At 39.6% G+C, this 72,089-nt stretch overlaps 1 protein-coding gene across 1 annotated transcript; it reads right to left on the bottom strand.

The window, feature by feature from the left end:
* Positions 1-21,673: 21,673 nt before the first annotated feature.
* rab18a (RAB18A, member RAS oncogene family) lies at positions 21,674-65,886 on the bottom strand. Its single transcript, XM_043690511.2, has 7 exons — positions 65,754-65,886; positions 57,825-57,880; positions 45,320-45,381; positions 27,502-27,574; positions 27,187-27,305; positions 23,980-24,046; positions 21,674-23,501 (listed from the first exon to the last, which is right to left on the bottom strand). Exons 1-7 carry the CDS (start codon positions 65,819-65,821, stop codon positions 23,326-23,328), a joined length of 621 nt encoding a protein of 206 aa, XP_043546446.1. The 5' UTR covers positions 65,822-65,886; the 3' UTR covers positions 21,674-23,325.
* Between the last annotated feature and the right edge of the window lie 6,203 nt (positions 65,887-72,089).

Raw genomic sequence — 72,089 nt, 5'->3', positions numbered from 1 at the left:
CCGACGCCCCTCCCCCAAGTCCCTCCTCCCTACCTTTTATCTTAGCCTGCTGGACAAACTTTCCTCATTCCTGAAGAAGGGCTTATGCCCGAAACGTCGATTCTCCTGTTCCCTGGATGCTGCCTGAACTGCTGCGCTTTTCCAGCAACACATTTTCAGCTCTGATCTCCAGCATCTGCAGACCTCACTTTCTCCGGAAAAGGAGCTAGGCAGGTAGGACAAGTCCGGACAGGTCAAGGGGACAGTGCGGAGCTGGAAGTTTGAAACTAGGATGAGGTGGGGGAAGGGGAAATGAGGAAGCTGTTGAAGTCCACATTGATGCCCTGGGGTTGAAGTGTTCCAAGGCGGAAGATGAGGCGTTCTTCCTCCAGGCGTCTGGTGGTGAGGGAGCGGCGGTGAAGGAGGTCCAGGACCTCCATGTCCTCGGCAGAGTGGGAACATCTCCGAGACACCCGCACCAATCAACCAAACCGCCCCGTGGCCCAACATTTCAACTCCCCCTCCCACTCTGCCGAGGACATGGAGGTCCTGGACCTCCTTCACCGCCGCTCCCTCACCCCCAAACGCCTGGAGGAAGAACGCCTCATCTTCCGCCTTGGAACACTTCAACCCCAGGGCATCAATGTGGACTTTAACAGCTTCCTCATTTCCCCTTCCCCCACCTCATCCTAGTTTCAAACTTCCAGCTCCGCACTGTCCCCTTGACCTGTCTGGACTTGTCCTACCTGCCTAGCTCCTTTTCCACCTATCCACTCCACCCTCTCCTCCCTGACCTATCACCTTCATCTCCTCCCCCACTCACCTATTGTACTCTATGCTACTTTCTCCCCACCCCCACCCTCCTCTAGTTTATCTCTCCACGCTTCAGGCTCTCTGCCTTTATTCCTGATGAAGGGCTTTTGCCCGAAACATCGATTTTGCTGCTCGTCGGATGCTGCCTGAACTGCTGTGCTCTTCCAGCACCACTGATTCAGAATCTGGTTTCCAGCATCTGCAGTCATTGTTTTTACCTCTGTATATATTCATAGCCTGACATAAACCAGATCACTCCATTTGATCACATGTTTCAAATAACAAAATTAGGTGCCCCTTCAATAAAACTCGACTTAAAATAGAGCTATTATTTCCTTCCATTTATTACAGGTATTGTAAAGCTGTCAGACACCATACCAAAGCAATTACTAAATCACATCCGAAATTTACTTTTAATCACAAAATTTAAAATAAAGTTTTCAAAAATGGACACACATATACAATCATATAAAACATAGAAAATGAACTCCTCTTAATTACATCTGGTTGTGTAAGCTTTTCACAGTAAAGTTATGAAAAGTTATTTTCTGCAGAATGAATACTCTGTACTGTTTAACCTTGGGACTATGTACAGACACTTGTATTTAGTGTTTAGTGTTCATCCTAAAGGGACTGGTTCTTAAGTGGGAGCAGACATTAAGGGACCCTTCACTCACTTGATACTGTCCATGAGAATTTAAATGAACAGTTCAAATTTGACTACTTAGCAGAACAGTGAAAGATGATAAAGGCTTCCTCCCACTGGTGGCAATACTGACCGCAATCAAGAACAATCATGGTTAATCATTTTCCTGAGAGTTATAATACTCTGACAGTATAATTATGAAGTTACTTCGCTAACCCTTGGGGTAAAGTTTATCAACTATATCCAGAAAACTTCAGTAACAATATTATTTCATGTATAACCTTCACCTTTTGTATAAGTTGACAATTTTTTTTCTGCTTTGGCCAGCCTATTTCTTGATGTATTATTGTATCTTGCAATCATTTATTGAAGATTATTGCTCACTGATATCAGTTGGCAAGAAACTGAACCATGTTTCATGCTTAAGAGTTTTCAGTATAAGACTTTCAAAATTACAGTAGACTGAGCTCTGGTATTCTCATCTGCATCCATCATGAATATATTAATTGTCTTAGTACTAGTAGCTTATCTAGTAAGTAACTCAGTTAAGCAGAAGATTGAAACTGAACTGGAGTTGTATTAACAAGTAGGGATAAAATATTATTTAAGCTAAATTCCTGCATTAGTAACTGGTAAGTATTGCCTTAGAATCACAGAATCCCTGCAGTGTGGAAGCAGGCCATTTGGCCTATTGAGTCCATACCAACCTTCCGAAGAACATCCCATCCAGAACCACCTATCTATCTTGTCCCTGCATTCCCCATGGCCAATTCACCCAGCCTGGACATCCCTGGACAATATGGGCAATTTAGTATAACAAAGCCATCTAACCTGCACATCTTTGGACCATGGGAGGAAACCAGAGCATCCACAGGAAATCCACGCAGGCCCAGGGAGACCAGGCAACCTCCACACAGTCACCCATGGTTGGAGTGGAACCCAGGTCCCTGGCACTGTGAGGCTGCAGTGCTAACCACTGAGCTACCATGCTGCCTCATGCTTATGACAAGCATTTTTCTGAAGTGTGTATTCACACACCTATTTCCTCTTTGGATAATAGTGAGGAAGTGTTGGATTATCAGCCTGTTGAACATGCCGAACAAGTTCAGGGGACCTAACAACATTGCCTACATCTGGCTAAGAAATAAGGAAGCTACTACTTCACCACAAGACCTCCTAGCAAACAGCTGACTTAGAAGTACCATAAGCATATTAGTACTTTTAGAGGTACACTCAGTTTTTAGTATTATCTAGCTGCCTTCAACAAGTATCAAAGAAAGATGTATTCCGTGCAATCTAAACTTATAGAAATTGGAAATGGCCATACCGATAAGTTCTCTCAAGCTCATTTGGAAATCATTTTATGTATTTTTATATGTTAAGAGGATTATGACTGTGATTTAATGGAGATTTTAGAAGATTGTTGAAAGAAATTGTTTATAGAGAGGGGATTTTTTTTCCATTGCTTGGAAAATGTAGGACAGGGGAACATAACCAAAAATCAGAGCCAGGCTATTCATGAGAGAAATTATAAAAGAGGGTGGAAGAAAAAGCTGTAGGTGCTAGCTCAATCAATAGTGTTAAACTTTCAATCGATAGACTTTGTTAACTAAGGATAATATGGGATATGGAGACAATGTGGGTGGGGTAGTGGGCGAAGCTAGAATACAGATCCACCCAGATTTCATTGAATGACAGAATACATTCAATGGATTGAATAGCCTTCTCCTGTTCTAATATTCTGCATGGAAAAAATGCTGTTTCTTGCACCTAGCATAGTTAGAGTGTCTAGGGAATTTGTTTTCTTAGTACTAAGAATAATACATGTGTTCCACATTAACGTTACACCCATAAATTCACTAATCATAGTGAAAGCAGACACCATTGTGCTAGGGTGCGCTGGGACAAGCCTATCTCTCTAGTGTGTACCACTGCAATCCAGTACTGAGTAATGACATGTGCTTCACTATTATGATGACATACCCAGTGATTACTGAAAATTTATTACACTCATAAAATATAAAATTACTAATCCTCAGTTTGTTGCACATATAAGATTCAACTGGAACCCTCCAACTCAAGCAAACAATCCAACAGTTGAGCTGTTGTCTGTTGCCAAAAGAATCTAAATTCTTCCCGAAATGAAATATTTCAGTAAAATATTCAAAAATTGATCATTAATATTTTCCTGGAAGCAATTTATTTATTCAAGTGTTGGGAACAAGTGTTGAATGTTACTCAACAGTTTACCATAATGTTGGGGACTAATATCCAATTGTTTTGAATTTTGCTCTACATTTGTACTATCACTTAATTATGTTCATTGATTTTGCTCAAATTATTTTGAAGACTGGAAACGTGTAACACAACACTTGAAAAAAATATTTTAAAATTCTTTGGCACTAACAGGAATGACCAAATAATAGAACAGACTGGATAATTTTGGCAGAAGTGTAAGAATAATTTAAGCAGAAGTATAGTTTGACATACAGTATAGATCTCTGTCATTGATAGTGAAGAGAATGCTTTACACTGTAAGGAACATTAACCAACTGTGTGATGTTTTAATTTTATCATTTAGATATACTGTTTGCCCATACTGCTTAAGATTTGGGCTCTAATATTATGAATCGGGAGATTGGGCGTAGTTATGTTTATATAGTATGTGCTCATCTCAAATTACACTGCTATTTTAGCAGAGCTATTATCGTTCTCAAATAATTAAGTTAATGCTTCCACTAAAATGAAGAGAAATTACAGATGAATTTGTTAAGTGCATTTCTAATAGCTTCCCATAGACTAATTTCAGGCCTACGTTTAGGTTGGGGTCAAAGAAATAGAACACACCCTACAGCCATCGATAATAACCTAAAATTGAGTAGCTACTTCGGAACAATTTTGCAATTTATTATGAAAAACGGACTAAATGCAGATTGTTTTAGTAGAGTGAGCCCTAATCCTACTGAATACCCCAATGCTATTTTGCTTCTCATTTTTCATAACTACTTAGATCAAAGATTTGTTGGTGATGGCCATGCAAGCTGCTATCCTGAGAGTTGGCTTGAGACTGCGAGTGAACACAGTCTTTCCATTACCATCAGCTCAAATTTCAACTCAAGAAATGAAAGTTTCTCATTTTGCTGTTTACTGTAAGGACTCCATTTGAATTGGAATTTGATAACAGAAATGTTCATAATCTGACTCTACATTTTCAATTTGAATTAGAGTGATATTAGGATTGCTGTCATCTTTACAGCTGCTGGAAACTACTTGGAATTGTTTGAAATTGAGGCCTTTTGCTAATACCTTCTTGGGTACACTGCTGTCAGCAATTTCCTTCAGTGGTCTAATCATCTACTCCCTATGGACACTACCTCTCTGCTCTATATCTTACCTAGTATAGTAGCAAAATGCAATAGCATAACAATGGAACTCCTTCATGACCAGGCTTGAATCTCTAGGTTTGTAATAGAATGAGTTCACTGCAAATGAACTTGGCAATGCTGCATTTTGTTGCATTTATAAAGTGTGTTATTCTCCAGAAGGCAGCCATGCAGACCATTAATTTGGTTGATACATATCTGCCTAATTAGAGTTCAAACACTAAGGAATAAAAGCGCACAAGTCTGCTTCAGTAGAATATTTAATTTACTTTCACTGTACAACAAAGGGCCACAAATATATGGAACAAATGACGTTGAAATAAAATACTTAAACAGGTTTCTGGAAGGAAACCTCTGAGGCAGGTTCTTGTCAACAAACAAGATTCAGTTATTAAAAATACATTTTGAGCTATCTATAATTGTAAGTATGCATTCTCCTCCGAGGTACCTTCTGATGTTTATCCTTCAGGATGGAGAATTCTCCACTTTGTCATTGTAACTCTCACAATGTTCCCCAAAATTACTTAATGGTTTTTGACACTGTTTTTTTATTGAGTAAGCACCAGTTGGGGTTGCTTTGCTGTTGAATACAGGAACATAATGCTGTATTTGACCAAAACTCAACTAAGTGTCAATTTGGGCGAGTTTCATGGAGGGTTTCTTTATAAGAGTTCCAGTAAGTTATCGTACACAAGTCTCTGGTGAATCATACCTTCACGCTGCTGCTATCATGCTATCATTCACCAGCAGCAGATACACACACCTCTGTTGTGAGCTGTCAGGATTCCTGACACCAACAGCATTTTTAAACTCTAGCTGTGAAACGACTCAGCCATCAAGAGCCCTTCACAATACATGTTGTAGCAAGAGATTGAGAAAGAAAAGCTTCTGAGGGCACACAGTGGCACGGATGACCCTTCAGTGCAAATAGAATATCACATTCGTAAATATATTGTCACTTTACATCTTCACTTGTCTAATCAACTGTCATAGTAACTTCAAGTTTCATGGACAACACATTCTTAGCACTCTATCATGTTTTAACCATTTCTGTAATGCTCAACATGACAAAATATCTCATCATTGCTTAGGATTAACCATGACCTGCACCCCAGCATCTCCACTGACCAAATTGGAAGGATAGTTCTAACAATAAATGACCAGACTCCTGACTGAAAGCTGTACAGCTTCTGACACACACACACACTCCCTATTCTACACTTGTTCCTCCTCCCTGTTAACTAAACAAACAAACATAATTTTTCACCCCCTTAATTTCCAAAGCAGAGTTCTATTAAAAACAAACTTAACTTCATTTCTCTTGCCACAGATGTTGCCTGACCTGCAGAGATTTTCTTACACTTTCTAGTTTTACTTTGGAACTCCAGCATCACAGGATTTGGCTTTTATTACTTAGATGTCAGGTTAACCAGATTATTTGAAGAATTGTGCGTGATTGGGTTTATGGTCCCATTTGGTGGATTAAATTCAGGGACTGTCAGGCTTCATATTGCTATTCACTTGGAAATGTCATTGCATTGAATCTACAGAAGGCTAGACAACATATACAGCTAGTTCAATGAAGACTAATAAAAAAAATTACTGTTTTTAGCTTGGGCCAGAAGCTGTATTTGTCCTCAAATAGTACTTGACCTGGAATTACTCTGGGTATTGACATATCCAACTTTTATAATCACAAAAAGACATGAATAAAACTTGGGCTGACTGATGTATCACTGGGGAGAAAACTAGACAGAAAGAAATTAAGCTTAAGAATAATGAGGATGGTGGTGGAGGGTTGTTTTTCAGACTGGAGGCCTGTGACCAGTGGAATGCCACAAGGATCGGTGCTGGGTCCACTACTTTTCATCATTTATATAAATGATTTGGATGTGAGCATAAGAGGTATAGTTAATCAGTTTGCAGATGACACCAAAATTGGAGGTGTAGTGGACAGCGAAGAAGGTTACCTCAGATTACAACAGGATCTTATCAGATTTAATTTAGATAAATGTCAGGTGCTGCATTTTGGGAAAGCAAATCTTAGCAGGACTTATACACTTAATGATGCAGGAAAATCAATGTTTCGGGCAGGAGCCCTTATCAGAAATGATATAATGAAGGGCTCCTGCCGAAACGTCAATTTTCCTGGTCCTCGGATGCTGCCTGACCTGCTGTACTTTTCCAGCACCACTCTAATCTTGACTGATCTCCAGCATCTGCAGTCCTCACTTTCGCCTTATATATTTAATGGTAAGGTCCTAGGAAGTGTTGCTGAACAAAGAGACCTGGGAGTGCAGGTTCATAGCTCCTTGAAAGTGGATTCGCAGGTAGGTAGGATAGTGAAGAAGGCATTTGGTATGCTTTCCTTTATTGATCAGAGTATTGAGTACAGGAGTTGGGAGGTCATGTTGCGGCTGTACAGGACATTGGTTAAGCCACTGTTGGAATACTGCTTGCAATTCTGGTCTCTTTCCTATCGGAAAGATGTTGTGAAACTTGAAAGTGTTCAGAAAAGATTTACAAGGATGTTGCTAGGGTTGGAGCATTTGAGCTATGGGGAAAGGCTGAACAGGCTGGGGCTGTTTTCCCTGGAGCGTCGGAGACTGAGGGGTGACGTTATAGAGGTTTACAAAATCATGAGGGGCATGGATAGGATAAATAGACAAAGTCTTTTCTCTCGGGTGGGGGAGTCCAGAATTAGAGGGCATAGGCTTAGGGTGAGTGGGGAAAGATATAAAAGAGACCTAAGGGGCAACATTTTCATGCAATGGCTGGTATGTGTATGGAATGAGCTGCCAGAGGAAGTGGTGGAGGCTAGTACAATTGCAACATTTAGAAGGCATTTGGATGGGTATATGAATAGGAAGGTTTGGAAGAATATAGGCCAGGTGCTGGCAGGTGGGACTAGATTGGGTTGGGATATCTGGTTGGCATGGACAGGTTGGACCGAAGGATGACTCTATGACTCTAATAACATTTATAATCCAGCAACAAATCTGATGTCAACAATCTTACTGAACTTTGCAATAAATAGTTCCATGTTTTACTTTTTATAAAATTTTAGAGCTTAACTCTTTTTATCAAACTGTTTTCTAAATTAAAATTTCCAGTCCACAGTTCCATGGGTGTATTAGAATTTTGCTTCTTGCTAGGTTTTGTGCACCAAAGGGGAATCTTAATGGATGAAAAAATGATGAAAATGTCAGCAATGAAGTAGCACTGGTAAGAGGGGAACTGGGTGGTGCAGTTAGTTACAAAACTGAACTCTTACATGGCATCGTGGCAGAAGAGTCCCAGTAAGGGGCTAGTTTTAAAAGAACTGCAGTATTGATCAGGGCAGCAGGAATAACTGACAGATATGACAGTATTTTACTTTTGACATTTGAAAAGACAGAGCAGACGATCTGACTTTGAGTTACATGGCAACTATTGATATACATTTACAGGGAACATGGGACCCAGGATAACTTTGTGTGATGGTGGCCATTTTAAAAGTGAAAACAATGTTTAGATACAGGGTTGAATTCTGTGCATGATCTTAATTTTCCATCAACTTCAAGAACAAACGTAATCCACTCAAATCTACCAAATATAGGAAAATAAACAATTGCATTAGGTACCACTAAAATGGCAATAGAATTGAGATGAAAGAATAAGTCAAGAACCATCACCCCCACCCCACTCTCTTCAAACAAGACAGGGAGTTAGAGATATGATATAGTTTATTTGAAATGGGGATTCATTCCTCATGTTTGGATTTAGCAGGATAAATATTGTCTTTGATCAAGACATCAAAGACTGACCTGAGATCTAATAAGCCATCTTATTTACTAACAGATACTATAAGTCAAGACTTAATGAATTCAAGCTTGAATTTTAGCCTTACTGGAATGTGTTCATGCAAACCTCAATACCACTTGCAATGCCCAACATAGTCATATCCATTTATAAAGAAACTTAATGAAAGGAAATCCATAAAGAATCCTAATTATTACTTCTTATTTAGGTACAGGTATACAATGTAATATTTGAGAGCCTGTTCATAAATAAAGGTTTTTCTCTCAACCAGACTTATTCGTTGTGGCAATATTTAGTTACACTGCATAATCTCCTGTAGTTTTCTTTTCCATATTGATAATAGTTAAAAACTTTAAGCTTTAAGGTCTGGTGTGTAAATAAACATTAGCTGCAACCTTTGATTTCTACAACAGCAAAATATACGAGAAAATCCTTTAAAGAAAATATATGCTTGTTTTTTTTAAACAGATGGAACAAATGTCTCAGCAAAAATCTGTGAATACCTCATGTCAAGATCAAGATCCTCATGGATTATAGTTTATTAGACACTGTGCCAAGTTTATAAACTAGGGTAATAAATCTTACTTTATGTTAGAGTAAATGTGTGTTCAGTACCCACAAGCCAGGACACAACATACGTAATTGTCAGCCTCAGTCCATTACTATGTGTGAGATTTATGAACAAAATATTTGAGAGAGCTGTTGACCTCATCCAAACATACAGGGCACTTCTGTTAGACAGCACAACTTATTTTTATACACAAACTTTAACAACACAAATGTACAACTCTGACATTCAGTGAGAGTTCAAATAAAAATCATGGGCACATTCCAATGATTATATTGCATAATTGTGTAAAAGTATGTGACACTTCAACTTACATAAAGGCACAGTCATACTTTGAGTACCTGCTTGAAACCAGGGCCAGTCTAAAATTGACAAGCAAACTTAAGTTATACCAGTGGTGCCACCTTATGCTATGACTAGGTACAATAATGCAGATATGTGAAAATCTATTTAACTGCAGCTATATATCGGTTAACCATAATGTGAATAAATAGGCAAAATGGCAGTTAGATACAATATTAAAGGAATAAAATTTAAAAAGGTTGTTTTCATGTTTAACCATTGGAAAGTGACTACTTCAGTTTGTCTTGGATAACTTCAACATCAAAATAACACTGAGCAGTTTGCATCAATCTAAAACTAAAACCATTGAAAAAAATAATTCCATACACCTAGTCCTTAACACCAAGAACTCACTGAAGCATCTAATTGCAACTAATCATTTGATGAATGGATTTATAGCATTCATCGTTTTTATAAAGTGTAGTCTCAGTAATTCTGTGCAATGAAAATTATAAAACAGCATAGCCAATGGATTAAGAACCATTCTACCAAATATAACTATGGGCTAGGAACTATATTGGTAAAGGCTAAAACCTTAATTAACTAATTACTAGATGGTGAACTACAGTCACGCGGGACAAACTATTCAAGAAGCATGTTTATCACATTTTACTGAACACAGAATATAAACTAGCATTTAATCACTCTACAACAAGAGTAAACAGTAATCTTTTTCTGGGTAACATTATGTGATTTTGCCACCAACTTTTTCCATAGAAAACAGCAGGGTGTGAAACAGATTCCAGTGGAATACTCTGCTTATTTTGGCTCATTGCAACACATTTCAATGGTTCTCTAGTGAAAGTTTCTGGTATGCAATCTGAAGGAGCATGTTTTATTTCCATAATTTAAGCTAAAAGCTTAAAATAAATATCATTAATGGCATTTTTCATTCTTAAAAATCATCTTGAAACATTAATAGCAAAACCCAATTAAAATTCAATTTCATATACTGCAATTCAATATTGTTATAAATAATTTAAGATACACTGCAATTATCTTCTGTTCTCAGCATCAGGAGTTTCAATTAAGTTGCTATAGTCATCAATCTATCAAGGTTTGTTCTTTCAACCTGGAATTTACATGAGGAATAACTCAAATGTTCATGGTAGTTCAGCAAGCATTAAGTTGCCTCCGCTTGACTGAAAGACCATGATTTGAATCCCAAAGTGATAATTTAAATCCAAATCCATAGATTTGGTGAGTTTGTTCATTCTCAGTTGGCCGACTTGGTACAGTATTCAAAACATTCCATTTTACCCAGTGGGTGTTAGAAAATTTGCATTGTTTAACTTGACCTAAATGAACCAAGTTCAATGATGCGGAACTTGACAGCTAATCTTATAGTTGTCACTCATTGCTCAAATAAATGCTTAGGTAACACTAATCACATGAATAGCTAAGGGGAAAAAAACAACAGTCAATCGCTCCTCCTATAATACTTCTGATTCAGAATTAAATGTACAAGTAACACCAGGGCCACAGCTGCAAATTCAATCAAATATCTAAAGTACACGTAGTCCCGGCAATGTGCTTGAATGGGAATGAGCAAGGAATCAAGTATGGTATTTGAGTTACAGCTTGAGGTCAGATGAGAAGAAAGCGACTCTCAAAACTGCAGACTGTCAGTTGTTTACACCAGATCAAATAGTGACTCATATTTTTCATTGTCAATTTGTTATTAGATGTATTGCATATATTCTTCTGCTTTTATCGTCATGTCTTGTCCATATAATAGTCTTGTTTCAACATCAAAACATTGATCAACAGTCCTGAAGGCAGACTTGGAGATATTCATAGAACAAACTTATTGCCTTTCTTGAAGGTGATTGTGTTCTGACTAAGCAGCCTGGAAATGGAGCAAAACAATAAATAGCTAAGGAACTGAAAACTATTTTCAGTGATGTGTAAGAACATGCACTTCTTTTGAGAATACTGGATCCATGGGAACTGTTTCATGCTTCTATTTAATGGCAGCAACAGTGGAGACAGACTTTAAAACAGGTGGAAATACTGAAATAAGCTAAAACTTCTTGCTTCTTCCTTTTGAACACAGCACCATTTTCCATTCATATAGAAGTGAAATTTGAAATAAGATTGCTTTTGGAAAAGCTGTTTCTGCTTCAAAATTGTTATTACTTTGTTACCTTTCAGAAGAAAAGGTGTTGACAGTTACCTGCTGCAGAAAATCCATTCAACCAGCTAGGAATTAGTTCATCTAATAAGCAGTAGCTAATTCTGCAGTGAATCACCAAAAACTGTTAGTCTGAATATCCATTCAATATAGATATTTCTGCAATCATCCCAAAATGGCTATTGAACGGAAATGGATTTCCAAAAGCATTGGAATCCACCAAATATAGTGCCCTCAAAGTCATTTCAATCAGGCTGTTTTCAACAGTTCACTGCTCATTTATTTAGTTCTAAACATGGATAAGCTGCAGAGCTGGGCTGAGAGGTAGCAAATGGAGTTTAATGCAGACAAGTATGAGGTGATTCACTTTGGTCGGAGTAACCGGAATGCAAAGTACTGGGCTAATGGTAAGATACTTGGTAGAGTAGATGAGCAGAGAGATCTTGGTGTCCATGTACACAGATCCTTGAAAGTTGCCACCCAGGTTGACAGGGTTGTTAAGAAGGCATACAGTGTTTTAACTTTTATTAATAGAGGGATCAAGTTCCGGAACCATGAGGTTATGCTACAGCTGTACAAAATTCTGGTGCGGCCGCACTTGGAATATTGTGTACAGTTCTGGTCACCACATTATAAGAAGGATGTGGAAGCTTTGGAAAGGGTGCAAAGGAGATTTACTAGGATGTTGCCTGGTATGGAGGGGAGGTCTTACGAGGAAAGGCTGAGGGACTTGAGGCTGTTTTCGTTGGAGAGAAGAAGGTTGAGAGGTGACTTAATAGAGACATATAAGATAATCAGAGGGTTAGATAGGGTGGACAGGGAGAGCCTTTTTCCAAGTATGGTGATGGCGAGCACAAGGGGGCATAGCTTTAAATTGAGGGGTGATAGATATAGGACAGATGTCAGAGGTTTCTTTACTCAGAGAGTAGTATGGGTATGGAATGCTTTGCCTGCAACGGTAGTAGATTCGCCAACTTTAAGTGCATTTAAGTCGTCATCGGACAAACATATGGACACAATGAATAGCGTAGGTTAGATGGGCTTCAGATTGGTATGACTGGTCGAAGCATAATCAAGGGCCGATGTTCTATGTTGCTCAACTGATTATTTAATTCTCATAAAACCTAGATTTGTTAACTACTGGAGAATCAGAGCCTGATTAACAACTCAATACTTTTTGGCAGTTCAAGTGAATTTGTCACAAGCACATAAAAGTTGAGAACTAACCAAGAAATCAAATTAAATATAATTATTGTGACAATTGAGATGAATTGCTGATAAATTTGCTTCCTTAAAATCTGAAGTTTGATTAAGCAAAAAGTTCTGATATGCTTGCCCTTTAAGTTAATTTTTCAAAATATGAAAAGCCCTTTAAGTTAATTTTTCAAAATATGAAAATTGGCACATGACTGAACTCTAGCAATATGCTGTTTTGCGTAACCTCTCGCAGTTTCTTATTCTCCAAAGTTGGATTTACAACCATGGTCATTACCAGTAACTGTTAAATTGCTTGAGGATTACTCGAGGTGAGTCCAGATGTTTCTGGTGCTAAGATTAGCGAAACCAAATTGAATAAATTCACTCTACTGAAAATTCATGCATTATGTATTTCTCTGTTAGACATTAAATTTTAGTGCAAGGATTGCATATACACCGCATTAAAATTTATCCAATTGTTTGTTTGCTCTTAACAATTGATCGATAATGGTGAAAATATTGAAAATTAATCTATTTCAATTCAGTGCCATCTGCTGAAAAATTGTTACGAATAAGAGGTGCAAGTTAGTGAGCAAGGATTCTAAAACTGATCATGTCTTACGGGGGTTACCACAATGGACTGTTTAATATAAACTGCAGTCCTCAACCAGGCATGTTAGCTTGAACACGAAGCAGTTTTCTTTGAATTAGCAAAAATGAATAAATTTCAACTGAAATTGAAACACTTCAGATACTTTGCCAATGTGGCAACCTAACAACTAGTTTCTTTGATATTCTTCACTATGCCAACAGTACTCAATATTTGGTCTTTTTAAGAATGTTGCTAAGAAATGGGTAACAGTATACTTTTTTCAAAAATGTCTTCTGGAGCCTGTAATACAAAATAAATATAACTCCTCAATGCCTGTAATAATAATCAGCATAATTTCTGTATCATGATATAAATTACTAATAATTTTCTAAGGAAAATGAAACATATTTTAGGGTGGAATTTTTAAAAGAACTGGTATACAAATCTACTAAAATGTTACAGTATTTCACTTCTGCTGATTGGGGAGCCTTTGTTCATTATATTTTTAGTTATATAAGTTACACTTGGAATATTTAATATAGATCCTGCTCACTTCAAGCTTAAGACTGAAATCACATGTGAACTGATGTGGGACATTTCAGAGGAAAATTTTAAATATTTTTATTTGCCAGGGACCTTGAATTTTTACAGACAGAATTGTTTCCATTGTGTTAGTGTATAAATCCTTTTCTTCTGTCTTCCTGTTCCATTCCATTCTACATCAGGATATGGTTACAAAATAGACTCAAATAAGGATACTGTACAAAAAAGTATCTGACTTCTTGGAATATTTATGATTCCTTCTATACAATGCAAAATCTGTACTAAGCATTTCTCCACTGTGCTAATACTAAGTTTCACTCACTGAAATAATACAAAGACTAACTGTAAAAAAATCAGTTATGCAGAATCATTTTTCCATTAAGACTGCAATGGTGAAAATGCTTTTATGGAAACTCTCCCACTTGTGGCCACCCTATTGACTTTGCCATTTCACGTAGTCTCCTGATTCCAAAGTTATTCCATCTTTAATAATTTCCTTGTATTCCCCACTAATCATATTTACCTTCTACATCATACCTAGTTAAATACTCTTCTTTAAGACACAATCTTTTTTGAAAGCTTCCAAATGTCTAGCTTTGGTTTTCTATTTACAATGTCATTTCTAATTGTGTTGATTTCCTTAATCACACCCTCATATCCACCTTTGATTCCATGTCCAAGTAAAACTGACTGGATTCAGAATTGGTTGGCTGACAGAAAGCAGAGTGATTGTAGATGGAAAGTATTCTGCCTGGACGTCAGTGGCGAATGGTGTCCCACAGGGTTCTGTTCTTAGGTCTCTGCTCTTTGTAGCTTTTATAAATGACTTGGATGAGGAGGTTGAGGGGTGGCATAGTAAATTTGCCGATGACACAAAGGTTGGAGGTGCTGTTGATAACATCGAGGGCTGTTGCAGGCTGCAGTGCACAGGGTGCAGAGCTGGGTTCTGAAATGGCAGATGGAGTTCAACCTGAATAAATGCGAAGTGATGCATTTTGGAAGGTTGAACTTGAATGCTGAATATAGGATTAAAGACAGGATTCTTGGCAGTGTAGAGGAACAGAGGGATCTTGGTGTTCAAGTGCATAGATCCCTCAAAGTTGCCACCCAAGTGGATAGGGTTATTAAGAAAGCATATGGTGTTTTGGCTTTCATTAATGGGGGATTGAGTTTAAGAGCCACAAATTATTGCTGCAGATCTACAAGTCCCTGGCGAGACCACACTTGGAATATTGTGTCCAGTTCTGGTTGCCCTATTATAGGACAGGAGGCTTGGAGAGGGTGCAAAGAAGGTTAACCAGGATGCTGCCTGGACTGGAGGGCTTGTCTTACGAAAAGACGTTGACTAAGCTTTTCAGAAGAGGAGGAAGAGAGGTGATCTGATCGAGGTATACAAGGTAATGAGAGGCATGGATAGAGTCAATAGCCAGAGACTTTTCCCCAGGGCAGGATTGACTGGCACGAGGGATCATAGTTTTAAGATATTAGGAGGAAGGTATAGAGGAGACATCAGAGGTAGCTTCTTTGTGCAGAGAGTTGTGAATGCATGGAATGTGTTGCCAGTGGTGGTGGAAGCAGAGTCATTAGGGACTTTTAAGCGACTTCTGGTCATGCACATGGACAGCAGTGAATCGAGGGGTGTGTAGGTTAGGTTATTTTATATTAGATTAGGAATAATCCTCAGCAAAGGGCCTGTTCAATGCTGTACTTTTCTATGTTCTAAAACCCATACTCACTCCCACATTAGTTCTTGTCTCCGATACAGGCACCAACTTCACTCTCTTAAATCCAAGTTGCTGGCATTTCATCACTTAACATTGTGGGTGTACCAAAAGCACACAAACTGCAGCAGTTCAAGACAACAGCTCACCATCACCTTCTGAAGGAAACTAGGGATGGGTAATAAATGCTGGACCAGCCTGTGACATCCACATCTCACAAGTGAATTTAGAAAAGGAGGAAGAGATTTGAATGCTTATAGTTTACAAATGATTATAGACCAGTTAGTGTGACCTCAGTGGTGGGAAAAATGCTGGAGTCAATTATAAAGGACGAAATTACGACACATCTGGATAGCAGTAACAGGATAGGTCAGAGTCAGCGTGGATGTATGAAGGGGAAATCATGCTTGACTAATCTTCTGGAATATTTTGAGGATGTAACTCTTGAAGATGGACAAGGGAGAGCCAGTGGATGCAGTATACCTGGGCTTTCAGAAAGCCTTTGATAAAGTCGCACATAGATGGTTAGTGAGCAAAATTAGGGCACATGGTATTAAGGGCAAAATACTGACATGGATTGAAAATTGGTTGGCTGACAGGAAACAAAGAGTAGTGATTAACGGCTCCCTTTCGGAATGGCAGGCGGTGACCAGTGGTATGCCGCAGGGATCAGTGTTGGGACCGCAGCTTTTTACAATGGACATTAATGATATAGATGAAGGTATTAAAAGTAATATTAGCAAATTTGCCGATGACACAAAGCTGGGTGGCAAGGTGAAATGTGAGGAGGATGTTAGGAGAACACAGGGTGACCTGGACAGGCTAGGTGAGTGGACGGATGCATAGCAGATGCAGTTTAATGCGGATAAATGTGTGGTTATCCACTATTGGTGGCAAGAACAGGAAGGCAGATTACTACCTAAATGGAGTCAAGTTAGGTAAAGAGGCAGTACAATGAGATCTAGGTGTTCTTGTACATCAGTCAATGAAAGAAAGCATGTAGGTATAGCAGGCAGTGAAGAACGCTAATAGCATGCTGGCCTTCATAACAAGAGGAATTGAGTATAGAAGCAAAGAGGTCCTTCTGCAGCTGTACAGGGCCCTGGTGAGTCCGCACCTGGAGTATTGTGCGCAGTTTTGGTCTCCCAATTTGAGGAAAGACATTCTGGCTATTGAGGGAGTACAGCATAGGTTCACGAGATCAATTCCCAGAATGGCAGGACTATCTTACGCTGAAAGATTAAAGTGACTGGGCTTGTATACGCTTGAGTTTAGAAGGCTGAGGGGGGATCTGATTGAGATGTATAAGATTATTAAAGGATTGGACACTCTGGAGGCAGGAAGCATGTTTCTGCTGATGGGCGAGTCCCAAACCAGAGGACACAGTATAAAAATAAGGGGTAGGCCACTTAGATAAGAGTTGAGGAGAAACTTCTTCACCCAGAGAGTGGTAGGTGTATGGAATACTCTGTCCCAGAAGGCAGTGGAGGCCAAGTCTTTGGATACTTTCAAGAAAGAGTTGAATAGAGCTCTTAAGGATAGTGGAATCAAAGGTTATGGGGATAAGGCAGGAACAGGATACTGATTGAGGATGATCAGCCATGATCATAAAGAATGGTGCTGGCTCGAAGGGCAGAATGGCCTACTCCTGCACCTATTGTCTATTGATTTAGCTATTCATCAGTAACTCTGGCTATAGCCAATCAAGCATCTTTTGTAAAATCTGCTTACTACTCCAGGTCATCTAAGAATGTGAAGATAGTCCTGACTTTGACAACACTAACAACCATCACTTTGAAGCCCTCTTCCCTCAACAACAAATGGAAAGAACTTTGTGAGCAAGATTGAGACAATCAGGTCAGCTGCCCTTCTCTCTTTTAGGTAAAAACAATAACTGCAGATGCTGGAAACCAGATTCTGGATTAGTGGTGCTGGAAGAGCACAGCAGTTCAGGCAGCATCCAAGGAGCTTCGAAATCGACGTTTCGGGCAAAAGGCTTTTGCCCGAAATGTCGATTTTGAAGCTCCTTGGATGCTGCCTGAACTGCTGTGCTCTTCCAGCACCACTAATCCCTTCTCTCTTTTAACCTTGTCAATCAAACCAAGCTTACCCCAAAGATTATCCTTCCCCTAGCTCCAAACATATAGCTTTTTTTTCACTAGTCTTCTATTTTGGCTAATGCCTTCTCTAAGATTCATCATCTGCTTCTCCTAACCCTTTTTCCATTAAACTGCTGATCACCAATTTTCCAACTTGCCAAAGCTGATATTATAATTAGCTCTCTCCTCTCAGGTACTGGATCTTCCCTTTTAAATCTGTTATTATCATCCCAGTTGAAAGTGAAAACATTTGTATTTTCTGTTCTCTGCTTTCAACTTTCTTTCCTTGAAAACAATACTACCCTTTCCTGCAGCTTCCCTCATCCTAGCAGTTACTTAGGACTCCCAAAAGAACTATTAAAACCATTGAAGAAGTGATATAGCACCGAAGGGGCCCACTCTGCCCATCATTTCCATGCCAACCCAGAAACACCCAGATGTCCTTTCTAATCTTATCTTCCTACATATGGCTCATAGCCCTGCAGTTTACAACACTTAAGGTGCAGGTATAGTCTAGTACACTTACAACATTTAAAAGGCACCTGGAAGGTTATATGAATAGGAAGGGTTTAGAGCAATATGGGCCAAGTGCTAGCAAATGGGAATAGATTAGTTTAGGATATCTGGTCAGCTTGGACGAGTTGGACCAAAGGGTCTGTTTCCGTTCTGTACATAAGGTCCAGGTCCTTTTTAAAAGAGGCTTAGAATTTCTGCCTCCACCACCAACTCAGGCAGTGAATTCCAGACACACCAATTGCTGCATTAAAAAAATTTTACTCACATCCCCTCTAAACCTTCTGCCACTTACCTTGAATCTATGAACCCCGGTTTTTGAATTGTCTGCCAAGATAAACAGGTTCCTTTTGTCTACTCTATCGCTAGCCCTCACAATTTCGTATACCTCAATCATGTTATCCCTAAGCCTTCTCTGTTGTAGAGATACAGCGTGATACAGTGTAATACAGCATGGCCCAACATGTCCATGCCAAGCAGATATCCTAAACTGATCTGATCCCATTTGCCAGCATTTAGCCCATATCCCTCTAAACTCTTCCTTTTCATATACCCATCCATATGAAATTAAATGTTGTAATTGTACCAGCCTCCACCACATCATCTGGCAGCTCATTCCATATACACACCACCTTCTGTATTAAAAGGTTGCCCCTTGGGTCCCTTTTAAAATCTTTCCCCTCTCACCTTAAACCTATGCCCTCTAGTTTTGGACCACCCCACTCCGGTGAAAAGACCTTGGTCATTCACCCCATCCATGCCCCTCATGATTTTAAGGTCACCCCTCAGCCTCCGATACCCCAGAGAAAATAGCCCCAGCCTATTCAGCCTCTCCCTATAGCTCAACATCCAACCCTGGCAACATCTTTATAAACTCTCTCAAGTTTCACAACATCTATCCTACATGTTTCAAGGAAAATAACTCAAACTCTCCAATTTCTTTCATAGCTATAATTCTTCAGCCCTGGCAACATTCTAGTAAAACTTTTCTACACGAGGGGATATAACCAAGAAGATAGATGTGGACAAAGTGACAGACGTTGACTACATGGACTTTAGTACAGCCTTTGGCAAGGTTTGCATGGTAGACTGGTTAGTAAAGTTAGATCACATGGGATGCAGGGACAGCTTGCCAACTGGATACAAAATTGGCTTGATGGTTGGAGACAGAAAACTGTGGAGGGGGGCTGATTTTCAGACTGGAGATCGGTGGCCAGTGGTGCTCCAAAGGAATCCAAATGACTGTTGTCATTTATATTTGGATGAGAATATAGGAATCATAGTCAGTAGGTCTGCAGATGACATTAACGCTGGAGGCATCGTAGACAGTGAAGGAGGTTATCCAAGATGACAAAGGGGTCTTGATCAATTGGATCAATGTGCTGAGGAGTGGCAGATGGAGTTTAGTTTAGATAAATGCAAGGTGTTGCATTTTGGTAAAACAAATATGGGCAGAACTTACAGTTAATCACAGGGCCCTGAAGAGTGTTGTCAAACCGAGAGACTTCATGCTTTAGCTCCTTGAAAGTAGCATCACAGGTAGATGGACTGGTAAAGATAGTGTTTCGCACACTTGCCTTCCTTGCCCAGAGCACTGAGTATAGGAGTTGGGATGTCATATTGCAGTTGTACAGGACATTGGTAAGGTCACTTTTGGAGTGCTGTGTGCATTTCTAGTTACTCTGCTATGGGAAAGATATTATTAAGTTGAGAAGGTGTAGAAAAAATTAGAAAGGATGTTACCAGAACTGGAGGGCTTGCGTTATAAGGAGACACTGGATAGGCTAGGACCTTTTTCACTGGAATGTAGGGGATTGAGGGATGACCTTGAGATTTCTAAAATCATGAGGGGTATAGATAAGGTGAAGAGCCAAAGTTGGGGAGTTCAAACCTTTAGGACATAATTTTATGGTGAGAGGAGAGAGATTTAAAAGGAAACAGAGGGACAACGTTTCACACATGGAATGAATTGCCAGAGGATGAGTAGGTTATCTTGTGAGGAAAGGTTTAACAGATTGGGCTTGTTTTAACTAGAGTTTAGAAGAGTGAAGGGTGACTATCGTAGATTCTGAGGGAAGACTGTGCAACTGTACTAATGCTACGGTTCAGTTGGTGATAGAAGAGAATTTGGTGACTGGTTCACTATTTCAAATAGGGTAACTTCAGAGAAGTTCCTATCTGTTAAGATAAACAAACAGGCAAGTTCATATGACACATTGCTTTATGCACTGCTTTCAAATAGAAGTAATATTTTTTAAATGTTAACAAATACCTTGGAAGATGAATCATGTAGAATTTTTGCTCATGCACTATATATTCTAATATAATACGATAGAGAATCAAGTGTAGCAGCTGGGTTTTATTCTACTAAATGCATTTCTTTATTCTTGAAAGGCCTGTAGCTTTATTTAAAAGTGCTATGCTACTCCTTGATCAAGCTCATCAAATAGTTCAGGCATCATAATTATAAAATAGCAAACAATTACTTCACAAATCCTCAGACTTTTAGCAATACAATACCAAATAGATTTATTTATAGTCAAAGATAGTTATTATTCTCAAATTCCAAATTTTACATCAGCATTATTATAACACTAGCAGTTATAGTGTGGAATCAGTTACAGTGGGAGAAACAATTTAACTTTTTAAACTGTTAACTGAAGTGATAAAGTGACCTACATCGTTGAAGGATACTGTAGTACTACTTCTCATTTTCAGCAGTTTTCTCCCGAATCCTTTATTACTCCTTGCTCAGGCAGGTTAGCTCCAGTACATCAGAAGCAGCCACTGCTCATATTGGGGCATCGAATGTGACTGTATGAGATGTTCAAATACAGAAGTGAAAGTAAAATCTCACTGTGCATTGGATTTACGTTGCGATGTCCAGTAGAACCTGCTGCATTTAATTCAAGGAAGTGATTTTAGTTTTCTTGAAAATGGAGCGCTGAAATTAATACGGACATAATGACACCCTGGGTAGTTCACTCAACACCAAAGACTGAACTTGGGACATTCCAGGTTAATACAGCTAACTATTTAAAATTGCCTGAACTATTTGATGAGCTTGATCAAGGAGTAGCGTAGCACTTTTAAGTAAAGCTACAGACCTTCCAAGAATAATGAAATGCATTTAGCAGAACAAAACCCAGCTGCTACACTTGATTCTATATCATGTTAATCATGTTTATGCTATTTGTAGAAACAAACAGGCTACATCACAAAAGGAAGTACCAGAAAATATTCTACCTAATAAGAGAACTAAATTACAAAATTGTTAATGGTTTGGAACCATTTAACAATTATTTTAAAAATAACTCAATGAAACACAGGATTAAGTGTAGATATTTTCTAATCAACCTGTTCGCAGTTTATTGCATTCTACAAAACAGGCCACAGTAAATATATTGAAAAATGTATCATGTACGAATCGCTGATCAACCAGAGTACAGAGTTCAAACAAAATAATATTGAAGCATCTAACATTTTGCATTTCCTAAATGCAACTTAAAAAGCACATAATTTCAATGTTATCTTCAATACAATTGCATGCTCTGAAATCTAGCTTAATGAAAACTTTGAAGTGGTATTCTTTTACAGAAATAAAATCTCAACAGCATTGATTTCAAGAAGATTAAGTGAATGGGATCGTACATAGTTGATTCAATAGTGCTGCCCAATAACTGAAACACCTAAATTTATTTCTACATATGGCTTTTCAACCTGCCCAACTCAAGCTCTTTAGTCTTTTCTTAAGAAATGTTTGGATTATTCAAAGGACTGCAGCAAAAATCATCTAATGTTATTAATGAAGAATGAAATTGAACAGCACAGGGATTACTTACTTAAATCTCATTTATGATAACACACTTCAAATTTAGATTTTCAATTTTCAGCAAATGTACAGTGCAACAACCACCATTGCAAGTGAGCTACACCTTTAACAACTGACATTTTACTATTACTAACCAATCTTCAATTTGCATATCTTAAAAAGATTTAATGATTAAAGAAAATATTGCAGTTTTTCTATACAATACTTACAAAGTGTAATCAATAACGTACTTCTATAATAATAGTGTCAAATGTATACACATACATTGAAGGCAAGATTAAAAGAACATTAAATGCAGTTTAGCATTTAGCTAACTGAAAAAGTCAAATGTTTCCAATTGTTTTTCCAAATGCTTCCTCCCTTTGGTTAGCACAGAACAGCTTCTAAATTCATCCTATGGTATGGATGCTACAAGAATCGTGTAGTTCCATCATTTCAAGAGTTACAATTCGCGTGTCTGCATATTGGAATGCATTTGTTAAGCACAACCAGTAAAGTGATAAGTTTTTTAAAAACTCAGCAAGATTTTATTAGAACAGTCTTAATTACCAGTTTATGAATGAAAGAATGTTATTTTAACATCTGATACAAGCTTACTGTTCTCTTGCATTTATAAGATGTTTATTCAGCTAGACTAACAGCAGTGAAAATTCAGTTATATTGAAGCATTTTAACACCAAAGTGTTCCCAACACATACCACATACACTCCAAAGTTCGCAAACCATATGAAACATTTCTGAGGTTGGGGGCTGGGGAAAGACGTAAGTAGTTCAGCACTAAAGTGTGTAAAAATACAAACAAAGAGAAGGAAGAAAATATATTGCATCTACAATGGGCAGATTGTTTCTCGATGAAACTAGACCACATGAACATGTACACATGAACCCTGACCCCCTCTGATGAAAACAGTTGCAGAGAGTTTTAATATGTAACTGTTGCAAATTATGAGGATATTTTTGACATTACAAGCAAAGTGTTTTATGAATACTGACTCTAGATTGCATGCCTAACACTAATCTGGGCTTTGGGCAAATTATTGGGGATTATTTTACATGATGTGAACAAAGTGTGCAAACTGCAATGTCAACTCTAGATTTTATACAAATAGCTCACCAATTGTTTAAAATTGGCAAGAGATAATTTCATCATAAATTTTACAGTTTACAGCAAAGAGCAATATCCACTACAAGAACCTCCACTGTTGGCGTCAGGCGAATCAGATAATCTAAGTCTACTATTCTGACTCTCACTTTCCCATAAACCTGGAGTCTGAATAATTTTTTCAACGAGTTCTTCAAACGCACACTGCACACCATCACGTGTTTTTGCACTTGATTCTGGAAAATAAATGTTTGATAAAGATTTAGATGACATTTGGTGTGTTTTTAAGTGCTCAATAAGTTACTTTCAAATGTGAAGAAAAATACAAGTGTACAGATGCATAATAGCATATTGTAATTGTTTAACTGCAAGCGAATAAAACTAATCACATTCAATGGTTGTTATGCATCGTAACCAAAATAAATACAACATACTCCAAAACAAAACTATCAAGCGGTTCTAGCAACACCTAAAAGGAATAGAAAACCACATCCTCCTCATCAGGTATCATTGGCCTGCTCCACGAGTCTAACTTAAGTTGATTTCCAGCATTGACCTTTTTTTTAATCTAGCAGAAAGGGAACAGTTAAATTAACCAATAAGTATATTCAATAGCAATTGTTGAAATTCCTTATATGATCCTCCAACTACTCTTTTTCCTCATTTCCGCCCAATTCAAAAACAGAAATTCAGCAGTTACTTCTGCGAACCTACCTATAAACAACATAGAATGTTTCCTTGCAAACTTGAGGCCTTCATTCCGGTCTACTTCACGGTTTTCCTTCAACAGAACAGCTTTGCATTAATAAATAAAATAATCAGTTTTTTTAAAAATGTACCTTATATAAACATCATTATAACTTTAAATTCTGTTGCAATGATAAGAATTCAAAAAAAATTTTGCAGAGTAGTTAAACTATTTAAATGTTTAACATAGAAAAACAACCTTAAAAAGGATGCTACGCCCAGAAGAGAGCCTGAAAGGAAAGGAAGGTGCATTCTAGTGCATGTCATCATAGTTAATCCCACACCCCACCAGGACTGCAATTGCTACGTGGACCTCTGCTATAGCTGAGCTATAAAAGGTTCTTACTCCAAGAAACACAATGATCAGAAATACAGAGTATCTTTCACACTGGCGCTCAATAGCTGTAGAATACCCATTAACATAGGCCAAAGTGATGCCTTAAATGCATACCCACAATAAGAATGAATTATCTGATTACAGTAAATACAGATTTCTTATTCTCAGGTGCTTATTGCGCCAGAAAAAATTAGTGTATTAAAACTCTCTTGTTGCACAGTGATAGTGTGCCTACGTTTGAATCAGGAGGTCTGGGTTCAAGTGCCACCTGCTCCAGAGGTATATCATAACATCACTGAACAGGTTGATCAGGAAATACTTAGAACACAGTCAGAAAATGTCACAGGGATAATTTATAAAGATAAGACCTTGAAGTCAGCCTCTCTGATTACTAGCATACAAGCACTTGATCCACAAATATAAAAGTCCTTTGTTATTTTGACAAGTAAAATGGATTAACAACTCAAAAGACATTTCATATATATTAAATAGGGGTACAAAATGTAATTTTAAAATGTGCCTAATTTGGTATGAATTTGATAGAATTTGCGTAATTTGGTAGAAAGTTGGAAAAAAGCAAGAAAACAAAGTGTGAAAGTATCTTGAATTCCAATGGAAGACACAGAAGTGTCAATAATTGCCACATAAAATGAAAAACTTCGCAGTATTATTCCACTGAATCGGAGACAAATCACAATTCTTAATACCTTCTGATGGACATGGGTGATCACAAGAGACTTTGTGGAAGATCTAAAGTAGAATCATTTATTTTTATAATGCTCAATGACTTCTATTTTGATCTCCAAAGTGTTGGTATTCCTTGCATTTGCAGTTTCAAAATTGCAGCAAACTGTAATTGAGGTCACTGTTTTGTTCAAAGACTCACCACAACAACAAACTCGACAGAACAGGTGTTTAGCTACTATATAGAAAGAATTAAATTCCAAATATAGTGGTCAGCTTGGGCTATCACAATACAGAAGATAATTTTAGAAAACTGTGCGCCTGTTCTGGCAGGCCATAAAAAATGTTACAGTACAGATCTATTGAATTTTTACAAAAATGAAATGCAAGAAAACTGACAAGCTAATTTTGGAAATCAACTGTTCATAAAAATATTAGTCTTTTTCCTCAGTCAGCTGCTGCTGCGTATTTCTAGCATTTTGATCTTAGTTCAAAATTGAAGAATCACCTATTAGTAAGTTTAGACTTTTCAAATTAAAGAAACAATAAGCAGCCATTCAAAATTTTGAGAGGAGCTCAATTTATATAGTTTATATGAACCAATAACAGCATACTTTAAATATTATTACATGTATTTATTTTCCAATACTGGAAAGATTTTAGTAATTAAATTTGTACTTGAACCTGATACCAATGTCTGAGTAGAAGGTCATCGGATAATATTCTGAGTTCAGATTGTGCAAATTGAAGCAATATTCTTTGTGATAATTCAATTACATTCTAGTTTTCAAAGATGGCCACCAATATGTAAGCATTTAAAATGAACTTCAACACAATCAAGATTCATTAGAAGGCAGTTGAAACAAGCAATATCTGAAAGGAAAGCAATGTGATCACAGTTAGCTAATTACCGTTAAGGAAGATATGGATACCTGCATTGTGAAAGTGCTCTTATTTTTAAAACTATTAAGCAACACCAGAAACATTTTAGTTGGTGTAGGAGCATTCAACTGATTTTAAAAAATTGCAAAGTGCTGGCATTCTGATTTGCAAGGATTGAATGGTCCCAACACAAAATGACCAGCAGTACAATAAATTATTACACAAAGTTTGATATAGCATCATTCAAAAGGAAACTTTAAAATATCTATACAAGCATCTATATAATCAGTAGCAAGCAATAAGACAAGGACGTGCCTTGAGGCAGAGCACACATGAAGGATGAAGCATGCACACGCATACATAAAAAGTCTCAACAGAAATCAGTCTCCCAACTATCAGGTTAGTCTGGACTATGGAAAATCCCTGCATACATAAACAACAAACTTCGAACTGCAGTGAAAACCATCGGACTTTGCTTCTACAGTGAAAACACTCTGTACTGTACATTGCTCCATCTACTGGCTTAGCCTTGCAGCATGTTGGGAAAAACAGCATAATGCAGATAGACATGCTCAAATAGCTAAGTTCTATTTCGTTTTAAATACAAAATACTCAGCTGCTAATGCTACCAAATTGCCTGAAAATATTTATGGACTAAGAACAGGCACTATTAAGGAACAAATCCCAACTCTACCATCGAAAAGGGTATTTCAGAAACAACTTAGCAGTATATACTCGAGTAAAAGTCGATCTCATAAAAGCCGACCCCCTATTTTTGACCAAATAATTTGGAATTTTCCATACATCTTGCATAAAAATCAACTCTAATTCTTCACAGATAACAGAGCAACATTTGAGAGTGAAGGTATTATCCTTACATAAATGTTACAGTGAGGAAATGAATTTGTTTTTAGTTAGTTTATTCGTTTGAAAAACTAAAACAACAGATGAGAGAAAACGGAGGGAAATAGTAAGAATTTGGCACACAAGTTTAAGACACATCAGGTCAGCGTCAGGTGGCAACTTTTTTTTCTTTACTCGTTTAGTTATTATTTGGGCTTCTGCTCATTATGATATATATATTCAGCCCCTCAAAAGTAGTAACCACGTAATAGTTGACCCCATAAATTTAACCTTTAAAAACATAGTCTAAAAAATTTGACTTTTGCATGAGTATATATGGTACTTATAAGATTTGAGAGGCATAACATTATGCAGTACAATAAACTAAAAATAAAGAAACGTAACAAAATCTAAATTGCTGCACTTACTTTATCAATTTTGTTTCCGACTAGCATTTTCACAATATCATTTCTTGTGCAATATGTCTCCAGTTCATTCAACCAATTTTCTAATTTTACAAAGGTCTCTCTTCTGGTCACATCATACACTGGAAGAAAAGCATTTCCAAATTTATTATATGCAAATAGTTTAATCTTGAAGACAAAGCAGTACTGAATGGATTGTTAATTGGACTGCAATATATTTGGGACTTCATATCTAAAGCCTATTTTATGGTAGAAAAGGTACATTGCTAAGAAATTTGAAAGTATTAATACATGGTATGTATGAAATCAGACGTTTACCTAGTATAACACCTTGTGCCCCTCGGTAGTAACTAGGAGTCAAGGTCCTGAACCGTTCCTGGCCAGCAGTGTCCTGAAATCAAAGAACAATGACATAAAATGATGACAGTGGTGTCAGGTGGAGTAGAGAGAAAAGAGTTTTGTATTTGTCATTTAGTTGCCTTGTTACATTTTAATAGTTTACAGTATTAATATTTGGCTAAAGCAGAATAAAACTTAATTAAGTGCTCAGCTGGAATTTTTTGAAAAGATGAAACAAAATTAATTTTAGGTGTTCATTATATCTTCTGTAAAAGAGAAATATACAACCATATTTCACCTACTAAACCATTTGTATGAAACAATAGCTGGAACCTCTAAACTAGAAATGAAGTCACTTTTTAACTGTAAGGTAATAAATATTTTATGCTTGAAATCCAATTTGATTAGGAGAAAATGAGGACTGCAGATGTTGGGGATCAGAACGTGGTGCTGGAAAAGCACAGATCAGGCAGCATCCAAGAAGCAGGGGAAATCGACGTTACGGACATAAGCCCGATGAAGGGCTGATGAAGTGTTTATGCACGAAACGTCAATTCCAATGCTCCTCGGATGCTGCCTGACCTGCTGTGCTTTTCCAGCACCACACAAATTTGATGTTTGGAATTGTAGGTCCAAATAAGGACTGAAGACAAAACATTTCTGTTAGTTTCAATTTTTAAACTACTGAGAGCTTTGTCTAAAATACAAACTCAGTCTTGCTCGCTTCATTTATATTTTCATTTAACATATATGTATTTTGACCTCATTACTACTACTTGAATACATTTGTTATGCTCAAACAGCTGCATCTTAGTAATCCTGAGCAAGTCTATTTCATCCAAGTAAATTAAAAAACTTTTATGGAAAGAGTGCCAAACAGATGAATATTTTAAAAACAAAAGACAACCAATGATAACAGTACCTAAAAAATCCTAGAAAGTGATGCATTAATGTTGCAAGCATGTTTATAAAGGTAACAGACAGACAGCACAAATGAGAAGCTTCTCCATTTAGTGGCATGGATTAACATGGAGAAGAATAACAAATATTGTGTGGAAAATTCTGGCAAGTAGAATTAGATTAAGTATGTAAGCGTGCCAATGCTAAACTAATGGTATATGCTTCACCAACTGTAAAGGGTTTTTCACTTATTGCTAAATTCAACATTCTAAAGCCCAGCAGATTCCACTTGTCTTAACAATGACAGCATGAGGATTTCAGCTCACTAAATGTCAGAGTAACAAACCCATAATTTGGCTGTAAGCGCCCCCCTATGGCTAAAGACAGCAACAGCCAAAGTCTATGGGTTTTTTTTTAAGATACAACCTTTATAAAAGTCAAGAATTCTTAAACTATTTCTGAAGATTGAACGCACCCAAGCAGCCAGTAGCATAATTTTAAACATGCCAGATGGTGATGCCAGATGATCTTATAAAACGAGCTACATTGGTAAGACGACAGATTTTTTAAAAGTGACCTCATGGAATGGTAAGGAGATTAATTACATAGCGAATGATCCAAAAGTTTGTCTAAATTGTCAAGAATTAAATGTGAAGTTGAGCCAATCCAAGAATTTTACTTGAAGGATACAGAAGCAATTAAACAAAAAGAATGGGTGGGACAGGTTTTTCTGAACTCCTTCACTTTTGAGAGCAAGACAGTTCTGATAGTGATCCATATGTAACATAACTGGTTCCAGAGGGTGAAAAGATTTATAAACAATAAGACATTCTTAGTAGCAAGGAAATCATTACAGCTAAGCTAGTACATATGCCCTTGATTTTAACCATTCCTCAAAATTAGAGTTGAAATCTGAAACTCTACCTAGATTTAGCAATATTCATAGCAGAAGACATGAACACTTGTTCAAGCAGAAGGGCGAACAAAACCCAATTTAATCACATGTTAACTCCAGGGCTGTGAAAGGTTATCACTTACTCTATGAATTTTGTGATTTATTTGATGGCTTTCAAACCTATCCAAATGTATAATGTTAATGAACAACACAGCTCAAGTTAACAGAATTCTGTTAAACAAAGACTTAGCAAGAGTGGACTGTGACAAGGTAACTGCTTCAATTGCCGTCGTGAACTTTTGTACTTTCTAATTAATGGTAATCTCAAATCTTAACACACTCTCCACAGATGATACCCACCCTGCTGATTATTAAACAGCACATTTTGCTTTTATTTCTAGATTCCACAGAATTTTACTTTTGCAATTTTAGATATTGTCTTTAGTAAGCTTCTATCTGAAACAAATCATTCTGGTAATTTATTTAGGTGATTCAAAATAAATTAGCTTTACTACATAATTGCAGACCATTCATTTTAGATTTTGTACTCAGTTGAATGCCCTGGTGGCATCAGGATCTCTAATGATGGTTTGGCAAATCTGCATCTGAAATGTACTAGATCCTAATCAGTAAGCATCCTGGCACTGGGAATTAAATATTGAGTTTGCATTAAATTTTCCTCATTCAGACACTACTCATATGGCACAAATTAACAGGTACAATTGCTAATCAGTAGATATTAGTTGGATCTACTAATGTCAGGAGACCCAGCTCAGTAAATGTTTTAAAAAGGGCAGAGAAAGAAGTTTGAGGTAACTAAAGCATTGCTAACGACAGGCCAAAATGAACATTTAGCCACTCGAGACTGAATTAACTTTGCATATTCCCACATTTACACTCTTCAACAATTGCCCTTTCACCATAACATCTTTATAATAACACTAAATTTTGCTCATGTGAAAACACATCAAAAACGTAGCTGCTCATCATATCTGACCTCTGTAGCATTTGCATAGCTATTTCAGTGCAGTTTCTGGTCAAAGGTAAACCCGAGGATATAAACAGTGGAGGATTTAGTGATGGCAATGCCAATGAATGTCAAAGAGCAATTGCAATACTCAGATGTTGGAAATGGCCATTACCCAGCACTTGTGCATGTTGCAAATGTTGCTGTTTGACAGCCCAAGCCTAGATATTGTTCAGATCTTACACCATTTGGACACCTACTGCTTCATTCTGAGGAAATGTGAATGGTGTTAAACATTGCGCAATCAGCAACCATCTCCACTTTTGATGTTATAATGCAGGGCAGGTTATAGATGAAACAGCTGACGATAGCAGGGCTTAGGACACAGCTTTGAGGAACCCCTGCAGTGATATCCGGAAGTTGAGATGGCCAAACTTTCAACAATTAACTTCCTAATCATTCCAACGAAATCGGATATAAATTATTGCAAACTTTGTTGCAATGATAAGCCACCACCGACTGCTAATTTGGTTTTAGTACTCTCCAATGTACCTGTAGCCAGATCTGCTCCAGGAGACCGTGCAGTCAGACAACAAGTGTTTAAGGATCAAATTTGGTGTTTAGCTTTAGTACTGCACAACACAAGGCTTAACAAGTTTGTGCCCACCTCATCTAAACCTATTCTTGTACTTGCTTCTCACACTGTTTATATTTCTCTTCCTAAAACAAATTATTGGCATGTAGGCTTCATCAAAACAACAATCAGGTGTTAGTGAGCTTTACTTTTGAAACACTACAGACAGTATTGGTTAGGGTACTCCCATATGACTATTTGGCAAAGCATAGTGTGATTAAAGGCAGTCAGCATGGCTTTGTGAGGGGCAGGTCATGCCTCACAAATCTTATGGAGTTCTTCGAGGAGGTGTCAAGACAGGTCGACGACGGTCGAGCAATGGATGTGGTGCATTATGAGCTTCAGCAAGGCATTTGATAGGGTTCCCCAAGGCAGGCTCATTCATAAAGTCAGGAAGTATGGGATACAGGGAGATTTGGCTATCTGGATTCAGAATTGGCTGGCTGACAGAAGGCAGATAGCGGTTGTAGATGGAAAGTATTCTGCCTGGAGGAGAGTGTTGAGTGGGGTACCGCAGGGCTCTGTTCTTGGGCCTCTGCTCTTTGTAGTTTTTATAAATGGATGAGGAGGTTGAGGAGTGGGTGAGTAAATTTGCAAATGACACAAAGGTTGGAGGTGTCATTGATAGTATCGAGGGCTGCTGCAGTGTGACATAGACAGGATGCAGAGCTGGGCTGAGAAATGGCAGATGGAGTTTGACCTGGATAAACGCGAAGTGATGGATTTTAGAAGGTCGAACTCGAATGCTGAATATATAGGATTAAAGACAGGAGTCTAGGCAGTGTGGAGGAACAGAGGGATCTGGGTGTGCAAGTACATAGATCCCTCAAAGTTGCCACCCAAGTGGATAGGGTTGTTAAGAAAGCATAATGTGTTTTGGCTTTCATTAACAGGGGGATCGAGTTTAAGAGCCACAAGGTTTTGCTGCAGATCTACAAGTCCCTGGTGAGACCACACTTCGAATATTGTGTCCAGTTCTGGTTGCCCTATTATAGGAAAGATAAGGAGGCTTTGGAAAGGGTGCAAAGAAGGCTTACCAGGATGCTGCCTGGACTGGAAGGCTTGCCTTATGAAGAAAGGTTGAATAAGCTTGGACTTTTCTCTCTGGAGAGAAAGAGGAAGAGAGGAGACTTGATCGAGGTGTACAAGGTAGTGAGGGGAATAGATAGAGTCAATAGCCAGAAACTTTTCCTCAGGGCAGGATTGACTGGTACAAGAAGCCATAGTTTAAAGATATTAGGGGGAAGGTATAAAAGGAGATGTCAGAGGTAGGTTCTTTACGCAGAAAGTTGTGAATGCATGGAACGTGTTGCCAGTGGTGGTGGAAGCAGAGTCATTAGGGACATTTAAGCAACTGCTTAAGCGAATCGGGGGGGGGGGGGGGGGGGGGGGGGGGGGGGGTGTAGGTTAGGTTATTTTATATTAGATTAGGAATAATCCTCGGCACAACATGGTGGGCCAAAGGGCCTGTTCTGTGCTGTACTTTTCTATGTTCTATGATATATAAGAATTTCTAAGATTTTGAGTCAGCACTAAAAAACAGTACATGCCCAAAGCAAGAAAGTATGTAACTTGGAGGTGACTGTTTTCTCATGCATCCTGTCCCCCACCACTGCATCCTGCAAATATATGCAGTGACCAAGACAACTGGTGTGGTTAGTTAAATTAATGGACCAGTCGCCGATCAAGACACCTGTTGTGTCCTGGATGGTGAATTCTTTGAATGTGGTTGAAACTACACTTGTACCTACACAAGTAGAGAATGCATGGTCACAGTTCTGATTTCTGCCTTGTAGATGGAGACAGTTTGTTTTGGGCTGGTTGGCGTCAGATGGTGAGTCACTCACTGCAAAATATCCAGTTCCTGACACAAATGTAGCACCTATACAGTGCGTGCTATCTGACCTGAAATTCAACAGGATCATAGTAACTCACCAGTATGTTGAAGGTGGGTCAGTTTGCAAGTGTCACTCACATCAACGGAAGTGTTCAAGATCTCTCTTGCTGGAAATGGTCATAATCTGGCAGCATAAAATGCTACTTTTCACTTTTCAACCCAGCTTGACACTGCAGACTGTGGGCATACAGTGCTTCATTACCCATTTAATTGAAAATGAGGGTGAAATGTGATCATCAGTCAACAGCTCCATTTCTGACCTTATGATGGACAGAAGATCACTGATGACATTGCTTTGCGAAACCCTGCAGGGATGTCCAGACACAAACTATTGGCTACTCCACAACCATCCTCCGTATGTCCCAGGTATGACTCCAGCCACTTCACAGTCTTTCCTTAATTTACATCATCTTCTGTTTAAGAATTCCTCTCAATAGCACATTTCATTAAGTGCCTTGATGCAAAGTGTCTTGCTTCATTTCTGGAATTCGTCTCGTATTGTGAAACCCAAATAAAACATTGGTGAACAAGTGCTATTTATTTCATTCTGCTTCACCCTTTTGTGATGGATGATGTCAAATCTAAATCAGAACCACTGATGTCGCAAATATCATAAGTTATCCCTTATCCTCATTGGCTGTATGAAAAACAAAAAACTTGATTCACAAATGCATTTCTTCCTCTTTATTCTATATCAAATACTTTTTTTTAAAATTAGCTTTCTACAAAGGAACAATAGAACCACATAAAACCATGGCACAAAGGTCTTTTTAAATTTATGCTTCCTGTGTTTCTAAACACAAAACGACGCTTGTATAAACTAGTCTGACGTCCTTCTGTAGAACTAAATATGCCGTACAATTTGAATGAAATGTTAATCATAAGCCTGGTCTATCCTCTCAGATACACACAAAAGACTCCATTATACTACTGTTGCAAGTGAGCTTTCCCAGTCTCCTGATTAACATTTATCCCTCACTTGAAAACTAAAATCAGATTAGCAACTGTCACACTGCTATTTGAGACTGTAAGAAAATTTGCCAGCGCTGCCTGTACATTTCTTCAAAATGAAGTTTAGAGAAATACAGACCAGAACTGTGCTATTTTACAAACAGTAGCTGGTCAATGATTATTCATACAACACATTCTGCATTTCTACCTTGCACCTGGTTGCTAATCTTTCCACCTGGTTGATGCTACCTCGCAAGAGTTATGTAAAAGGCAGGTACCATAAACTGGAATACCAAGATGGAGCACAAAACCAATTAAACTTTCATTCAGAACACAGGCTCCTTAGCCATAACAAGATGTTTTCATCCATGCAATTGTCAAAAAGACACATGGCATAGGAACAGAATTAAGGTATTCATACCATCTAGTCTGTTCACTTTTTAATGAAATCATGGCTGACATGATAACCCCAATTTCACTTTCCTTTCTTTTCCCATAACCATTCATTCCCTTGTCGATTAAAAAGGAATATCAACCCTGAATATTCTCAATCAGCCGGCTTCTACAACCCTTTACAGTAAGGAATTCCACAGACTCATTACCCTCTAAAAAGGAAGTCCTCCATATCAATGTGTTAAATGGTTCGACCAGGCAAAAGTGAGGACTGCAGATGCTGGAAACTAGAGTTTAGATTAGAGTGCTACTGGAAAAGCACAGCAGGTCAGGCAGCATCTGAGGAGCAGGAAAATCGATGTTTCGGGCAAAAGCCCTTCAGGAATGGCTGATGAAGGGCTTTTGCCCAAAACGTCGATTTTCCTGCTCCGCTTTTCCAGCACCACTCTAATCTAAATGGTTTGACCTTACACTGAGATTATGCTACTTTTGGAGTGTTGCATTCCAATTGGAAGTATGTTGTGAAACTTGAAAGAGTTCAGAAAATATCTACAACAATGTTGCCACGGTTGGAGGATTTGAGCTAAAGGGAGAGGTTAAATAGGCTAGGGCTGTTTTGCCTGGAGCATTGGAGGCTGAGGGGTGACATTATAGAGGTTTATAAAATCATGAGAGGCATGGATAGGTTAAATAGACAAGGTCTTTTCCCTGGGGTGGGGGAATCCAGAACTGGAGTGCGTAGGTTCATGGTGAGAGGGGAAAGATATAAAAGGAACCTAAGGGACAACTTTTCCATGCAAAGGGTAGTGAGTGTATGGAATGAGCTGCCAGAGGAAATGGAGGAGGCTGGTACAATTACAGCATTTAAATGGCATCTGGATTGGTATATGAATAGGACGAATTCAGAGGGATACGGGCCAAGTGCTGGCAAATGGGACTAGATTAGGTTAGGATATCTGGTCGGGATGGACCAATTGGACCGAAGGGTCTGTTTGCAAGCTATACATCTCTATAACTATTGGAAGCTGGTGGAGGTCAATGGGAATTTGATTACATGGAGATAGTTGACAAGCAAGCAAAGTGAATAGTGCAGTAGATGATGCATTCAAATAGGTAAAAACAATGACTGCAGACGCTGGAAACCAGATTTCTGGATCAGTGGTGCTGGAAGAGCACAGCAGTTCAGGCAGCATCCGAGGAGCTTCAAAATCGACGTTTCGGGCAAAAGCCCTTCATCAGGAATAAAGGCAGCGAGCCTGAAGCGTGGAGAGATAAGCTGGAGGGTGGGGGTGGGGAGAGAGCAGCACAGAGCACAACAGACCAGTGGGGGAGGAGATGAAGGGCGATAGGTCAGGGAGGAGAGGGTGGAGTGGATAGGTGGAAAAGGAGCTAGGCAGGTCGGACAAGTCCGGATTATGGAATTATTTTGGAATTGGGGAAATACCCATAGCTTAGAAAAATTCTTGTGTGTTTCAGTTTAATAGTTTTGCAGAAATATTGGCTGAAATTGGATGTGTTTTTCAGTTGTTCCTTACCAAAGGAGATGGTTTAGAGCTATTAAGAAATATGTTACCTTAGTGTGAGCAGTTTAGCTAGTTAGTTCCAGACCAGACATGTTTAGTTACAACCACGGAGGAGTTATTTGAAGCGGAGAAAGTCTAAACACCAAGGCTCCAAGGAAAGGCCATCAGTTTCTCAAGACAGGGAATTGAAGCCACAGTTAAGCCCTATAAATAAGGAAGACATGGGAATTTTCTCTGGTGTGCAGTGCTTTTGAGATTAACAGGATTGTATTTTACCATGTGTTTCAAAATCATAAGAGAATTACGTGTGAACAGTTTATTATACTTTTGCATAATAAATTTGTTTTTTGTTGAAACTAACTTGCAGCATTACACAGACTTGTGTGTTGGTGAAAGACCTCACTAAAACCAGCAAATTAACAAAAGATTTATCAAGCCATATTGCATTCTGGGATCTGATTTGTTCAGTGATAAGAAGCTGAGGATCACATAATATATTGTAAATAACTGTGGTCCCAGCACTGATCCACTTGGTACTCTACTAGTTATAAGTTGCCATTGTGCAAAGGTCCCTTTTATCATAACTCCATTTTCTAATAGTTAGCTAATCTTCTACTCAGGCTAATATGCTACCCCCAAACCCTGTAGGTTCTTAACTTATTAAGCAGGCTTACATACACAACCTTATCAAAATGATTTTTGGAAATCTCAATATATTGCAGCTTAATGATTCACTTTTATCTTGCTTGGTGGCACCTCAAAACATTTCAATAAATTAGTTAAGCATTTCTTCTTCGTGAAGCTCTAATTGATTATAATATGGATTTCCAAATTCTGGATTAGTGGTGCTGGACGAGCACAGCAGCTTAGGCAACATCCGAGGAGCAGTAAAATCGACGTTTCGGGCAAAAGCCATGGATTTCCAAATGCTTTGCCGTTACATTGTCTATAATAGACTCTAACTTCCCAATTAAACTAACAGGAGAAAAGGCAAGTATTGCATCAGTCCATAAAACATCAAGTTTAGACTGCACGTGAGATCACTACAGACAGAAACATGATTTAAATGTTAAAGCCACAAACAAAACCACCAGGCTGGACATGAAAAATATTATGAAGATTCAAAATATACTGATCTCAAGAGCAAAGTCAAAAACTAACAAAGTAACTTTGAGACAATTATTTTAGTACAGGACAATTATAAATTAAAGGCAAATTCTAATTACGCAGTCAAACATAGATTGAATATCATTGCAGAGAAATGTCTTTATCCTATTCTTACGAAGTTCAATATCCTGCCTGATATTACACATTTGCTTTGCTGTTAAATATCACATACATATGCAGACATATACATCTCCACACAAGCATGTGCATATGTATATAAATAACTTTCACTCTAAATTCTTAAACTCAAATCAGGACACATTACATTTCCCACTAAGCTATGAAAATCATTTCCATTTGTAAGGCTTTTTTATTTCATCATTTTTGTATCAGACAATATGGTGAACAGAATCATTCTTTAGCCTCCAGATACTGTAAGAATATATTTCATATGGTGCACTAAGAAGCCACAGAAATAATTCACAAATCTGAAACAATGAACTAACTAGTTTCGGGGGGCCATTATTTACCACTAAAACTGATGCAATTCTTGTAATGTTATTAAAGAGTCCAAATTTTCATTTGGACTATTCATGTGAAGTTAAATATTTTAATTTCAATAGTCAGATGAGCAATCATTGATGTTAGCAAAAGGTTTCCAGTTGATGATATTTCAAAAATACATGTTGCAGCATAAGGATCAATCACTTTTTTGTTTTACAGTCATGGCATACAGTTCTTACAAATGTGAATATTTACTGCTGAATACAAACCATTTTGTATTGACTTATTGAACTTAATAAAAGGTATCGGCAAAAGTTCAAGTTAATAAACAGTCACAATTTGTGCCTAATAAGACTGAAATGTCACCAATTATATAAGTGTGCTGTTTCAGTCAATTAAGCTTAGAACTTTGTATTTGCATATGAAAATGATTCCAAGCTTCACAACAGACCACACTGAGCATTAAAATTCTTTACAGTTTAGTATGCAAGGCTCATGACTGAAGTAAGTTGATTATGGTTTAAGGGTGAAATGCTATTGTCAGTGGAATTATAATAGTACATAATTTTAGAGAAATGGGGAACAAAACAATTGGCAGAAAACCAGAAAAACCAATCATGCATTTTGCTACACATTTAGCCAGAGTCATATCCAAAATGAAACTTAGGGATAATAATTTTCCTGTGTTTTACAGATAAAATATTTAGAGAGAGAAACGGCAATGACAGGTCAAACCGAGGCACTCTATCTTCTGGTGGTCAATTAAATTGAAAGATTTTTTTGTTAAAGAAACATCAAAATAGATTTAGACAAATCTATTCAAGTGTTAAAAGCAAAGACCCAGAATTCACTTCAACTGTGAAATTAACAATGAACACCATATTTAAAGTGCTGTACTGCCTGATCCGACAGTGATGAATTTATGCCACAATTTTCTAGCAAGTTTAAAGATAGTGAACAAGTTGGAAGAGGTGAACCAATGTCTACTACAGATCCATGGAGCCAGGAATTTAGGCTGTTTTTGCAAACAAGCTTAGAACTTGCACTGTCTGTATGTAATGTGAAAAGTTGCTTGCAGTTGTTGACATCGTTATTAGTGGTCAAACTTCACTTTCAATTCTCCACAGATTGCCAAGACTCAAATCATAATTTTAAATGCACCAAAAAAAATTCAAACTGAACACGCACACAAAGTGCGTGTGCTGCTAACTTTAGTTTCTAATGTATTATTTTAAATTTTGCCGACATCAATTACTTATCAATTCTAAATATATGCTGGGTTACTGTTCCTAATTCAGAACATTTCTCCATGGCTTATGATAAGTAAGCCTCTGGGAGGGAACTGTCTGAATAAAGCTAAGTCTATAAGAAAAACTAAACAATCAATCAAACTGCTAGCAGTTATGTTCAAACGTTAAACTTTTAGCAGAGATATTTTCTTTTCTGGCATTAAACCCTAGACCTACAAGATATTTTAACTGCATTCTCAATCCTGCAATAGATCATTTACTAAACAATGTATTATTTGCAAAACGGACACAACCTTTAAAACAGATGCAAGTCTTGTATTTACAAGACTTAACTGAGATCAAAATCTCTCTGCACAATCTGACAACCTTGATTTTTGACTCAATTCTTACTCATGTTTCTGAACCAACAATTCCCCACTCTCAGTCCATCCACACTCCCCAGTTTGTCATAATCCAAGATGTGAAACTGGGTCAATAGTATGATTAGAACACTGTGCCCTTTACCCTTTCCATAGGTGTTCTGCCAGAGAACTTAAGTCATGCTTCAACAGCTCCCTGTTGGATGACCAGATTCTTGTTTCACGTTACAAATCAAATTGCCATGTTCTTGGAGAATAACCACAAGAAGGGACTTCTGCCAATTCTCTTGTGAGAAGCAGCCAAGGTAGTTATTAGAGGCAATATTACATCTCCAGAAAGAAATTGAAAGCCTTGGCCTCCTGAAAATTTCTGGAGGAAAGGACTAAAACAGCTGCAGTCATCAAGAGTTCATATTACTGAATTACAGGCTCAAATGAAGTGGATGCTCTCCTGATCATACAGGGTATTCATTCAGTTCACAATATTGATTGTTACAAATACATAGACAAGGCAAAATACTTTCTGGCATATACACAGTGTACAAAAATCTAAGTTGGGCTACTTCCCTGATGCACTGTTAGGAAGATCAATCTATTTCTGAATCCAAGGCAATCTCTCTGGAATTTTAGTAATTCAATTTTGATCTCAGTTAATCTATATCAGGTGCTACAATAGTCATAAATTATTATTCTTAAGTAATTTGAAAAAAATGTTGATTGATGCTTGTTGATTTTTTCACTGGACAAAGTCCAAAGACTTAAAGCAGACAGGGCAAGCCCCGATCCAGAAATATTCCCCATAGTTTATGGTAAGTATTTGCTCCTGAACTGGCTGAGGTACTTGCAAATAGTGATCCAAAATAGCAGCAGTAGTATTATTTGACATTAGCTGGAGTAGCAATAGTAGCATCCATCAAAATCATGGAGGTTGGTCAGTCAGAATTGCCCCTTCTCAAATACTACTAAATTTCATTTTCATATAGGTAACCCTAAGTTTATTTCTAATTATTAATTCTACTTATTTATTATTTAGTGCTAAGAATTAAAAATGAATTGTAAAAGACAATGACAATGACAGATACAGAGTAAAAACGAAGCATTGGAAGGATCAGAGATAACAATCAGAAGCAAAAAAGCTCACTAAAAAAAATCAAGTTCCTTGAGTTTATCAACAATAAACAATTACTCAAGAACATTAACACAGTGAAATCATAACTGAGTTAGTGAACAACTAAGGTCTATTCCATTATTCCGCTGACATGAACAGAACCTTCAAGTGTCACTAAGTCTATATTCTCCCATGCGGCGTGACATGCAAACTATCAGAGACTGCTAATTACCTTACAAACATGGATTGACAAGAATGTTAATTCTAACATTGCTAGTCTAGTTCTGAAAATCATGGAAAATGTTACAATTTGTTGAATGAACTGTATTTTGATTTTTTAAATGACATACTTACCTGAATTATTATCAAGTGCCTTACTGACTGTGAAAACCCAATTTCATATTTGTGGAAATATCAATCATGATTTTAAAAAATTGATGTTTTTAAAACAAGTCTTTATTTCTGTTTTAGCTCTATCTTAATACAGCTCACATTTATTTTGCTACCTTAATGATATTTCAAAAATTAAGGATTTTAAGTATTTCTAACTTTGTACCTTGGTTTGAGAGTATTTCAGGTTTAATTAGTTGCTTATCCCTGCCTGCTGACATCAATGCTACTGCACACTAAGACATCCCCTTGATTTGGTATCAGATTCAAACTATTATAAGGAATGGGAAAATTGCCATCACCGAAACTGCTGGATTTGTGTCTTCAATTTTGCTTGTGATCAACGAGCAGAATCCTTGCTTGACAACTGACCACAAAAATCCACATAATTGTGGCATGTAAGATATGGAGTGCAACAATGCTTATGTAGTGCATTCTTATCTGGAAGTTATTTCTGGCTAGTCAATAGTGGAAGAATCTTATAGTGGTAAAAGTGATCTTGGAAGCCAGCTAGACCCTCATCATCTCTTTTTAGAAAAGCCCACCCTAACCTTTGCCAATCAGGCTCTCAACAGGTTAACAGCAAGTCTTTTGTGGGACAAAAAACTCAAGGCAGAACTGCCACCTGTCAACTGCCAGGCATTTGAGGCTGGCAGCTCTTTGGTATTTAGCGGCATCATTGGGAAGGCTGTGGCTGGACTAATCATTTACTAGGATCTGGCAGGGATGTCAGAAACCAGATGAAACTCAGGGACATATAATTGTCATGTGTTAATTAAGTGATAGGCAGGTGAGAATTGCACTGGATGTTGACAGGGTGAACAAGTAATGAATGTTGATGAAATTTTGTGGTGTGCAAGTTGAAATAATATTCTGTACTATAAAAATATATGTCTGGACTCCATGTAACCAACCTTTAATCCATGGCTTCAATAGCTGGCGCCAATGACTACATTCAACAAAGCCCTCGGATCAAGGAAGTGAGAGGTGAGGGTCATGGTAGAAGTAGCAAAGACAGGGAGGTAGCTCTCAGCATACACCACCATCCCTGATGCCAAGTCAATCATGTGGAACACAATTCTGCTCCTAAAAAAGCAGCTCCAGAATTAGGTTAGATTAGATAAGATTCCCAAAAGTATGGAGACAGACCAACAAATCCACACATACTCTCCAAAGAGTAACCCACCCAGACCCATTCCTCTACCCTACCCCTGACTAATGCACCTAACACTGTGAGCTATTTAGAATGGCCAATTCACCTGATCTACACATTTTTGGATTATGGGAAGACACTGGAGCACCTGGAGGAAATCCACACAGACATTGAGATATTATACAAACTCCACACAGAGACACCCAAGGTGGGAACCAGGTCCCTGGTGCTGTGAGGCAGCAGTGCTGACCACTGAGCCACAGACTAAAAGAAGTCTATAGACTAGGTTATAGACTAAAAAACATGATCTCAAAATTAGTGACCTCCAGATTACAAATGCATCTCAATAATTAATACAAGAACAACCAGATTAAAGGAAGGAAGCACTCAGATTATTGGGGAAAGTTTTAGGATGGTAGTCTTCAACGCAGACAGATCAGGTAGAACTGAATAGAGGAGATCAATAACTTCAAAAGTTAACCAAAATCTAAAAAAAAAGACTTGCTTTTACATTCCATGTTTCACAATGACAGAAAGTCACAATGGTTTTATAGCCAATAAATTACTTCCAAGTGTATCATTACTATAGCAATGCACAAAACAAGACAGTCAGTTTGTACACAGCAAACTCCTACAAGGAGTAATGTATTAATGATCAGATCATCTGCTTTTATGATGATTCAAGGTTAAATATTGACCAGGGCACTGGAATATCTCCCCTGCTCTCCTTGAAACAGTGTGATATTACCTCTTACATCAAGCGGAGAATCGAATGGGCTCGATTTAAAATTATGATATGGAGGATAGCATCTCCAACAATGTATTTTATTCTCCATTCTTTCATTTCCATTCTCAAGAAAATACAGCTTTTGAACTTGTTAGCCCATTTCAGAGCGCAGTCAAGAGTCAACCACATTGCTTTGGGTCTAGAATCACATGAAGGATGGTCCAGGTAAGAACGGCAGGTTTCCTTCCCTAAAAAGAGGTTTCAGAACAAATGATAACTGCCTTGCCATGATCACTGACCCTAGATATCAATTCCAGAGTTATTAACTTAAATTAAGTTCAACGAGTGTGAAGGCATCTCCCAGAGTACTGGCCTCTGGATTATTCGTCCATTGACGTCACCACTATTTCTCCATTTCAGTTGAGCATAATACCTGTGCCGTGCTGCATTACTACACTATGAGTTTTGCATTAAAGTCTGGGTGCAGAACTGCATTTCTGTTCCCCACTGACAATACTTTGGTTTCCTCTCTCTAGCACCGTGCACCTCCATTTGGCAGTTCTTAGAGTCATAAAGTTGCAAAGCACATAAACGGACCCTTCATTCCAACATGTCCATGATAACCAGATGTCCTAAATTAGTCTAGTCCCATTTGCCAGCTCTTGGCCCATATGCCTCCAAACCCTTCCTATTAATGTATCCATCCAGATGCCTTTTACATGTTATTGTACCAGTCTCGACCATTTCCTCTGGCAGCTTATTCCATACATGCACCACCCTCTGCATAAAAAAGTTACCCCTTAGGTCTCTTTTAAATCTTTCTCTTCTCACCTTAAACCTATGCCCTCTAGTTTTGGACACTCCCACCCCAGGTGCTATTCACCCTACCATATCCCTCTATAAGGTCACCCCTCAGCCCCAGATGCTCCAGAAAAATAGTCCGGCCTATTCAGTTTCTCCATATAGCTAAAACCCTCCAATCCTGGTAACAACCTTCTACATCTTTTCAAAACCTTTGAGTTTCACAAATTTCTTCCTACAGCAGGGAGACCAGAACTACAAGCAGTATTACAAAAGTAGCCTAATCAATGTCCTGTTCAGCTGCAACATGATCCAACTTCTATACTCAATACATTGATCAATAAAAGTTCGCATACCAAACACCATTATTATACCTACCCAAGATTCTACTTACAAGAAACTATGAACCTGCACTCTCTTTGTTCAGCAACACTCCTCAGGACCTTCCAATTGAGTGTATAAGTCCTGCAGCAACTCACATTTATCCAAATTAAACTCCATCTCCCACTCTTCAGCCCATTGGCCAATCTGATCAAGACCCCATTGTACTCTAAGGTAGCCTTCTTCGCTGTCCACTACACTTCCAATTTTGGAGTCATCGGCAAACTTTGTAACTATACCTCCTATGTTCACAACCAAATCATTTGTATAAATGAAAAGCAGTGGGAGAAAAGTGAGGACTGCAGATGCTGGAGATCAGAGTCAAGAGTGTGGTGTTGGAAATGCATAGCAGGTCAGGCAGTATCGGAGCAGGAGAATCGATGTCGCCAGCATAAGCCCTTCATCAGGCATTTCTGAAGAAGAGAGTATACCATGAAAAGCAATGGACCCAGCACTGATCCTTATGGCATAGTACTTTCCCTATAGGTCAGAAGTATCAAGCAGACCACAGCTGAGAGAACAAAGGGCTGAATGCTGCAAAATCTAGCTAAGGATCACTTTTGGAGAGTTTCATGGAAGGTTTACTTTCATCATGAGAACTATTTCAGCTTCGTGAGCTTTGAACAAGTCAGCATCATTTCTTTATACTAAAACATCCCTTGCCATTGCACAGACATCATTATGAAGAGGTATGGACTCAACTTCTGAATCCAAGGCTGACTTGAAATGGATTTTTCAGCTAATGCTTTCTGAAATTTCTCTCTCCTTTGCCAATCTTGGCAGAGTTACACTTTTATCTATAGGTGAGCTTGAAGTTTGTGCTTTCTTTTCAAATTAAAAGGACTTACAATGGACTGATGAGTTCTAGAGTTGACATCATACTTAGATCTGGAATGCTGGATGCCTTTCACATTTCGATATTTGAAATGCCTATGTTTTTAACCCATTCAACACTGTCTTTGGCTCAGAATCATCATGAGATGCCAAGTGACTTAAGGACATAACAAATTGTATGGCTATACTCAAACTATCCTGCTTGATTAAAAAAAAAGGTATTAGATCTTTTTACTTGTAGTTTCTCATGTTGCCTTAGTTTTACGGCAATACATTCACTATTATGGTAATTAAAACAAAATACTGTGAATGTTGGCAATCGGAAATAAAAACAAAGTGCACGAGAAACTGAGCAGATCAGGCAACATCTGTGAAGCAAGACACAGTATTAACATTACCAGTTTAATAGAATCTGATAGACCGAACCATTGTGGAAAGAGTCCTTACTCTCGAAATATTAACTCGATTTCTCTCTCCAAAGATGCTGCCAGACATAGGTTTCTCTAGCACTTTGTTGTGATAATGTTGCTGCAATTAGTCACTGAATACATAAATTTGACACCATGTTAACCCTAAACAATGCTTAAAGTCCAATCAGAAAGCAACAGGGTAAGCTCGACAGCTGGCATTGCTTTTTGAAACAGATACAGTGGCAAGCAATATTTCAAAGCACTGCCTTGAATCATGTGAAGAGAAATAACAAAACAGGACTGTGATAAACAGATTACAAATATTACATGATTGAGCTCTTAAAAGGGTCAAGCAGCCTGGAAAAAAATAAAGTCACCAGAATACATTCACTGCACTAATAAATGGACTGAAACCAGGAATTAGAGGACAGCACTACTGGCACTGAAAATTAATTGGCGATGATGTTGCTGCCTTTATGGACAAGTCTATACAATTTTATGGTATAATTTTACCCAGACCAGAGATTCCTCCTTCAGAACTTTAAACAGGGTTAATCTGTTGTCAAATACAGTGCAATCTAAAGAACACTCTTTTGAATTTGTTTTGACTCACCCATATTGCAAGTTTTGCTTTATTTCCATCAACTGCAATTGTTTTTACTTTGAAGTCAACACCTGCATAAAAACACATGCATAAACTATTAATCTTAATTCTGAAATAATTACATTATTTTGTATTTAATCTGAATAACGATCAATCCCACTATCATATATACAAATGTATGAAATAGGTGCAAAAGTAGAATTTTAAAACTGGGGTTTGTTTTTTAGCCGGGAGTCAACAGAAGATCACAAGCATAGAGATAATGGACAAATTGATCTTGGTAGCAGTTTGTTTTAGTGCTGCTGCCTATATCCTATAGGTGCACAAGCAATAAACGGTATAGATTAGAGCTTTTGCAATAGGAAGAAGAATAGAATTAAGTGATGTTAAAAAGATGGAAACAGGTCGAGAAAGGAGCAAGGTTTGTGGTTGGAAAAGGAGTTTTTATCCCGCAGTCAAACACAATGGCTTCAGTTTTCTCAATACTGAGGAACAAGATGCTGAGAAAATCTTTTCTTTGTGAATTAATGTAATTATCACTTCCACAATAATTCATTAATATTTTCTCTCTAACAGGCTCTCAAGTTTAATTCGTGCATATTTTAAAATCCAAAATAAGCATCTGCAGCTTATATTTTTTGATTTGATTTATTATTCACATGTACCAAGATACAGTGAAAATTGCTGTTTTGCATGCTATCCAGGCAAATCATACCTTGCATAAGTATAACAGGGTAATAGAATAGAATCTAAAATATAGCATTGGAGCTACAAAGAAGGTGCAGAGAAAGGTGAACTCTAAAAATGAGAGGTCCATTTAAAATTCTGACAACAGCACAGAAGAAGCTGTTCTTGAATCTGTTAGTACATGCTTTCAAACTTCTGCATCTTCTGCCCAATGGAAGAGGGTGAAACAGAGTGTAACTGGTCAAAGTCTGTGAGAAGATCTGTAGCTCGGGTGCTCGTTGTTGTGGTTGTGTTCACCGAGCTGGGAATTTGTGTTGCAGACGTTTCATCCCCTGTCTAGGTAACATCCTCAGTGCTTGGGAGCCTCCTGTGAAGCGCTTCTGTCATGTTTCCTCCGGCATTTATAGTGATTTGTATCTGCTGCTTCCGGTTGTCAGTTCCAGCTGTCCGCTGCAGTGGCTGGTATATTGGATCCTGGTCGATGTGATTATTGATTGAATCTGTGGATGAATGCCATGCCTCTCGGAATTCCCTGGTTTTTCTCTGTTTGGCTTGTCCTATAATAGTAGTGTTGTCCCAGTCAAACTCATGTTGCTTGTCATCTGCGTGTGTGGCTACTAAGGATTTCTAGAGTGATGGTACAGAGAACACCTAACGGAGAATTCACCACAAAGATATACAGGAAAGCCACACACACAGACCAAGTCCGAAACTACGAAAGCAACCACCCCAACACACAAAGTTGTTGCATCAAGACACTATTCAAAAGGGCCACAACACACTGCAGTACACCAGAACTGCAAAAAGAGGAAGAAGAACACCTATACAATGTATTCGCCAAAAACAGATACCCGTGCAATTTCATCAACAGATGCCTAAGGGAAAGACAACGGAACGAGGACATGCCGCAACCCAAAGGACTAGCCACACTACCATACATCAAGAGCATTTCCGAACTGACAGCCAGACTACTGCGACCACTAGGACTCATAACAGCACACAGACCAACAGCCACTCTCAGACAACAACTCACCAGGATGAAGGACCCGATACCCAGCATGAGCAAAACCAATGTAGTGTACAAAATCCCATCCAAGGACTGCACAAAACACTACATAGGACAAACCAGAAGATAGCTAACGATCCGCATCCATGAACACCAACTAGCCACGAAACGACACGACCAGCTATCCTTAGTAGCCACACATGCAGATGACAAGCAACATGAGTTCAACTGGGACAACACTACTATTATAGGACAAGCCAAACAGAGAACAGCCAGGGAATTCCTAGAGGCATGGCATTCATCCACAGATTCAATCAATAAGCACATCGACCTGGACCCAATACACCGGCCACTGCAGCGGACAGCTGGAACTGACAACCGGAAGCGGCAGATACAAATCACTATAAATGCCGGAGGAAACATGACAGAAGCACTTCACAGGAGGCTCCCAAGCACCGAGGATGTCACCTTGACAGGGGACGAAACGTCTGCAACACAAATTCCCAGCTCGGCGAACAGAACCACAACAACAGAGTGTAACTGGGTTGGGAAGGGTCTTCGATCAAGTTGGCAGCTTTCCTGAGGCAGTGAGAAGTATAGATGGAGTTAGTAGCTGGTTTGTGTGATCGAGTGGGCTGCTTTCACATTACTGTAACTTCTTGTGGTCTTGTGAAGAGCAGGTACCATACCAAGCAGTGAGGTACCTGGATAGGATGATTTCTATGGCGTACCTATAAAAATTGGCAAGTGTCAAATCTTTTTGGCCTTTGAAGAAGTAGAGCTGTTGGTGTGTCTTCTTGACTGTAGGGTCAACATGGATGGACCAGGATAGATTGTTGATGATATTTTATTCCCAGGAACTTGAAGCTCTCAACCATCACCATCTCAGCGCCATTGATACAGACAAGATCATGTCTTCCACTCTGCTTCCTGAAGTCGATGACCAGTTCCTTTGTTTTGCTGACACTGAGGGACAGATCCTTGTCTTTACACCATGTTACCAAGCTTTCTCTCTCTTTCCTGCACTCTGTATCGTCATTGTTTAAGATACAATCCAGTACAGTGGTGTTATCAGCAAACACGTAAATGAAGTTAGAGCAGAATTTGGCCATGATCATGAGTGTATAACAAACAAAGTAAGTGACTGAATATGCAGCCTTGAAGGGCACCGATAATGAGGATTATCATGGAGGAGGTGTTGTCGCCTATCCTTGCTGATTGTGGTCTACAGGTCAGGAATTCGAGGATCCAGTTGTATAGAGGAGAGAAGAGTCAGGTCTCAGACTTTGGAAAGGAGTTTTTTCAGGTTGAGGACAATTTTGCATCTGATTTATTGAAAACAGATTTTTCAGATGTAAACGAACATGGATTGCAGCATCTATTGCTCTTAGATCATCTCATTATCACAGAATCAAGGTGCAGATTTGGATGTTAGAAAGGTACTAGTAGTACAGGCAAAAATTACATTTTAAGTTTTGAGATGGAAAAAATTAAAACTGAGTGTCAAATTATGGAAAATTTGTGGTATAAAAATCCATCTGGCTTACTAATGATTGTTAAGGAAAGAAATCCAGATGTGACTGCAGACCGCACGACAATGGGACCGTTTCTTAAATGCCCTTCAAGCAATTATGAACGGGTAATAAATGCTGGCCTGCACAAAGTGCCACATTGCATGAATGAATATGTAAACAAATGACAATCCCCATGTATTTCCACCAGCAGTAAATGTGCCTTGAAAAATCTGGGGTTCCTTACGAAAACACATTGACAATGAGAAAACATTGATAATGAGAAAATCAAGCAAAGTTTTAAGGAGGAATAAACAAATGAATTTTAAAGATTGAGAAGGTATATGAAGACTGATAAATTAACAAATGATCTTAGAGATGTACAGCATGGAAACAGACCCTTCGGTCCAATTTGTCCATCCGACTAAATATCCTAACCTAATCTAGCCCCATTTGCCAGCCCTTGGCTCATATCCCTCTAAACCCTTCCTATTCATATAGCCATCCAGATGCCTTTTAAATGTTATAATTCTACCAGTCTCCACGACTTCCTCTAGCAACTAATTCCATACATGCACCACCCTTTGTGTGAAAAGGTTGCCTCTTAGGCTCCTTTTAAATCTTTCCCCTCTCAATCTAGACCTATACCCTCTAGTTCTGGACTCCCCCAACCGAGACAAAAGGCTTTGTCTATTTATCCTATACATGCCCCTTATGATTTTATAAACCTTTACGGTTATCTTTCAGCCTCCAATGCTCCAGCCCCAATCGATTCAGCCTTTCCCTACAGATCTAATCCTCCAACCCTAGCAAAAATAGAAAGAAAAAAAGGGTAATAATAATGGAAGAAAAAGAAATATCTCCATGAAGGATGAAGGAATAAAAACATTGAATAACTATTTTCTTAATTTGTTCACGAATGTGGACTCACTGGCAATATCACTGTTGGTAAGTCCCTTTGAGAAGATTATGGCGAGTCTAAGCAGGTGATAAGTGAAATAAAAGGGTGCAAAATTAGAAGCAGCCAAGGCCTAGTAGTTATTTTTGATTGCATAGTTGATAACCCAATACTGAAGACATGCATGCCCACATCAGGGCACCATGATCTAGACCTCACACTTCTTCCACATAAAACAGTGCAATCAATTGTCAAGAGCAAATGTGAGAATTATCTGTGCAACAATAATCTGATTTGCAGCAGATACATTCAGATTTGGAAATTATGCCTAATGATCATCTCAATTGCTACTGACTCACATTCTGGATTAGCTCAATTTCCAAAGTTTTTAAAAAAAATAAAGTTCAACATAGTTTTTTTTGGGGGGGAGCAGTGTGACATCGTGATGTTCCTGGATTAGTAATCAGCTAGGCTAATGCTTTCAGACAAGGACTCAAAATAGGACATCCCATGAATTAATAGAACAAACAAACAAATAGGGATGACCGTTCATAATTTACGTGCATAAATTTGAATTATTAACAAGTAGGTTGACACCAAAGTTTGCAGATGATAGCACTGAGGAGTATAAATAGCATTGGGAAACATGCTGACTGCATGGTTAAGTGGCAAATCAAATTCAACATAGATAAGTAATGAGCTGTGGTAAGAATAATAGAAACATTACCCACAATTTAACAATTCAAAAACCAAATGGGGTACAACAGCAAAGTGATGTAGGGATATAGGTATTCAACTCAAGTAATGCAAAATGTTAGACAACCTAGGGATGTTGTTGTGGTTCTGTTCGCCGAGCTGGGAATTTGTGTTGCAGACGTTTCGTCCCCTGTCTAGGTGACATCCTCAGTGCTTGGGAGTCTCCTGTGAAGCGCTTCTGTCATGTCTCCTCCACCATTTGTAGTGGTTTGAATCTGCCGCTTCCGGTTGTCAGTTCCAGCTGTCCGCTGCAGTGGCCGGTGTATTGGGTCCAGGTCAATGTGCTTAGTGATTGAATCTGTGGATGAATGCCATGCCTCTAGGAATTCCCTGGCTGTTCTCTGTTTGGCTTGTCCTATAATTGTAGTGTTGCCCCAGTCAAACTCATGTTGCTTGTCATCTGCGTGTGTGGCTACTAAGTATAGCTGGTCATGCCTTTTCGTGGCTAGTTGCCAGAGGAAAGATCACAGAAACGCTTCACAGGAGGCTCCCAAGCACTGAGGATGTCACCTAGACAGGGAACGAAACGTCCGAAACACAAATTCCCAGCTTGGCGAACAGAACCACAACAATGAGCACCCGAGCTACAAATCTTCTCACAAACTTTGAACACCTACGGGCGAGAGACGCTAAGACAAGCCATGAAATGGGAATCCTGTGCCAACCGCCTAAGCGCCACATACGAACAACTCCGGTTCCTGCATGAATGCCGAAAGAATCGAATCCTTCCACCATGTGTCAGATACAGACCACCAGTCAACAACCCACAAGCCAGGGACACAGCCAGACAGAACGGATTCAGGATGATCCAGGTAATGATTACAGACGCTCACAACAGACTTCACAAATACAGACAAGAAATTGCGCGCCAAAAATCGTTAATTTCAAAAACCACCAATCAGGAATGGACCCGGACCATAGAACAGGCCGTCACCATAGGACAGAACAGGACCACACCGCAAAAAAACGGCACTAAAAGAAAAAAATGGCCAAACTAACACACAACAAAGAGGACACTACCACACACACCTGGGTTAGAAACCTCTCCCACAGACATGGAAAGAACAATACTGGCCAAGGGACTCAACTACAACCACAGGGACGCCAAGACAGCAGACTTCCTAGCAGCACTAGAATGCACACTCAGGAACAATGGACTGACAGAAGAGACAAAACAAACAGTGAGACAAAGTATCGTACCTCTGATAACAAGGAAAAGACAAAGGAGAGGGAAGCACTAAAATCACTAAGAAACGATAAGAACATAATCATACTACCAGCAGACAAAGGCAGAATGACGGTCATCCTGGACAAAGCAGACTACATCCAAAAAGCGCAACTACTTGCAGATACCAACACCTACCAAAAGAGGGAGTTTGACCCCACCCCACACCTCACCAATAGGATAAACAACACACTAAGGAACCTACAAAAAAAACCGGACAGATAACCAGGTTTGACCTACAAAGAATGAAACCTGAAAGCAACAGATTTTACGGACTACCTAAAGTGCACAAACCAGACATCCGACTCAGACCCATAGTATCACTACCAGGGACACCATCACACAAACTGGCTAAAGAACTACAGCAGAAACTGAAACACCTGATCAGCAGATTTAGACACTATACAATCAACACAGGAATTCTTGGACATCATCAGAAATATACACATAGACAAGGAAGAAACCATGGTCTCATTCGATGTAACGGCATTGTTCACCTCTATTGACAAAACCCTAGCCAGAGAAACAATAGCCAACCTGCTGGACATACAGGACAGACAAGAGGACATTGAACCTATCAACAAAGACGGCATACTCAAACTACTGGACCTGTTCCTCACAACACACTTCACATTCAACAACCAAGTGTATGAACAAATCAACGGCACACCCATGGGCTCACCTATCTCTGGACTCATAGCAGAAGCGGTAATGCAAAGATTAGAACAAACAGTCTTACTGCAAATTCAACCCAAACTCTGGGTCAGATATGTGGATGACACCTTTGTAATCATTAAAAGCACAGAAATAGAGAACACACACCGGATCATCAACGCCACTCTCACTGGAATCCGATTCACTAGCGAGGAAGAAAAGGCCAACCAACTCCCATTCCTAGATGTGATGGTACAGATAACACCTAACGGAGAATTCACCACAAAGGTACACAGGAAAGCCACACACACAGACCAAGTCCTAAACTACGAAAGCAACCACCCCAACACACACAAAAGAAGTTGCATCAAGACACTATTCAAAAAGGCCACAACACACTGCAGTACACCAGAACTGCAAAAAGAGGAAGAACACCACCTATACAATGTATTCGCCAAAAACAGATACCCGTGCAACTTCATCAACAGATGCCTAAGGGAAAGGCAATGGAATGAGGACATGCCGCAACCCAAAGGACTAGCCACACTACCATACATCAAGAGCATTTCCGAACTGACAGCCAGACTACTGCGACCACTAGGACTCAAAACAGCACACAAACCAACAGCCACTCTCAGACAACAACTCACCAGAACAAAGGACCCTATACCCAGCATGAGCAAAACCAATGTAGTGTACAAAATCCCATCCAAGGACTGCACAAAACATTACATAGGACAAACAGGAAGACAGCTAACGATCCGCATCCATGAACACCAACTAGCAACGAAACGACACGACCAGCTATCCTTAGTAGCCACACACGCAGATGACAAGCAACATGAGTTCAACTGGGACAACACTACTATTATAGGACAAGCCAAACAGAGAACAGCCAGGGAATTCCTTGAGGCATGGCACTCATCCACAAATTCAATCAATAAGCACATCGACCTGGACCCAATATACAGACTACTGCAGCGGACAGCTGGAACTGACAACCGGAAGCGGCAGATTCAAACCACTACAAATGCCGGATGAAAGATCACAGAAGCGCTCCACAGGAGACTCCCAAGCACTGAGGATGTCACCTAGACGGGGACGAAACGTCTGTAACACAAATTCCCAGCTCGGCGAACAGAACCACAACAACGAGCACCCGAGCTACAAATCTTCTCACAAACTTTGAACTAGGGGTATTTGCTAAGCAAATATGTGATGTCATATTAAAGTTATACAGGACCCTGGTCAGACTGCACTTCAAGTAAAATGCATAATGTGGACTCTATACTGTAAAAAGGGAATAGAAGCACAGGAGTCAATGTATAAAAGATTTACAAAGTTGGTACCAGAATTGAGAGACTATGATTATTTCGGAAAGTTGGACTGTTTCATTTTGTGAAGAGGAGATTTAAACGTGAGTATTGTTATAAATGGTTTGGATATGGTGCATATGGAGATAATGCTTTCACTTATTGAAAAAGGAGCCATAAATACAACATTATTGCTAATAAAATGTAATAAGGAAAAAGGGAGCAATCCATTTACTCTGTGAAAGAAAGACTAGAATTTGGAACCTATCATCATAGCAAGTTCTTGGCGCAAATAGTTTAAATACTTTAGAAAGGAAAACAGATGACAATATGGGAGAAAAGGGAATAGTAAGATATCCTGGATGGCTGGGAATGGGTGGAGATTCACACGGGTTTAAATGCAGAACAAAATAATTGAGCCAAGTGGCCTGTTTCCATGATGTACATTCTATGTAATTCTTTGTAAACCCAAAGCTGGGATGCAAGGAAAGCCTGAAAATAATTAGGAAACTGCACAAGTACATCTGACAAAGTGAAACTTTCTCTATTCACCGGTTCACCTATCCTTAAACACTATTTACTTCTGAAACGCAAGCTAAAATAATACAGCTTACAAACAAAAGTGGCACTGTAGTCAGGGGAGGGGTGGTGTAATGGTAATATCACTGGACTAGTAATCCAGGCCTTCAGGTTAATGTTCTGAAGTTAGGGGTTCGAATCCTACCATAGCAAACTTGAATCCAATAAAATGCAGTCTTATAGCAATCATCACTATCAATTGTTACAAAGATACACTTGTCCCTTGAGGGAGGGAAACCTACCATTCTTACCTGGTCTGGCCCAGGCATGACTCCAGTCCCATTGCAATGTGGTTAATTCTTAACTGTATGCTGAGCATTTAGAATAAATAACAAATGCTGGACTAGCCAACAATGCCCAAATGTCATGAAAGAATTAAAACAAAATTATGTATTCCAATTAAAATCCCATTTTAACCAAACAACAATGACATTTTTCTTAAAATTTTCAAGAAAAACCAAAGTCACCAGAAATTAATTGTCCAATTTCTCTTCATAAATTATTTCCCTTTCAAGGCTATCTATTCACAATTGGATGATCTTCATGAACTTATAAAATGATATTCTATGCTTAGCATGTGAAGCTGGTAACACTTACTGCCAGCCCAAAGCACCTGATGAGAACAATGACAATACATAAAGGTATTGCATTAACACAGCCAGTTTTTAAAAATTCTTCAAATAACTAAATTATTAGTTAGATTCAGCAACCTGATACTTATGATTCTGAAGAGAAAATGAGGTCTGCAGATGCTGGAGATCAGAGATGGAAATGTGTTGCTGGAGAAGCGCAGCAGGTCAGGCAGCATCTAGGGAACAGGAGAATCGACGTTTCGGGCATTAGCCCTTCTTCAGGAATGAGGAAAGTTTGTCCAGCAGGCTAAGATAAAAGGTAGGGAGGAGGGACTTGGGGGAGGGGCGTCAAAAATGTGATAGGTGGAAAAAGGTCAAGGTGAGGGTGATAGGACAGATTGGGGTGGGGGCGGAGAGGTCGGGAAGAAGATTGCAGGTTAGGGAGGCGGTGCTGAATTTGATGGATTTGACTGAGACAGGCTGGGGGGAGGGGAAATGAGGAAACTGGTGAAATCCGAGTTCATCCCTTGTGGTTGGAGGGTTCCTAGCCGGAAGATGAGGCGTTCTTCCTCCAACCGTCGTTTCGCTGTGGTCTGACGATGGAGGAGTCCAAAGACCTGCATATCCTTGGTGAAGTGGGAGGGGGAATTGAAATGTTGAGCTACAGGGTGGTTGGGTTGGTTGGTCCGGGTGTCCCAGAGGTGTTCTCTGAAACGCTCCGCAAGTAGGAACGCTCTGAAACGCTCCTGGTATGGAGGAAAGGTCTTATGAGGAAAGGCTGAAGTACTTGAGGCAGTTTTCGTTAGAGAGAAGAAGGTTGAGAGGTGACACATAAAAGATAATCAGAGGATTAGATAGGGTGGACAGTGAGAACCTTTTTCCTCGGATGATGATGGCTAGCATGAGGGAATGTAGCTTTAAAATGAGGGGTGACAGATATAGGACAGATGTCAGAAGTAGTTTCTTTACTCAGAGTATAGGGGCACAGAATGCCCTGCCTATAACAGTGGTAGACCCACCAACTTTAAGGGCATTTAAATGTTCACTGGATAAACATACGGATGAAAATGAAATAGTGTAGGTTTGATGGGCTTCAGATTGTTACAATAAGCTTTGAAACCATCAAGAGCCGAAGGGCCTAGACTGTGCTGTAATGTTTTATGTTCTACAACAGCTCACAACAGATTCATTAGGAGAAAGATACCTACTACTCTTCGTGACTACAGACCTAAATAGTGTAGTTAACTCCAAATGCAACAATGGAAACTAGGACAATTTAAATGCTGGTTAACATGGATCCTCTACAGCCCTACAGCTAACATAGAGAACTGTTCTCAACAGAGCTCAGTAAATGTAATACATTTAATAAAGATCACTGCATCGCTGTGCTCAGGTGAACTGGGAAACCAGTAATTGGAAATGAAACATGGGACATTTCAACATTAAACATTCCTCGGTTAGATAATCTAAAGTAATTGATTCTACTTAACGCATTTTAAACACAAATTAGAAGAGCATCTCTACTGGATTACTATGAATGTTTTGCTCAGCATAACAGCAATCGTCTAAATGAGGTTGACAGTTTGTCTTTTACTGCCAAAGTTATTTAAAGTAAACCTTAAACACTATCCTCAGAACTGGGATGAGACTGAAGACGTTTTCACTTATTATTTCTACAGTCAGAGGGAAATTAATTCCTTCAGTCAGGGTCAAAGTTCCAGATGGGGCTGGCAATAGATTTGCTGCACCTAAAGGTTCATTGCTTCACTTATCTGCCTTGGTATGAGCTGTACTGTTAGTTTCAAGGCATTTAGCTCATTTGCTAAGCAGAGTAAATGTAACTCTACGTGTAAATAACATGAACTGAAGAGTGATTCACAAAAGGTGATTTACAAAAAAAAGGGAAGAAAAAGCATGCTAAGCAGGAACTGGGAGGACAAGGGAGGGGAGATCAATGCAAAATTGTAGGTTTTGAAGATGGTGAGATGTAGCAAGGTGCAGGGTATTTGAAAATAGAATTAGAGTACAGGAAAAGCAACTAGGTAGTCAGATAGTACAATAATGATAATTAAAAAGAGCAGTGTTAAATAATGAAACAAACCTTAGATGTAGTTACCGAGGTTTTCTGAAGCAAGGGCACGAAGGCAATTTTAAATGATGGCTAGGATTTTAAAAGACAGGAGAGACTGATTCTTTAAAAGAAAAAGATTAATTTTCCTAGGGACTAATAACTCATGCTAATTGCCATGAGGTAATCCTTGTTACAACAGCATTCCCATGATAGATTGGAAACTTCTGGATTTGTACCTTTTTATCATGTTGATTTATTATTTGGTCATGTGGTATTCGTATAGCTAGGACTTGAGAAGTATGCAGGATGAATTGGAAGGTGTGATGGGTGAAGCTCAGTCCAGCAGATTGATGACTATTTTAATCCAAGATTGGTATTGCAGAAGTTACAGAACTAAGTTATTCAGCAAGTTAATATGCCATTCTTTCACCTTTATAAAAAATAAATTTTGAGGCAAAGAATAAAAAGTAACAAACCAATGTTAAATATTTATACATTAAGCCTCAGTTGCAGTCTCATGTGCTACTCTGAATAGCATACTTTCGGAAAGATGTCAAGGCTTTACAGAGGGTTCAGAGAAGCACCAGCGAAGAGGACCTTCAGGTTGACACGACTGGAGAAACTGGCATCTTTCTTGTTAAAAGCAAAAAAGCTCAAACAGAATAGCTAAACGGAATAGCTCATTCACTGGCACAGGCACACATATTGAATGGCCGCCTTCTGTGCTGTAGGATACCGTAATAGGTTTGAACCATCAATAGAGTTTTCAGTGGTCAGTTATCCACATGACCAGACTAATCATAAATTGAATAATATTTTTCATTGGCACAGTGAAAGCCTAAAAAAAGCAAGTTCAGGAAATATATGCAGTAGGAGATGTTTTCTTCAGTCTAGCATATAGTTGGAGCTTTATTAAGAACCTTTTAAGAACAGTCACTGTGTGCTGAAGGTGGAGAATTATTTCATTCCTTCAGTACTGACTGCAGCTAGATCAGTGTGAAACAGAAACACTGGGAAATTAAAAATTATACGATAAAATTGCTATATTCCCTGCAGCAGTCATCTTAATTATAAGATAGATTCACTCTGGTTTCACCAAGAAATTATTCATGATCTGAGCAAATTCTTTAAACAGCATGGCTTTCTACAAGAGTTCAAAAACATTCTTCATACAAAGTGATTTCACTAATTTTGTTCACAAAAACAGTCTATCATCATTAATCTACTTTGGGAAAAACTTACCAATTGTTGCAGCAAGTTCAGGGTCAAAGGTATCATCTGTGAACCGTAGTAGCAAACTGAAAATATTAAATGAATTGTCAGTCACAGAACAAATGAAGCACAAGATTTTAAAAAAGATTCAAAAACGCAGCTATCAAAAGTGGACTTTTTTCTTGTAACTTATGTAATTTCTTCAATAAGATTGCTGGGATTTAACAGGAACACTATCTTTGTAATTGTAATAAAAAGTGATATGGCACTCTAAAGCATGTTTTATAAGGGATATACAATATAAAAATAAAGTCCTACGACAAAACAAACAGGAATTGCTGGAGAAACTCAGCAGATCTGGCAGCATCTGGTGGAGAGAAAGCAGAATCGGTTGCAGTCACCATCAGAACTCAGAAATCCTGCTACAATTGCATCAGAATTAGATTAGATTAGATTAGATTATTTACAGTGTGGAAACAGGCCCTTCGGCCCAACAAGTCCACACCGCCCCGCCGAAGCGCAACCCACCCATACCCCTACATCTACCCCTTACCTAACACTACTGGCAATTTAGCATGGCCAATTCACCTGACCCGCACATCTTTGGACTGTGGGAGGAAACCGGAGCACCCGGAGGAAACCCACGCAGACACGGGGAGAATGTGCAAACTCCACACAGTCAGTCGCCTGAGGCGGGAATTGAACCCGGGTCTCTGGCGCTGTGAGGCAGCAGTGCTAACCACTGTGCCACCGTGCCGCCCACTATTGGTGAGAACAAACCTGGAGCACGATGCAGTTTTGATTTCTATACTTTAAAAATATGAAGCAAACTTTGTTTTAATTATCACCTCATGAACAGGTACACTCGATAAACCAACAAATATTGTATCTCAAATGTTGCAAAGTTTACTGTATTATTGTCTAATTATTGTAGATTTTTATTTTTATCTGCGAATATATTTGATGCTCAACTGAATGGCCACATGCAATATTTCAAGTCATTTCGCCTCAAATAACGCAATCTACCAAAATATTTGAGTCGTCATTGAATCAGAGATATACAGCACAGAAACGTACCTTTTGGCCCAATTCATCCATGCCGACCAAATACCTTAAATTAATCTAGTTCCATTTGCCAGGATTTGACCCATATCCTCTAAACCCTTCCTTCCTATTCAAATACCCAACCAGATGCCTCTTAAATGTTGTAACTGCACCAGGCTCCATCACTTCCTCTGGCATCTTATTCCATACACATATTACCCTCTGCAGGAAATGGTGCCCCTTAGATCCCTTTTAACTCTTTCCCCTCTCACCCTTAAACCTATGCCCTCTAGTTCTGGACTCCCCCACCCCAGGGAAAAGACCTTGTCTATTTATCCTATCCATGCCCGTCATGATTTTATAAACCTCTACAAGGTCACTCCTTTGCCCCCAACACTCCAGGGAAAATAACCTCAGCCTATTCAGCCTCTCCCTATAACTCAAACCTGCCAACTCTGGCAACATCCTCATAAATCTTTTCTGAACCATTTCAAGTTACACAACTTCCTTCCCACTGTAGTGACACCAGAATTGCATGCAGTATTCCAATGGTGGTCCTGTATAGCTTCAACACGACCGCCCAACTCTGACCATCAATGCACTGACCAATAAAGGCAGGCATATCAAATCCCTTATTCACTATCCTATCTACCTAAAACTGCAAGATGAAACTGCACTCCAAGGTCTCTTTGCTCAGCAACATTCCCCAGGACCTTACCATTAAGTGCATAAGTCCTGCCCTGATTTGCCTTTCAAAAATGCAGCACCTCACATCTAAATTCCATCTGCAGTTCCTCGTACCATCGGCCCATCTGATCAAGACCCCACTGTATTCTGAGGTAACCTTCTTTGTTGTCTACTACACCTTGCCAGCTGAGTGAGAGAGTGAGAGGGCTCTCTGACAGTAAATTTTATTTGAGGCAAAGTTGCATTATTATTTAAGTGATTTACGCTTAAAATAAAGTATAACAGCGATGTGCACACCCCCTGCATTACTTTTCTAATACATTGATTAAAGTGGACATCTTGATTGTCCAGAATATTTGATCAACTGGCCCATAGGTGCTGGCTAATAAAAGAAATTGCAGTATTTGCATTGGAGGCAGGACACTGAATATTGCCTAGATTGGATCCTGACATAAGAAGCTGAAGAAGTGAGACTGAACAAATTGACCCTGCGCTCTCATGTTTCAAAGAACAATAGGTGATCTCATCAAAACATACACAAGATTCTGATGGGACAGATAGCACAGAGTAGACTTAGACCCCACAATGAAAAACACAAGTCAGGATAATGGGCCAACTATTTATGGCTGAGATGAGATATTTTGTTCCCCCAAGTGACTGTGAACCTTGAAATTTTCTACCCTAGAGTGTTGTGGATGCTGCAGCATTGAATATATTCTGCCCTCTTAAGCAACCAGGAATTTGATAAGAGGAACAGAGCACAAACAACAGAGGGCCTCAGCAGCAGCACGAGGGCCAGAGGGAAAGCGAAAGAGGAAGAGAGAAAGGAGAGATAAAGAAGTAGAGATAAAGAGCAAGACACATCACTTTTACATTTCCCTCTTCAATTCTGAAGAAGAGTCACATTGGACTTGAAATGTTAACACCACTTTTCTTTGAAGAGGTTTCCAGATCTGCTGAGTTTCCCAGCATTTTCTGTTCTATAAGTAAAATTAGTTTCTTTCTTTCAAAGCATATGTGAAATACCTGGCATGCTCTAATTCACACAGTACAGAATTAGAGATCTTATGTATTCCGGCCAAAAATAAGATTGAATTATTAGAACAATGGCTTATGTTTTGTCCATCAATAAAGTTTAAGCATTTGACATTACACTAGAATACCTGAAAAGACAAAGGTTAAATTACGTAAGCAATTATTTCAAAATTCTTAGATGCACCTATGGTAGACAGTTAAAACATGGAGCTCCTACCTCCAGTTCAAATGTAGAAATAAAGACTTGAACACATATATAGCTGGCCAATTTAGTTTCTGACCTTTGGGAAGTCCCAAGATATTGTTAATGGGGATTTAGTGATGTCACTAAGTGCGAAGGAAAATGGTTACATTCATCTCATACAAGTGCGAGGCAATGATACTTGCCATTTATCAGCCCAAGCCAAGATCTCCAAGTCTTGCTGCGCTGTATCATTAGCTGAGAAATTCAGGCCACCAAACTGGCAAGAGTTGGAAAACAAAGTGACCAATCACTTAGAATGCTGAACAGAATAGTTCCAAGTGTTGTCTTATAGAGGTAGAGAGCTGGTCGTAAACTAAACGATTGCTACCATAGTAGTGGTAGCAGCCAGTCATTTTGTTCCCGCCCCTAAAGTTTGTCACAACATACAGACTGGGACAAAAAGCAACACTAGATCGCTGCTGAGGTAGCGAGTCTCATGTTTTCTTTGGAGTAGGTTTAAAATATTGGTGTCAGGTTGGTGTCAGCACAGGTCAGGCAGCATCTGAGGAGCAGGAAAATCAACGTTTTGGGCAAAAGCCCTTCATCAGAAATAGAGGCAGGGTGCCTGCAGAGTGGAGAGATAAATGACAGGGGGGTGGGGGTGGGGAGAAAGTAGCATAGAGTACAATAGGTGAGTGGGGGTGGGAATGGAGGTGATAGGCCAGAGAGGAGGGTGGGGGAGGGTAGCAAACAGTACAATGGGTGAATGGGAATGGGGCCGATGAAGGGCTTTTGACCGAAACGTCAATTTTCCTGGTCCTCGCATACTGCCTGACCTGCTGTGCTTTTCCAGCACCACTCTAATCTAGACTCTGGTTTCCAGCATCTGCAGTCCTTGTTTTTACCTAGTTATTTTAACCCTACTGCGAATCATCTTGCAAGGATGCCTGTCTTGAAAAGTTTTCCTCCTCAATCTACAAGAACCTCAGTGAGTCTCTCTCACTGCAACCCCCAGGTCATCTCATCTGCCCTGAAGCTCTTCAACACCGCCCTCATGACCTGTCCTACCTGCCTGCCTATCTTCCTTCCCACCTATCCACTCCACCCTCCTCTCTGACCTATCACCTCCAACCCCAACCCCACCCCCACTCACCAACTGTACTTTATGCTACTTTCTCCCCACCCCCACCTTTAACTCTCTACTCTGCAGGCACCCTGCCTCTGTTCCTGAAGGGCTTTTGCCCAAAAATGTCAATTTTCCTGCTTCTCAGATGCTGCCTGACCTGCTGTGCTTTTCCAGCAACATCTTTATCTTGATCTTCCTCCAAGGTGGTGTGCACTGAAAAGATATTTCTTCTATCAGGTGCATTGGCTCGATTATGACATGCAGTTCCTGTTTATGGAGTGGATGAGTCCTTAGAATTTCTTCCAGGAATTGCCTGCCTTCTATTTGGACCTGATCAAGGTATGGGAAATGGTCACCGCCTAAAGGGAATGGCAACTGTCACAAGGAAGCCACTGCTTAGGTGCAGGTTGCTCCATCAGAAAGTGTTGGTGGTTCGCAGAGGAGAAGGCTATGAATGCTAGGCACTTGTTGGAGGCAGAGCAGTGGACTGGATGTTACCAGTGTAATTGGCAGCGAGAATGTCAGTCAACATCCACCACATTGCCTGAGCCATCCAGAGATTCCTAACTCTACTACTCAACCGAGAATGTACAGGGAGTTGAAGTGGCTCAGGCACTGCCATGAGCTTCCAGATGAACTGACAGTAATCTGTCTGGAATCTGATTCTGGTCCCAGATACCAGTCCTCCTTGGTATGTGACGCCCCACGATTTGAACTGTCTCAGGAATTTCCTTTATGTCTTTCAAATGGCATGGATGAGATTCCTGAATGCACTGTTGCTGCACACACTCCACTTCCTCACCTTTGTCTGACACTTCGGTAACCTTGATTTAACATTTTACCTTCTAGCAGTGGCGATCCCAAGTGGAACACCCATTGTAAGACTGTCTTTTCATTTTTCATCAGGATCCCAAGGTGGAGAATGTTGCATATGCTATAGGAAATTTAAAAAGTTCACTGGATGCCTAGCCATACAATGTTTTTGCGGCCTAGAGGAAACAGTATTCCATGTTTACGTTGAATGCTTCAATTGAGGTTTAGGTTTGTAAATGGGCTGCTCTTAAACGTTTGGTTGCACTTCCAGCCCTCGGTCTTAATCTCTGGGCATGCTGTACAGAGGTGCAGGCAGGTTGGAGGTCCTCCTCGTGGTCCAATCCAAAATGATCATCAAGACGTCCAAACAATGGCATGAGTCGTTGTATCCAACTGTCTGACCCCTTCTAATATTATTGCATTAGTGCTCAGGTGCCTATTGAGGGGGAGCAAGTAGTGCCCACTGGCACAATGGAGGTTTTTAAGTGCCAGTGGTTCCCCACAGGGCCTGGGGTACATCATCAGCCCCAGAGACGACATCAATCTAATTTTGATAAGCTTCTGTTACTCATTTTACTTTTGTTATAGTGCTCCACAGAGAGATAGTTGTATGAAGTTTTTATTCGGAAAGTAGATGGCGGATTTATCGGGCAGTACTTTTACAATACTGTGTTCAATTATGGTCTCCCTGCTATAGGAAAGATGTTGTTAAATTTGAAAAGGCTCAGAAAAGATTGATAAGGATGTTGGCAGAATTGGAAGATTTGAACCAAAGGGAGAGGCTGAATAGGTTGGGGCTTTTTTCACATGAAGCATCAGAGACTGAGGGGATGACCTTATAGAGGTTTATAAAATCATGACAAGCATGGATAGGGTGAATAGCCCAAGTGTTTTTCCCAAGATAGGGGAATCCAAAATTAGATGGCATAGCTTTAAGATCAGAGAGGATAAAGTGAGGACTGCAGATGCTGGAGACCAGAGTTGAATCCTGAAGAAGGGCTTATGCCCGAAACGTCGATTCTCCAGCTCCTCGGATACCACCTGGCCTGCTGCGCTTTTCCAGCATCACACTTTTCAATTTAAGATCAGAGAGCAAAGATTTAAAAGGGACCAGAGGGGCAACTTTTTCAGAGGGTAGTATGTGTACAGCATGAGCTGCCAGAGGTGGAGATGGAAACAGATACAATTACAACATTTAAAAGGCACTTGGATGGGTAAATGAATAGGAAGGGTTCAGAGGGATATGGGCCAAATGCTGGCAAATGGGAATAGATCAGTTTAGAATACCTGGTCAGTACAGATAAATTGGATTGAAGGGTCTGTTTTCATGCTGGTTAACTCTATGACTCTATCGGAGTTACCATTTTGTGTGTATTGGGCAAAACAGGAAATTTTCCACATTATCAGATAGACGCCATTGTTGCAGTTAGACCAGAATAGGCTGGAAACCAGATTCTGGATCAGTGGTGCTCGAAGAGCACAGCAATTCAGGCAGCATCCAACGAGCAGCGAAATCGACGTTTCGGGCAAAAGCCCTTCATCAGGAATAAAGGCAGAGAGCCTGAAGCATGGAGAGATAAGCTAGAGGAGGGTACAATGGGTGAGTGGGGGGGGGGGGGGGGGGGGGGAGGAGAGAGAGAGAGAGAGATGAAGGTGATAGGTCAGGGAGGAGAGGGTGGAGTGGATAGGTGGAAAAGGAGCTAGGCAGGTCGGACAAGTCCGGACGAGTCAAGGGGACAGTGCGGATCTGGAAGTTTGAAACTAGGATGAGGTGGGGGAAGGGGAAATGAGGAAGCTGTTGAAGTCCACATTGACGCCCTGGGGTTGAAGTGTTCCGAGGCGGAAGATGAGGCGTTCTTCCTCCAGGCGTCTGGTGGTGAGGGAGCGGCGGTGAAGGAGGTCCAGGACCTCCATGTCCTCGACAGAGTGGGAGGGGGAGTTGAATACGCCCCGTAGCCCAACATTTCAACTCCCCCTCCCACTCTGCCGAGAACATGGAGGTCCTGGGCCTCCTTCACCGCCGCCCCCTCACCACCAGACGCCTGGAGGAAGAACGCTTCATCTTCCACCTCGGAACACTTCAACCCCAGGGCGTCAATGTGGACTTCAACAGCTTCCTCATTTCCCCTTCCCCCACCTCATCCTAGTTTCAAACTTCCAGATCCGCACTGTCCCCTTGACTCGTCCGGACTTGTCCGACCTGCCTAGCTCCTTTTCCACCTATCCACTCCACCCTCTCCTCCCTGACCTATCACCTTCATCTCCTCCCCCACTCACCTATTGTACTCTATGCTACTCTCTCCCCACCCCCACCCTCCTCTAGCTTATCTCTCCACGCTTCAGGCTCTCTGCCTTTATTCCTGATGAAGGGCTTTTGCCCGAAACGTCAATTTCGCTGCTCGTTGGATGCTGCCTGAATTGCTGTGCTCTTCCAGCACCACTGATCCGGAATCTGGTTTCCAGCATCTGTAGTTATTGTTTTTAACCTGGGAAATGGATCCAGCAATCTGGATCCATTGCCAGGGTCCATAGTCTTTGCAGTCACCAATGCCTTCAGGCTTTCCTTCACATTGTGTGGAGTGAATAAAACTGATAATATGAATTTTGGGTTTCAGCAGGTTAAGATTAGGTGCTCGGGTTTGCCGTGTTGCATGTTTGATGGCAGATTTAGAGACATGAGCCAAAAGGCTTTGAAGATATGGGATTGTCACTATCACATTCGGATTGGGGTAGATTTGGGTAAAGGGGATAAAGTATACAGATATGTCAGTATAGATACTGTCAGTATTGTGTTAGGGATTAATATTTTAACAAAGACTGGGATAATTTAAGATTCGATAATTGAGGTCAAGTCTGGAGTTTAGGAGATATGAAGAAATAGTACACTGGCTGCAGAAATAAAATATTATTGTTCAACTGAAGCACCTGCAGAAGTGACATTTACAAATCAACGGGCGAAAACTGGACGCTGAGCTGCTGCGTCAGGAAAGCCGAGGCCTACAGCTCGGTTCCAGAAACCGGAGCCCGAGAACCACCCGGTCGAACCAGCAAGAACTCGGCACCGCCTCACCTGGACTTGCCGACGCCGCTCTCGCCGATGATTAAGATCTTGAGGGTAGTCAGTATGTCCTCGTCCATAGCGCTCAAACAGCCCGCGATGTCAAACCCACCCACACTGCTTTACGGCACCTCCCCTTGACTTACAAAACCTCACAATTTACGGCACGATTAGCGCTTTCCCTGCCCCCTAGCGGCAATGACCCGCCCCCGTTACGTCACCGTGGGTTACGGAAAATGATTGCCACAGACATTAGCCAATCAGAGGGAGGTTCTTGAGTCCGCCCCACTCCAGTCTAATCTGATGCCGGAGTCCCATTGATCACTCAGCGGCTGTTTCCCATTGTCATTGAATAAAAGTGTAATTTGGACAATAAAAGAAATATCATGAGCTTCAGCTAGTAAACTATTCTTTCTCCTGTAAATAAAATAAAGACGTTGTGTAATTATCTTTTGTGTATTTTAATATCTTCATGAATATTTATATTTGAAGCCCTCTGTCCAGAAATGCATAAACATCAAACTGGATATTTTAATTTCACAACAATGCAGGGACAGAGTTTTTCATCTATCTCTGTTGAAATGTGAAAATCTCCAGCATAGTTGGATAATTAATTATATAAGCACGATTTAGATGTGCCAGTGTTGAATTGAATTGAACTTATTGTCACGTGTACCGAAGCAGAGTGAAAAGCTTTGTATTGCGAGCAGTACAAGTAGATCACATAGTTAAATAGCAAAGATAAGTAAATAATAAGTAATATTGGCAAAAACAAAAATACAGGGACAGGCGAATGTTAAGAGTTTGTGAGTCCATTCAGTATTCTAACAGTAGGGTAGGAACTGTTTCAAAACTGGCTGATGCGTGTGTTCAGGCTTCTGTACCTTCTCCCCGATGATAGAGGTTGTAGAAAAACATTGCCAGAGTGGGATGGATCTTTGAGAATGCTGGCAGCCTTTCCTTGACAGCGGGCCTGGTGGATGGATTCTATAGTTGGGAGGTTGGCCTTTGTGATTGTCCAGGCCAAGTTCACCACTCTCTATCGCCATCTCCAATTTTGAATGGTACAGTTGCCACACCTGGTAGTGACATATCCCGACAGAATGCTCTCAATGGTACACCTATTAAAGTTGGCAAGGATATTCACCGTCATGCCAAATTTCCTCAGCTGCTTTGTTGATGGGCCTTTGTAATCAGTGCGTTCACATGAAGAGTCCAAGAAAGCTTGTTGTGGATGACCACTCCCAGGAGTTTGACACTCTCCACTCGTTCCACCTGTTGGACTCGTTGGACTGGAGAGGATAAAGTTAAAAATCACACAACACCAGGTTATAGTCCAACAGGTTTATTTGGAAGTACTAGCTTTTGGAGCGCCACTCCATCAGGCGATTCCTTCATTACTCTCCTTCATCTTATTCTCCACAACCACCTGATGACGGAGCAGTGCTCTGAAAGCTAGTGCTTCCAAATAAACCTGTTGAATTATAACCTGGTGTTGTGTGATTTTAACTTATGTAAACATGTAAAATTACTTTACATGAGTATTTCACCCAATAGATTGATGCTGCTGTTTATGTTCCACACAAAGTCTCTTTTCACTCTCTTTGCACCACACCAACATATCCTGTCTACAGTCTTGTAACAGCTGAGTAAGAAGCATTCCTCATTTCAGAGTCAGAAATTTGTTACACAAGCGCAAAACAAATAGAGGGTATTGCTGAAAGAATGACATAAAGGTGGTTGGGAGAATATTTTGTGTGGACATACCAATGCATCATGGATCATTTGATCTGTGCATTTTTATTTTATGATTCGATGTAGTCTGTAGAATTTATTAAGATGCAATATTTGCAGCAACAAGAATTGAAGGGTCAAAAATTATGTTTCTAATCTGATTAGATGTGGAAAGTACTTTGCTATTTCCAAAGGGCTTAAACTGTCCAACAGAAATAGGCCAGATCATGTTAGGGACTTTTGTTTTCACAGACCTTCAAACAGCTTATTTACATATTAGGTTTTGCCTGATTTTGTGTCTGATTTGCCACTCAAAACAGAAGGATATCAAGTCATAGAGATGTATAGCATGCAAACAGACACTTTGGTCCATCTCGTTCATGCCAACCAGATATCCTAAGTTAATCTAGTCCTAATTGCCAGCATTTGAGTCGAATTAACAACAATTTCTGTGTCCAGTTAGGTAATATCAACTGTTTTCTAAGATCATCCACTGAAGATAACTGGTGTACAACCAGTGTCCAATATGAATACACATTATTTCTGCCCAGTGTTTAAGATTAAAATAAACCACATTCAGTAGAACAAGAAAATGAAATATTGAAACATCTACTTGAAGCAAATAATGAATTTGCACAGCTATATTCCACTTATGTTTCTTGACATTTAATTCCTTGTGGAAAAATAGAGATAGCATGACCAACTATTGTCACATGAAACATAGTGGAAATAGCAATAAGTTGTTAAAATTTCCCCTCCCACGTGATCAACAATGTTCTGCAGCATCTCCTCCACTTCCTGCTCCTCCAACCTTGAACCCACCCCTCCGACCACAATAAAAATAGAATCCCCCCGGTCCTCACCTTCCACCCCACTAATCTCCGGATGTAGTGCATTATCCTCTGCCATTTCCACCACCTACAATCAGACACCACTACCAGAGGTGTATTTCTGTCCTGTTGTGGACCAAGCCAGATCCCTCAAACCTTTCAAAAAGATTTCCAGATGTTAACTTTGCTATTTGTTTTAGGCAGGTGTAAAGTGGGTATTCCAGGAGAGAATTAGCTGGTCAAACCACTTAATTTTTAAAAAAGCAGAATTTATATACAAAATTACTGAAAGAAATACAAACAACAGAAGACAGAATACTGCATAACGTATCCTATCTGAAAACCAAACAGGTCACTCCACTTAATGATGCTGTACCAAAATACTTGCAATAATCCCCATAAACATCCCTTGGCACAAAAGGCAAAATCAAACACAAATTCTTACAGGATAAGAGTCAGAGAGAGAGAGAACCAGCCTGTGCTTCTTTCTGAATTCCAGCAGTGTTTCCATACAACTACTGCTAAAAGAAACCAAACCATAGAAAAGCTGAGCTGAGACAATTGGATACTCCCCTTTCATTATACAAGTGTTTCTTTTAGCTTGAAGGCCTTCTGTCTGAGGCAGTATCTGTTAGCGGTAAACAAATTGGCCCTGAAACCCATCCAAACTCAACTATTCAGAACTTGTGCTTGTGATCTCCTGAAGAAAAAAAACAAGGACAAGCTAACCTTGTAAAAGGAGCAGCTTCATCACATCCATACTCCTATCTGTGGTCCGCAGAGACCATTCCCTTTGTGACCCCCTTGTTAGGTCCACAACCCCACCATCCCAGACTCCACACCAGGCATCTTCCCTTGCAGCCGCAAGAATTGTAATACCTGCGCCCACACCTCCCCCTTCACCCCTGTCCAATGTCCTAAAGGATCTTTTTATTTCTGGCAGAGATTTTTCTGCACATCCAAAGACTTTATCTACTGTGTCCGTTTCTTGCGATGTGGTCTCCACTACATTGGGCAGACCGGACGCCAACTTGCAGAACGTTTCAGGGAACATCTCTGGGACACGCGCACTGAACAACTCCACTGTCCTGTGGCTGACCACTTCAACTTCCCCTCACGCTCTACCACATGCAAATCCTGGTCCTCCTCCACCGCCAAATCCAAGCCACCCGATGACTGGAAGAATAATGCATCAACTTCCACCTTGGGACCCTACAACCACACAGCATCAACATTGACTTCCCTAATTTTCTAATTTCTCCTCTCCCCCATTCCAGTTCCAACCCTCCAACTCAGCACTGCCCTCTTAAATTGGCGTACCTGTCCATCTTCCTCCCCACCTATCTGCTCCACCCTCCTTTCTGACCTATCACTGTCACTCCCAACCTGTATCTTCCCAGCTGCCCCTCCCATCCCCACCTCTACCCTTATATTTATCTCTCAGCTGCAAAACTACCCCCCCACAACTCCAGCCCACATTCCTGATGAAGGGCATATGCCCGAAACATCGACTCTCCAGCTCCTCGGATGCTGCCTGACCTGCTGTGTTTTTCCAGTGCCACACTTTTGAACAAGTTGTTATTGGCTAGTTCATTTCCTTTCCCCTCCCCAGTCCTGATGAAAGGCTTCAACCTGAAACATCAAGTCCCCTGCTCCTGTGATGCTGCTTGACCTGCTGTGCTTTTTCCAACTGCACACTATCGACTCTGACTTTCTAGCATCTACAGTTCTCACTATCTCCTAGTTTGCCAACCACCTTTCTCATTCTGGTTTTCAAATCTCTCAAGTCCTCTCACTTCCCTAATCTTGTAATCTCTTTCAAAAATACTCCTGTGCTCCCCTAATTCTGGTAGCTTATGCATACTAATTTTAACCACTGTACCACTGGTGATCATATCTTCAGCTGTCCAGGCTCAAATTTCCTCCTAAAATCTCTCAGTCTTACTCACACTTTCCTTCTTTAAACCTGCTTCTTTAAACAAGCCATAATATCTCCTTATTTACTTTTAATGCTCCTGTGAAATGTTTTCTTGGGTTAAAAGTATTTTAACAAATATAAATTGGTACTCTTATTGGCTTCCAATTGCTGATAGAGAAGAAAATAAACTAATTAAAGAATGCATTTTTAGCATTTACCATGTCAATCAGAACAATCACTGAGTTCAGCACATTCTCAGTCCATGATTGTTTTGTTGATTAGACCTGACTCCCAGAAAATCTAACCTCATGGCAGAAATGTGAACTGGTGATGCTTGACATGTTTGGAACATGAGAAAAATGTTTATCTGAGAGGGACTGACAGTAGTAAGGCCCCATTCCATTTTGATATGCTTTACCAAAATGTTTTATCATTCATCTCCCCATAACATTGCCAAATCTCCACAATCCTCAATACAGTCATTAAGTCCTAGAGTCAAACAGCATAGAAACTGACCCTTTGGTCCAACTCATCCATGCAGACCAGACTCCAATTTGATCTAGTCCCATTTGCCAGCATTAGGCCCATATCCCTGTAAGCCCTTTCTATTCATATAACCATCCAAATGTCTTTTAAATGTGGTAATATTGTTCCAACCTCAACCAGAATGATTAAGAACCTCTTGAATTTTGCAGTCCCGTTACTGAAAGGATGTTTCATTGTGAAAAATTTACATAAAAAGGTTTCATTATAAATGCAGGCATAACGTCCTCCTTTTATTTATGGGAAGTACAAAAATAAAAGGCATTGAATTACATGTACATGGTATCTTCCAATTATTTCTGTCCTTATGCACTTTCCACCTAAAATCTCGATTCAGTCCCTGGATGGAAATTAGTTATTTTGTGTGTCATAACGTATTGATTTGGAAATTTAGTTGGAGGTGAGATAAAGGGACGGAGAGAAGTGAAATCAGACTAAGCATGATAAATTGAAATGGAGGCCGGAATGAGGAATCGCTCACCGCAGAGACAACTTGTTGATGGAGGAAAGCAGTGAAGGTGTCTTAGTGAAAAAATTCTCATAGATCTTAAGTGTTTAGCTGATCTGACTCATGTTTACAATTGAATGGGCACTGAAGAGACAAATTTGCTGAGGGGCCATGGTGGATTATCCAGGGAGATAGTGCACAGGTTCAATCGAGAGAGGTAAGTTAGACAAGGAGAAAACTGGGAGAAAGTGAGGACTGCAGATGCTGGAAATCAGAGTCGAGAGTGGGGTGCTGGAAAGGCACAGCAGGTCTGGCAGCATCTGAGGAGCAGGAGAATCGATGTTTCAGGCGTAAGGCCTTCATCAGGAAATTGGTAAAATTAATCTCCTGTGGCATGCTAGTAAATGTTTCAGTAGTTGGCTTACTGACTCAAAGAGTGATGGAATTCTAAACTTTCACCCTCAAAAGGCTGTTAAAAAGTGTTAACTGTAAATTTCAAATCTGAAGTTAATAGTTTTTTTCTTGTGTAAGTGAATAACGGAAAGGTGAAAAATAAGATATGGATCAATAATGCTTTAATTGAATACAGGACCAAGTTCGAGAAGTTAAGTGGGTTGTTTGTGTTTCTATATAATTATATTATATCATTTATGTCACAAACTTATATGTGAAACATGGCCGTTGCAATGTCAAACAGCCAAGAACACCAATGGGAGAAGGTTTCACATTTTTGGATCATTGGAAGCTCTTTTGGGGTAGAAATGACCTGTACAAGAGGGACGGATTGAACCTACATTGGAAGGGGACTAATATACTGGCTGGGAGATTTGTTAGAGCTTCTTGGGAGGATTTAGACTAGTAACGTAGGGGTTTGG

The sequence above is a fragment of the Chiloscyllium plagiosum genome, unplaced genomic scaffold, assembly GCF_037043375.1.
Source record: "Chiloscyllium plagiosum isolate Xiang-an unplaced genomic scaffold, Cpla_swu_hap1 HiC_scaffold_5, whole genome shotgun sequence".
In the NCBI taxonomy this organism is placed as follows: domain Eukaryota; kingdom Metazoa; phylum Chordata; class Chondrichthyes; order Orectolobiformes; family Hemiscylliidae; genus Chiloscyllium; species Chiloscyllium plagiosum.
The sequence above is the reverse complement of the archived record's forward strand: the minus strand, read 5'-3'. Positions and strand labels throughout refer to the sequence as shown.

Coding starts and splice junctions, on each gene's coding strand:
- rab18a (XM_043690511.2), bottom strand. CDS start 65,821: ATGGACGAGGACATACTGACTACCCTCAAGATCTTAATCATCGGCGAG. Junction 45,382..57,824: donor TGAACTTGCTGCAACAATTG/GTAAGTTTTTCC, acceptor GTTTTTATGCAG/GTGTTGACTTCAAAGTAAAA. Junction 27,575..45,319: donor AAGCAAAACTTGCAATATGG/GTGAGTCAAAAC, acceptor CTTTGATTTCAG/GACACTGCTGGCCAGGAACG.